Raw genomic sequence first — 69,610 nt, forward strand, 5'->3', positions numbered from 1 at the left:
TCTGGAGCTAGCATATAGTTCGTGAATGGATCCCATCTCCCCGTGAACATTTCTCCCCTATTCAGCCGGCTCTCCTGCCAAGTGCACAGCATTTTGGTAGTTACATGCATTTTCCCTGCAGCCCATGAACTCCTGGCCCATGGAAAGGAAGACGATGGGAGTGAGGCAGCTGTGCAAATAGAGCAGGCCATCGGCAAAGAGGATGCCTATGTCCAGGGATTTTTCCATCACTGAATGTAGTGCATCACCTGAGACCCGCAGGAAGTAAATGATGTGATATGGGAGCCAGCAGAGGTAGAAGATCAGGATCAAGGCAAGGTGGACATTGAGGGGCTTCCTGGACTGAGTGAGATGGCTTGTTCTCAGTTTGGCAGCTAGAAGAATGTAGAAGGTGATGATCAAGGCTAATGGGACCAGAAACCCAACCAGGAAGTGGATAGCAACACGGGCCATCATCCTTCGTTTTCTCAGCAAAAGGTTCTCTTGGACACTTGTCAGATTGCCAGAGATGATGTTCCACTCTGAAGATGAGCTCATGGAATCCCAGAGATCACAGTACTGCAAGCTCAATGCAAGGGATAGGATCCATATGGCCAGAATAACCAAAGAAGCCAGGCGGGGCGACCTGTGGTTCCGGGACCACACAGGGCAGGCCATGGAGATGCAGTGGTCGGCGTTGATGACAGTGAGGAGGAAAACCCTAGTGAACATGTTGAGCGAGGTGACAATAATGGTCAACTTATACATCACGCTGCCCAAGGACCAACGAAAACCCAAGGTTGTGTAGATAACTCTGAAGGGTAGGAAGGAGGTGAAGATGAAGTCAGCAATGGCCATGTTAAGGAACCACATAGGAGTGACTGTCTTCTTCACCTGGAAGCCAGTGATGAGGATGATCCAGCCATTTCCCACCATGCCCAAAAGAAAGGCCAGGCTATAGGCCACCATGAAGATTATGTGAGTCACGTCCAGAACGGGATTATGAATAAGTGCTGCCATCTAGGTGTGGGTTCAGGCGGTGCAGATCTTGTACTGACCAAACAAAGAACAAATGTCATGTCTCTGGAAGCTTATCTTGATGAGGATAAAAGGTCAGGCCCACTGGAACAATTTGAATAGTGGGAGTGCTGACAGCCATTGCACCAAACTATAACCCTGTTTATGATGGAAACCACTTCAAGCCCCAGAGGGTGCAGCAGCACCCCCAGGACCTATGTAAAAGCTAGAGTCTGAAAATACATTTATTAGAACGCGCATTGATTAGCTAATCAAACGTGGACATTTTTCATTAAAATGATTTTTCAAGGACAAATAGTGTTTTAGTTGAAATCGAAATATCTAGAAAAAAACCTGCTGATTTTGATAAAATTTCCTTTTGAAAAACAAAACAAAGTGAAGCATTTCAACATTTTCAGAATGGAGTATTTTAATTTTTTATTTAAAAATGAAATTCATTATTTTGCATATAAAAGGTTGACGTTTTAAAAAGTTGAAACAAAAGATTTCAAATGACCTAGATCAAAAAAAGAATTTAGAATTTTCTTTCATGGGAAATATTGAATGTTTTTATGTTTCAATTGAGACTGGAATTCTTTTTAATAATCCTGAGAAATGAAATATTTGGTTCCTGTCCAGTTCAACTAGCTAATATGTTCTAAAATCATTCCACAATATATCTTCATCCATACCATCCTAATGAAGGCAAGTGGCTACAGGATTTCTAAGCATCTCACAAGCTACGGAGGAAATATATAAACTCCCCTCTGCATCCCAGGACCAGGCAGAGCTCCAAGAGGTTCAAATTTTCAGAGCAATTGGCACCAACATTTTAAACTCAAGTTTGCTAAAATAAACCCCAATCCTGTGGATTTCATCAGGGCTTCTCAATCTTTTTCACAGAATGAGCCATGGTTTAAGAGAGACTGTCTCATAGGCACCTCCCTGCCCATTGGCCATTTCCAGGTGAAAACGCCTCCCCTCCCATCTCCACTTTCATTCCCATTCACTTGATACCTGACATCTCATTCCCCATCGCCCAGCCACCACCGTCCCCACCCGCCAAGCCTCCATCTACCCTCCCGTTTCCCTTTACCCGGTCCCACCTCCCCTCCCGTTCCCCCTCACCAGACCCTGCCTCCCCTCCCGTTCCCTCTTGCCTGACCCCACCTGCCCTCTGGCTGCCCCTGGACTGCCTCCCATCTCCCCACCTGGTCTCCAACACCCAACCCTGTCTTCCTTCCCATTTCCAATCCCCAAGCCCCGCGTGCCCTCCTGTTCCCCACTGCCTTGCTGTCCCCACTCTCCCATTCATGGCCTCATAATGTCACTGTGGCAGCTACAGGAATTGCTCACCGACCAAATACTGTTCAGGAAACATTCCACGTGTCTCTGGCTCCTGTTACCATAAGACGGGTCAGCAACACGTAATCAGCCAGCTCCCTATAGACCACCAGGGGACGGGGCCTATTCCCAGTACTGATCCAGCCTCCGATGTCCTGAGGCAGGGTTGAGGGGTTTGGTACTTTCTTACCTGCGTGTTGGTGGGATGTGGCTTCTAAGGGTTAATCTCGGTCCAGGGCCAGGTCCCTGACACAGTCGCTGCAGTCCGCACAGACTGACTCTGCCCGGGGCAGGAAGCTCTTCTTTTGTGGGTTTCTTAAGTGGAAGGAAGGGGCGTTCGTGACTGAAAGGTGCGAAGGGATTGGTTTTGATGGTCTCTCCTGAGTGTGACAGACAGGCAGCTGTCCTGCGATTGTGGGCTTCTAAAGATTCCTTAACGCTCACATTTCCTCTGTTGTGTGCAATGCTGAGCCCCTGCTATAACCACTAAACACTGTATCCCTCCCAGGGTCAGGGAAAAAACCCAGGAGTCCTGTCTCCCAGGCCCCCTGCTCCAACCCACTAGACCTCACTTCCCTCCCAGCAGGGGACTGCGCAGAAATTTACCTTTGACCCCTTTTTTTGCAATCACACCTGCCCAGGCCCCAGCAGGAGCTCACTCTTCCCTCCCTCCAAGCACAGCCCCATGGCTGGACGAGTTCTGTGCCCCTGACGATTATTGGGGGGGGGAGGGAGTGCCCCTGCTTACCCCTCTTTGTGCACACTCCTGCCTCCCCCAGTTGGGAGTAGAACCCAGGAGTTCCTGCTTTAACCTACTAGATTCTACACCCTGCGAGGCACTGAGAATAGGACCTAGGCGTCCTGACTCCCAGCCCCACATCTCTCCCCCAACTGAAGACTGTACAGCTTTTTAAAAGATCATTTCTGATTGGTCTATAACTTATGGGCTTGATGCAGAAATGATGGGTGAGGCTCTTTAGCCCGTGTTACACACGAGGCCAGACTAGATGATCCTAATGGTCCTTTCTGTCCTTAAAAAGCTGTGAATCTATTAACCACTAGGCTCCACCTTCCCCCACCACTGGGAATAGAACGCAGGTGTCCTGGTTTACAGTCTCACTGCTCTAACTCGCTAGATTACATTCATTAGTCCAAGAATCTCTTGAGGATTGACACGGAAGATACAGAACTGGATTGGGATATACAAGACTAGTTCGAATTAGGCTGTTGCACAAATCGTGCTCAGGATCCATAGGGTCAACAGAGAAACATTCCCTACGAAGAGCTCTTGCTTCCAGGGAGATCTATGGAGAAAGAGTGCTGGGATGAAAAGGCGGAACCGGTGAGAGGAATTCTGAGATAGACTGGAAAGAGAAACCTCTGCAGCCGCAGCTGGCTCAGTCGCAGATACTAGGCCAAGGTCTGCTCCAGCCAATTCAGGACATTTTAACTCCTGAGAAGCCTGAGGGAACTGGTAAGTCAGCAGTTCTAAGACAGACAAAAGGATGGATGTGTGTCTACTGTGGACAGCAAGATCATTTAGTACAAGACTGTGAGAACTCACCTCACCCCAGTTTGGTGCACCAACAGCAAAGCTGCCTGCTGGAGGATTTGTGGGACGAGGAACAGCCAGCAAAGCAACCATGTAGATGCACAGAGTACAAACTGGTTCTCAGGAGGACAATCCTGGAGAAGACTCAGCATACCACAAGTTTCAAACACCGAGACCATACCTTGGAAGGACAAATGCCCAAGATTCTATTCCCATTGACTGGAAAGTTTTGCAGTGACAAGATAGGCATATAGGACACGTGATTCACTTCCTGGAGTCTGTCCCTAGGCCCAGTCAGGGTGAGGAAGTGAAGGAGAAATATAAGACCTGTCTAGACGTACGAGAAAGGCCAAAGTTTTTTGTGTCCAATGGAGTTTTGTACAGAAAGATTCAGAAAAGGGAAGATTTGGGATAGCTAGTGATTCCCTACACTCATTGAGGCAGCATTAGAAGGAATCCATGAGAAGATATGCACCACGTGGGAACAGAAAGAACACTAGAGTTCGTTAGAGGTCAGTTTTATTGGCCTCAAATGACCCGAGCCGTAGAAAGGAAACGTCTGCAATCAGAACTCAATCCTCAGTCAGAGGAATTTGACCCAAACAAGAGGAGTCAACTTCATGAAGATCAACTGGAAGGGACACAAACCAGGGAAACTTCCCACCACAACAACATCTGTAGAGAGTACTGCAGAGGTACCTATTGGATCTCACAGAACATGGAAAGTTAGAAGCCAGCCAGTCCAATTTGGGGACCATCACCCTCCTTGTTATTAATCCAAGGGCTGGAATGTAAGGAACCCTAGACTTTGGTTTCCTGACAAGGAAGCGTTTGGGAAAGAATCAAGATGCTGCCGTTCTTTTCAAGCGGTGATGGTGACACATGCTACATGTTATGGAGACTGAGACCACCCAGCGCGCGCTGCAGTCTCCTTAGGCAGGGGCCGTATTCCCAGGGCCGAATGCACCGGCGGGCGCATTGTGCGTGAGGGAGAGGGTACCCGGGGCTCTGTGGTGACTCTCAGCCACCATGAGACGGGCCGGGCAGCTCGGTGTCCTTTGGTGCCTCGTCCCTCCCCCCCGGGCTGTGAGCCCCAGCTGGTGCAGCGTCTGCTGCGTACAAAGCTCAGTGTGTGTTAGCGTTGTGGGGGGGTCTTCTGGGGTCCACAGGCAGCTGTGGTGGCTGTGCCCCAACTCAGACATAGGGGCCCCAGATTAATAATACTGTGCAGGGCCCCATAAATCCTAAGGACGGCCCTGGTGGTGGGGCTGTGGGCAGGGGGGTGCTGGGCGAGGGGGGTGTTGTGCAGGGTGCTGTGCATTTGTAGGGTGGGTGAGGGGAGGTGTTGGGCATAGCAGGTCCAGGGGGGCTCTGGCCATAGGGAATCAGGGGAGGGGGAATTCAGGTGTTGGCCGGGGGGGCTGCGTGGCACAGCATGGGCCCGTCCCCAAGGGGAAGGAGAACCTGACAGCACAGGGCCAGGCAGGGCACTGTGTGTCTGGCAACTGCCCGTTGGTAAACAGTGCCCCTGCCATGCCAGGCCCCATTGCCTCCGGCTGGCCCCTCGCTCTGGGGACCGACCCCGCACGCCAGGCTCCATTGCCTCCATCGGGGCCACAAAGATGTTTGGTGCTGGGCCCACAAAACGTTCATCCGGCCCCGTTAGTCACACGAGTGCCCCCAGTGCCCCGAGTGCCAGCCCTGGGCTGAGTGATGTCACCGAGGGCTGAGGGGCGGGTCTATCTCCATGGGGACTCCAGGACATCGTGGAACTTTATTGTGGGTTGGGACGTCTCAGCTCCACCCACTGACACCAGCGCAGAGCCCGGGCAGGGATTTCCCAGTGGCGGGTGGGTGGAAACAATCCACGAGCCGCGTTGGAAAGTCCCAGCGGTGCCACGTTCCCAGGCTCAGCGGCGTGGGGTTTATTCGGGCGCGGGGTGAGCTCTGCCCCTCAGCCCCGCCCGGACGCGGAATGGCTCCTTTCCATACCGCAGCCTCCACCTCTCTGCCTCAGTCCTGCCTCTTTGAACCAGGGGCTGTGATAGTTCCCCGGCCTCACCGTGGGGGGGTTGTGGGGATAGAGGCAATAACCGCTTGTGAAGGGGGGAGACGCCACGGCGAGGGGCCCCACATCGGTTATAATGAACTAATCACCTTCCGCTGCGTTATTGCAATAAAGGTCCCGGTTTGCTGAAAGGCCCAGAGCCGCCCTGGTGTCAGTCAGGAGTAACTCACGGACACTGAAAGCAGTTGCAGTCACTTTACACTAGCGGAGGGTTTGGCGCCATGAGGAATTTGCTCCATCCATTGGGTGTGAGGCAAACCCCAATGAGGGCAGGGGGATGAACCCTATTGACTCTGACGGGCGCTGGAGCAGTCCCGCAATGGGCTTGTCTCCTGTATACTGGCGGGGGCTGTCCTGTGAGTCTGACACCGAGACGGGTCCCGGGAGAGCCAACGTGACGGGTCTCGGAGGGGAGAGTGACGCAAAACCGGACTCACTCCGGATTGGGGTGCCCCCATAAAGGGAGGGACCTGCGCACCGCAGGCTCAGGGGGGCTCTGGGAAGGAAAGGGAGACACTGACGGCAGAAAGAACGAGGCGTCCTTGTGGCACCTTAGAGACTAACACATTTAATGGGGCATAAGCTTTCGTGGGCTGAAACCCACTTCATCAGATTTACGCAGTGGAAAATACAGTAATGTAACTCTTCTGCCGGGCTGAAACAATAGCAGCAAGGGCCGGGTTCAATACATAGGGGTCCCTTCCCCACAACATAATGCAAAACCAGCTCGAGCCCCCACCCAGTGACCTGGGAAAATCTTACACACACCCCTGGGCGCCTCAAGGAGGCAATACTTCCCCTCTCGCAAGCACAGAGTCTTGGTGTAGCAGAAAAGGTTTAATAACATGAGAAACAACAAGCATTAAATTGGGAAAATACCTCAGCTAGAGTTCATAGGTCAAACTGTGAGCAAAGACCCACCCTAGCAAATTGGGCTGTGTCCTTCTCTCTGGGCCTTTGAGTCCAGCAACCCCCAAATCACCCACAGTCCCAAAAGTCCCACAATCCAAAAGTCTCTGTCCCGGGTCAGTGCAGCCCCAGAGTTCAGGAGTCTCTCTGCAGAGGTCCCCCTCCCCAGCCTGGGTAGAAAGGGGCACCTTACGTGGTTTCGGGGCCAACTGCCCTGCCTCTTCATGGGGTTCTGCTTCCACTAGTCGTCCCCACAAACAGCTCAGCTCCGCTTGCTCTGTGGGCTGCTCCGCTCTGCCAGCTGCTCTGGTCCACCAGCTGTCCTGTGAGCCACTCCAGCCGTCCTCAGGAGCTGCTTGGCTCCACTCACCCAGTGGCTGCACAAACTGCTCCACTCCGCTCTGCCAGCTGCTCTGCTCCACGGTATTACTTCAGGCTCCCCCACTCATTAGCACAGTACTCAGTGCTCTCAGCTCAGCAAGTCCAGCTCTTCAGTGATTCCAGCTCATAGTAGGGTAGCCCCAGTGCCAGTGAGTTCAGCTCAGTAACCTGTATCTAGATTCTTAAGGGAATCAAAAATTAACTCTGACATTCTACAGTGGAGAGAGGCACAGGTGGAACTGGTGCTTCTGGCTCACACAAGACACCTGCACCACCCAGTACAGATATCTATCCCCAGCCTCTCTCCCTTGACTGGCTTTTGGAACCCATGTCCCTTGTCTAGCAAGTGCTATTTAGTTGACAATGAAACCCTCTATCATAAGACAGTTTTGTAGTTCCTCATTTACTTAATCGGGGTGACAACATTTTATTGCTCCTGCCCCAATAACAACAAAATTGGGGGTCCCACAGCGGTGAAAATAACCATCCCAGGCTGCTTTGTGGTATGCTAAGTGGGGTGGGAGTGCCAATGCAAATAACCAAAACTTCTTTCCGCACTCCCCATAATTTACCACCAGATGTCAGGGTGGGGCTCATCCTGACTCTGCTTACAGTAGCGAGAGAGATATATGCAGAGAACAAGAAAAGATGGAGGTTGCCTTACCAACTCTAATAAGATAAATCAATTCAGGTGAGCTATTATCAGTAGGAGAAAAAAAAAACTTTTGTAGTGATCATCAGGATGGCCAATTTCAAACAGTTGACAAGAAGATGTACGTAACCGTAGGGTGAATGTAACACAAACGGTAGGTTTGTGTTACATTCACCCAATTGCCAGGTCTCTTGTCTAAGCCTGAAGCGGGGTGACTGTCACTGCTGCCCCCACGTGGCTGCTGGGAGAAGGGGGTGTCACTGTGCCTTTCACACAATAATAGACAGCAGTGTCCTCGAGTTTCAGGTTGGACAGTTGCAGATACAGCTCATTCTTGTAATTATCCCTGGAGATGGTGAATCGGCCTTTCACTGAATTACGGTAGCGTGTCTGGCTCCCGTCGGGGTTTATAGAACTGACCCATTCTAGTCCCTTTCCTGGAGCCTGTTGGAACCAGCTCATGTAGGAAACGCTGAAGGTGAACCCAGAGGCTTTGCAGGAGAGGCGGAGAGACTCTCTGGGGCTTTTCACCCCCCCTCCAGACTCCACCAGCTTGACCTGGGACCGGACACCTGAGAATAAACACAGGCCATTACTATCGGCATAGAAATAGCGATAACACAATATTCCTCTAACTCTGCCAGTTATTCAGAGGGAGGAACGTACCTTCTAAAGCTGCTGCCACGAAACTTAAAAGGAGCAAAAATCTCATTTTTCCTGGTGCTGGAGCGGAAAGTTCTCAGGCGACTGGCTGGGAACTGCTCAGACCCAGGAGGCTGCGAATCGGGTCTCCGGGTGCAGCCTGGGCAGAGAGAGGCACAGATTTAAACAGGACACCGTCTCCCTCATTTGCATGTCCCCGCCTTGTACGAGACGCACTCTCCTCCTGCCCGGGATCTGATTGACTCGCCCCAGTGGGAGGGGGCTGTTGTCCCCTTACTGACATTCAGTGGGTGTTTTGCTTGGCCAGCTCCCAGCACTAAAAGAATGGGGAGAGGCCAATGCTCCAGGTCAGCCTCAGTCAGCCTCTGAGCGGGATGGGTGGGGCGGGCAGGCTGATCAGGGAGTCAGGAGGCCGGGGGGGGGGGCATCCTCCCTGTGAGCTGGAGTTGCCTGGGTCAGACAGAGTGGGGTCGAGCTAAGGAGGGAGCAGGGCCTAGCTGAGCTGGGGAGCAGGGCCGGGCCGGCCAGAGGGGCCAGGGAAGCAGAAGCAGCAGAGCTGGGCGCAGAGTCACAGAGACCCAGCCACCATGTCAGGGTTCACTCTGAACTCGGGGGTACAGATGTGGGGGCCTCCATGAAAGACCCCCTAAGCTCATTTCTACCAGCTTAGGTTAAAAACTTCCCCAAGGCACAAATCCTTCCTTGTCCTTGGGTGGGTACTGCTGCCACCACCAAGTGAGTTAGACAAAGATTCAAGGAAAAGGACCACTTGGAGTGTGCACATGGGTGGGGCCCAGCTGCTCCCTGCCCCCCTCATTGAAGCAGGTGTGCAGGGTTACTGCCCTGGGAACTGCAGGCACCAGTGGACATGGGGCTGGCTGGAGGCAGGGCAGGGACTGACTGGAGGCAGGGTCTGGCTGCAGGCAGGGCAAGGGGTGTGGGGCTGGCTGGAGACAGGGGGATGTGGGGTGGGCTGGCTGGCTTCAGGCAGGGCCGCAGGGGGTGCGGCAGGGGTTGGCAGGGCTGGAGACAGAAGAGTGCAGGGCTGGTGCGGGCAGGGCAGGGGGTGCAGGGCTGGCTGCGGGCAGGAGCTGGTGCGGGCAGGGCAGGGGGTGCAGCAGGGGCTGGCTGCGGGCAGGGGGTGTGGGGCTGGCTGGAGACGAGCTGGCTGCGGGCAGGGCAGGGGGTGCAGGGCTGGTGTGCACAGAGGTGTGTTGGGGCTGGCTGGCTTCGGGCGGGGCCGTGGGGGGTGTGGCAGGGGTTGGCTAGAGACAGGGCAGGGGGTGCGGCAGGGGCTGGCTGTGGGCAGGGGGTGCAGGGCTGGCTCAGGGCAGGGGGTGCAGGGCTGTTGTGGGCAGGACAGGGGGTGCAAGGCTGGTGCGGGCAGGCGGTGCGGGGCTGGAAGCAGGGCACGGGGTGCAGCAGGGGCTGGAAGCAGGGCACGGGGTGCAGCAGGGGCTGTCTGCGGGCAGGGGGTGCAGGGCTGGCTGGAGACAGGGGCTGGCTGCGGGCAGGGGGTGCAGGGCTGGAAGCAGGGCACGGGGTGCAGCAGGGGCTGGAAGCAGGGCACGGGGTGCAGCAGGGGCTGGCTGCGGGCAGGGGGTGCAGGGCTGGCTGGAGACAGGGGCTGGCTGCGGGCAGGGGGTGCAGGGCTGGAAGCAGGGCACGGGGTGCAGCAGGGGCTGGCTGCGGGCAGGGGGTGCAGGGCTGGAAGCAGGGCACGGGGTGCAGCAGGGGCTGGAAGCAGGGCACGGGGTGCAGCAGGGGCTGGCTGCGGGCAGGGGGTGCAGGGCTGGAAGCAGGGCACGGGGTGCAGCAGGGGCTGGCTGCGGGCAGAGGGTGCAGGGCTGGAAGCAGGGCACGGGGTGCAGCAGGGGCTGGCTGTGGGCAGGGGGTGCAGGGCTGGAAGCAGGGCACGGGGTGCAGCAGGGGCTGGCTGCGGGCAGGGGGTGCAGCAGGGGCTGGAAGCAGGGCATGGGGTGCAGCAGGGGCTGGAAGCAGGGCACAGGGTGCAGCAGGGGCTGGCTGCGGGCAGGGGTGCAGGGCTGGCTGGAGACAGGGGCTGGCTGTGGGTAGGGCAGCGGGTGCAGGGCTGGTGCGGGCAGTGGGTGCAGCAAAGGCAGCTGGAGCCCCGGCCCTTTAAATAGGCCCTGCTTTTGGACAGGTGCCAACCAGGTTATTTGAGCTTCTTAACCGTTTACAGGTAAAGGAGGGATTTCATGCTCCCCTGAGCTGTATGTTTATGACACTTCCCCAGTCCCCACGCCCACAGTTTCTGCTAATTAATCAAATATCCCAGCCCTCACCCTGCAGCCTCTCAATTTCTCCCGGGCCCTATGGGCTGTTCCCTTGAAGGGGCAATGAGTCTGATCTTACCCTGCTCTCTCAAGCCCAGCATCTTGCGCCACTGGCTCTGTCCAATAGAACCAACAAGTCTGTCTTCACCCTCCCATTATTCCCCAGACTTTGTAGCCTGCAACTCCTGCCACTTTATTGTCTCGTTGAAGTCATGAACATTTCTTCTTTCCCTCTATGAAAGGCCTGCCCCCCAGCCCCCGCCACTGGAGATGTGTCTACCATAGGTGAAAATATGGGCCCCCATAGCTGAAATATCTGCCAGTCGTTCATATCCTTAACCTCCAAAACCCCTGCAAGGAAGGGCAGGGCTTTTACCCCTCTCTTACCGATGGGAAACTGTGGCACAACGCTTTCATGAAAACACACCCACACCTGTTCTCCCTGTCTGTCCTTGTTCATCTCCGGCAGGCACCGGTCTCACGCTGATATGAGCCATGGGTTCTGCTTCCTCCTCTTAATGACTGACTGTTCCCAGTCTTAAAAACCCAGTGAATTGTGCAATCGATAAACAATGGGAGCCTCTTTAGAGTCTGATCGGGCACCACCTCCGAACAAGAACTATAGCTGTTAGTTATTCAGAGATGATGATATAACAAGTATCGTCCACGTCAGCCAGAAAGGACATTTCTTCGCATGGGTCACTCACCCTAAAATACCTTGGTGTAGGAGGTTCTCAGGATCACTCCTGCTGAGTCCCCACTGTTCAGGGAGACGTCTCTCCAGAGTCTAGCAGCTGTGCAGCTCCTGGTACTCTAAGGCTTGAGATACACGACTGAACCCCAAGTACCGGCCTTTTAGTACTTACCTGGTTAATCCCTGTGGATCTGTGTGGCACAGAGCTGGGTGGTGTCACCAAGTAGCCCAGGAAACCATGTAGGAATTCCCATACCGGATCGGATTATGGTTATTATTTAACATCTGTACGATGGTAGCGACTAGGAGGCAGATGAGATCAGGACCCTGTTGTGTCAGGTGATACACACACAAATGGTGAGAGACAGTCGCAGCCCCAGGTGAGATCACGGCCCTGTGGTGCCGCGTGCTGGTGGGGATGTTTGCGGAGGTACAACCACAAGTGGTTTGTAGCATGAGGACATGGTCTGGTTACATTAACATGGGCACAGAGAGATATTCCTTGGGAGGCGGAAGGATGAAGTAGGAGCCCTGGTACGGGAGGGGATAGATGTAGAGGGGCTAACGAGGCAGCTGAGAGGAGTCGTTAGCTCCACTCCGAATGCCGCCTGGAGTCTCAAGGCCCCGTTACAGGTCTCATGAAACAATTGAGCCTGGAATGATCTGGGCTAAATTGTTCTTTATTCCTCAAAGAGCAGAGTCACTTTGTGATGTTGCTTAGAGCCAACCATAAGTGACTAAAGCAGTTTTGTGTGTGGACGGAAAGTGCGTTTCAAACGCTACTGTAGAGGGTTAAATGTTACAGTGTAGAGCAGGAGTCGATCTGGAGAGACCCCAAAAGTAGTTCAGGTGGCAGCTCACCTGAGATAACCTCATTGTTTCATTCGTAGTTAACATCTGTATAGTGATAGGTCGATGCCTTCTGTGTGCTAGGACCCTGTTGTGCTGGGCGCTGCCCAGATACAGCGAGAGACAGTCCCTGCCCTACTGAGATTTGGGCCTTGCTGTGCTGGGCGTTGTACAAACATAGAGGAACAGAGAGTCCCAAGGAGTTCACAGCTAAATAAACAAGACACACCAAAGTTGTATTTCCAGGTCTGGGAGGGAAGTTGTGTCTCCTCGTTTAGAGTCGGGAGGGCGGGGGGCTGAGAGTCAGGACTCCTGGGTCCCATCGGCAGCTCGGGGAGGGGATTTGGGTCTGCAGGGTTCGAGCAGGGGAAGTGGGCAGAGAGGATTTGGTTCCCATCGCTGCCATTGTCTGGCGTTCGGACAAGTCAGCTTCCTTTCCCACCGCACACAGGCATGAAGACTGAGCTAACGGCTGCCTACAATGTGCTCCAAGTGCCACCAAAAACAGGGGAACGGAAGAGCAAACCACCCTCACTATTCAACTGCATTATGTGTGGCCCACTGTATGAGAAAGCAAAACCGCCAGCCGTACCCACCACTGCAGGATAAAGCAATCTCGCTCTGAGCACTGAACATGGACCCAGTGTCACCGCGGCTGCCTGCTGGAGAGACAGTCTGGGCTCCCATGGTCCTTGTGGCTGCTGCTCAGTAGTTTCATCGGGTGCTCCTGACTCCCACCAGCCCCCCACAACCACGAGACCCCTTTCCCCTCAGAGTTCCAGGGTAGAACCCAGGAGTCTTGACTCCCCGGCCCTCAGCTCATCTGGTCCAGCTCCTGTCTTTGAACTGCACTGTGGGCTGGGCTTTGAGCCTCACGTCCCCTCATGGGCGAGGGAAGCTGCAGGATCAGACTCTGGAACACTGGAATTTGTTCCCTTCTAGCCACGAGGTGGCCACCCCATCTGAAGCACAAGGCTGCTGCTAAGACTGACCATCCCCAACACAGAGCCACTGCCACTTATTTCAAATGAGAGCATCACGGGGAGAAAATCCCTTTATTGGCAAAAGAAAATCACCCCAGCTGTTCTGTGAGGCTGTTAGATGTCGACACTGAGCCTAGAATATCAGCAGGGACGCGAACACCAGAGAATGCTACAGACCAGCATTTTAGTGGCACGATAGCAAAGCATCCTGAGCAAGATCTGATCCAGTCCCCACTGATAGCGGTGGGAAGACGCCCGTCGGCTCAGGCCTGTGGTCAAGTGCCCCAAGCGCTGCAGGCCCAGCCATTCCTTGTGAAAAATATTGGTCATGAATGTCGATCCCTTTTTGTGTAGTGATCCCCCTCCCCCAGCATGTGCCATCAGCAGGAATTAAACCTAGAAACTTCAGCACCACACTTTAAGCACAGAGGTTAAGGAGCAGCTAAGTGCATTAGCAGTAGTAGGCTGTCTTCTTTTTGTACAGTTCAGTTACTATAGGGGGACACAACACACTTAGGAAGCTCATTATCTGGAGCTAGCATATAGTTCGTGAATGGATCCCATCTCCCCGTGAACATTTCTCCCCTATTCAGCTGGCTCTCCTGCCAAGTGCACAGCATTTTGGTAGTTACATGCATTTTCTCTGCAGCCCATGAACTCCTGGCCCATGGAAAGGAAGACGATGGGAGTGAGGCAGCTGTGCAAATAGAGCAGGCCATCGGCAAAGAGGATGCCTATGTCCAGGGATTTTTCCATCACTGAATGTAGTGCATCACCTGAGACCCGCAGGAAGTAAAAGACGTGATATGGGAGCCAGCAGAGGTAGAAGATCAGGATCAAGGCAAGGTGGACATTGAGGGGCTTCCTGGACTGAGTGAGATGGCTTGTTCTCAGTTTGGCAGCTAGAAGAATGTAGAAGGTGATGATCAAGGCTAATGGGACCAGGAACCCAACCAGGAAGTGGATAGCAACACGGGCCATCATCCTTCGTTTTCTCAGCAAAAGGTTCTCTTGGACACTTGTCAGATTGCCAGAGATGATGTTCCACTCTGAAGATGAGCTCATGGAATCCCAGAGATCACAGTACTGCAAGCTCAATGCAAGGGATAGGATCCATATGGCCAGAATAACCAAAGAAGCCAGGTGGGGCGACCTGTGGTTCTGGGACCACACAGGGTAGGCCATGGAGATGCAGTGGTCGACGTTGATGACAGTGAGGAGGAAAACCCTAGTGAACATGTTGAGCGAGGTGACAATAATGGTCAACTTATACATCACGGTGCCCAAGAACCAACGAAAACCCAAGGTTGTGTAGATAACTCTGAAGGGTAGGAAGGAGGTGAAGATGAAGTTAGCAATGGCCATGTTAAGGAACCACATAGGAGTGACTGTCTTCTTCACCTGGAAGCCAGTGATGAGGATGATCCAGCCATTTCCCACCATGCCCAAGAGGAAGGCCAGGCTATAGGCCACCATGAAGATTATGTGAGTCATGTCCAGGAGAACGGGATTATGAATAAGTGCTGCCATCTAGGTGTGGGTTCAGGCGGTGCAGATCTTGTACTGACCAAACAAAGAACAAATGTCATGTCTCTGGAAGCTTATCTTGATGAGGATAAAAGGTCAGGCCCACTGGAACAATTTGTATAGTGGGGGTGCTGACAGCCATTGCACCAAACTATAACCCTGTTTATGATGGAAACCACTTCAAGCCCCAGAGAGTGCAGCAGCATCCCTAGGACCTATGTAAAAGCTAGAGTCTGCAAATACATTTATTAGAATGCGCATTGATTAGCTAATCAAACGTGGACATTTTTCATTAAAATGATTTTTCAAGGACAAATAGTGTTTTAGTTGAAATCGAAATATCTAGAAAAAAACCTGCTGATTTTGATAAAATTTCCTTTTGAAAAACAAAGCAAAGTGAAGCATTTCAACATTTTCAGAATGGAGTATTTTAATTTTTTATTTAAAAATGAAATTCATTATTTTGCATATAAAATGTTGACATTTTAAAAAGTTGAAACAAAAGATTTCAAATCACCTAAATCAAAAAAAGAATTTAGAATTTTCTTTCATGGGAAATATTGAATGTTTTTGTGTTTCAGTTGAGACTGGAATTCTTTTTAATAATCCTGAGAAATGAAATATTTGGTTCCTGTCCAGTTCAACTAGCTAATATGTTCTAAAATCATTCCACAATATATCTTCATCCATACCATCCTAATGAAGGCAAGTGGCTACAGGATTTCTAAGCGTCTCACAAGCTACGGAGGAAATATATAAACTCCCCTCTGCATCCCAGGACCAGGCAGCGCTCCGAGAGGTTCACATTTTCAGAGCAATTGGCAGCAACATTTTAAACTCAAGTTTGCTAAAATAAACCCCAATCCTGTGGATTTCATCAGGGCTTCTCAATCTTTTTCACAGAATGAGCCACAGTTTAAGAGAGACTGTCTCATAGGCACCTCCCTGCCCATTGGCCATTTCCAGGTGAAAACGCCTCCCCTCCCATCTCCACTTTCATTCCCATTCACTTGATACCTGACATCTCATTCCCCATCGCCCAGCCACCACCGTCCCCACCCTCCAAGCCTCCATCTACCCTCCCGTTTCCCTTTACCCGGTCCCACCTCCCCTCCCGTTCCCCCTCACCAGACCCTGCCTCCCCTCCCGTTCCCTCTAGCCTGACCCCACCTGCCCTCTGGCTGCCCCTGGACTGCCTCCCATCTCCCCACCTGGTCTCCAACACCCAACCCTGTCTCCCTTCCCATTTCCAATCCCCAAGCCCCGCGTGCCCTCCTGTTACCCATTGCCTTGCTGTCCCCACTCTCCCATTCATGGCCTCATAATGTCACTGTGGCAACTACAGAAATTGCCCACTGACCAAATACTGTTCAGAAAACATTTCATGTGTCTCTGGCTCCTGTTACCATAAGACGAGTCAGCAACACGTAATCAGCCAGCTCCCTATAGACCACCAGGGGACGGGGCCTATTCCCAGTACTGATCCAGCCTCCGATGTCCTGAGGCAGGGTTGAGGGGTTTGGTACTTTCTTACCTGCGTGTTGGTGGGATGTGGCTTCTAAGGGTTAATCTCTGTCCAGGGCCAGGTCCCTGACACAGTCGCTGCAGTCCGCACAGACTGACTCTGCCCGGGGCAGGAAGCTCTTCTTTTGTGGGTTTCTTAAAGGGAAGGAAGGGGCGTTCGTGACTGAAAGGTGCGAAGGGATTGGTTTTGATGGTCTCTCCTGAGTGTGACAGACAGGCAGCTGTCCTGCGATTGTGGGCTTCTAAAGATTCCTTAACGCTCACATTTCCTCTGTTGTGTGCAATGCTGAGCCCCTGCTGTAACCACTAAACACTGTATCCCTCCCAGGGTCAGGGAAAAAACCCAGGAGTCCTGTCTCCCAGGCCCCCTGCTCCAACCCACTAGACCTCACTTCCCTCCCAGCAGGGGACTGCGCAGAAATTTACCTTTGACCCCTTTTTTTGCAATCACACCTGCCCAGGCCCCGGCAGGAGCTCACTCTTCCCTCCCTCCAAGCACAGCCCCAGGGCTGGACGAGTTCTGTGCCCCTGACGATTATTGGGGGGGGGGGAGGGAGTGCCCCTGCTTACTCCTCCTTGTGCGCACTCCTGCCTCCCCCAGTTGGGAGTAGAACCCAGGAGTTCCTGCTTTAACCTACTAGATTCTACACCCTGCGAGGCACTGAGAATAGGACCCAGGCGTCCTGACTCCCAGCCCCACAACTCTCCCCCGACTGAAGACTGTGCAGCTTTTTAAAAGATCATTTCTGATTGGTCTATAACTTATGGGCTCGATGCAGAAATGATGGGTGAGGCTCTTTGGCCCGTGTTATGCACGAGGCCAGACTAGATGATCCTAATGGTCCTTTCTGTCCTTAAAAAGCTGTGAATCTATTAACCACTAGGCTCCACCTTCCCCCACCACTGGGAATAGAACACAGGTGTCCTGGTTTACAGTCTCACTGCTCTAACTCGCTAGATTACATTCATTAGTCCAAGAATCTCTTGAGGATTGACACAGAAGATACAGAACTGGACTGGGATATACAAGACTAGTTCGAATTAGGCTGTTGCACAAATCGTGCTCAGGATCCATAGGGTCAACAGAGAAACATTCCCTACGAAGAGCTCTTGCTTCCAGGGAGATCTATGGAGAAAGAGTGCTGGGATGAAAAGGCGGAACCGGTGAGAGGAATTCTGAGATAGACTGGAAAGAGAAACCTCTGCAGCCGCAGCTGGCTCAGTAGCAGATACTAGGCCAAGGTCTGCTCCAGCCAATTCAGGACATTTTAACCCCTGAGAAGCCTGAGGGAACTGGTAAGTCAGCAGTACTAAGACAGACAAAAGGATGGATGTGTGTCTACTGTGGACAGCAAGATCATTTAGTACAAGACTGAGAACTCACCTCACCCCAGTTTGGTGCACCAACAGCAAAGCTGCCTGCTGGAGGATTTGTGTGACAAGGACAGCCAGCAAAGCAACCATGTAGATGCACAGAGTACAAACTGGGTCTCAGGAGGACAATCCTGGAGAAGACTCAGCATACCACAAGTTTCAAACACCGAGACCATACCTTGGAAGGACAAATGCCCAAGATTCTATTCCCATTGACTGGAAAGTTTTGCAGTGACAAGATAGGCATATAGGACACGTGATTCACTTCCTGGAGTCTGGCCCTAGGCCCAGTCAGGGTGAGGAAGTGAAGGAGAAATATAAGACCTGTCTAGACGTACGAGAAAGGCCAAAGTTTTTTGTGTCCAATGGAGTTTTGTACAGAAAGATTCAGAAAAGGGAAGATTTGGGATAGCTAGTGATTCCCTACACTCATTGAGGCAGCATTAGAAGGAATCCATGAGAAGATATGCACCACGTGGGAACAGAAAGAACACTAGAGTTCGTTAGAGATCAGTTTTATTGGCCTCAAATGACCCGAGCCGTAGAAAGGAAACGTCTGCAATCAGAACTCAATCCTCAGTCAGAGGAATTTGACCCAAACAAGAGGAGTCAACTTCATGAAGATCAACTGGAAGGGACACAAACCAGGGAAACTTCCCACCACAACAACATCTGTAGAGAGTACTGCAGAGGTACCTATTGGATCTCACAGAACATGGAAAGTTAGAAGCCAGCCAGTCCAATTTGGGGACCATCACCCTCCTTGTTATTAATCCAAGGGCTGGAATGTAAGGAACCCTAGACTTTGGTTTCCTGACAAGGAAGCGTTTGGGAAAGAATCAAGATGCTGCGGTTCTTTTCAAGCGGTGATGGTGACACATGCTACATGTTATGGAGACTGAGACCACCCAGCGCGCGCTGCAGTCTCCTTAGGCAGGGGCCATATTCCCAGGGCCGAATGCACCGGCGGGCGCATTGTGCGTGAGGGAGAGGGTACCCGGGGCTCTGTGGTGACTCTCAGCCGCCGTGAGACGGGCCGGGCAGCTCGGTGTCCTTTGGTGCCTCGTCCCTCCCCCCCGGGCTGTGAGCCCCGGCTGGTGCAGCGTCTGCTGCGTACAAAGCTCAGTGTGTGTTAGCGTTGTGGGGGGGTCTTCTGGGGTCCACAGGCAGCTGTGGTGGCTGTGCCCCAACTCAGACATAGGGGCCCCAGATTAATAATACTGTGCAGGGCCCCATAAATCCTAAGGACGGCCCTGGTGGTGGGGCTGTGGGCAGGGGGGTGCTGGGCGAGGGGGGTGTTGTGCAGGGTGCTGTGCATTTGTAGGGTGGGTGAGGGGAGGTGTTGGGCATAGCAGGTCCAGGGGGGCTCTGGCCATAGGGAATCAGGGGAGGGGGAATTCCGGTGTTGGCCGGGGGGGCTGCGTGGCACAGCATGGGCCCGTCCCCAAGGGGAAGGGGAACCTGGCAGCACAGGGCCAGGCAGGGCACTGTACATCTGGCAACTGCCCATTGGTAAACAGTGCCCCTGCCATGCCAGGCCCCATTGCCTCCGGCTGGCCCCTCGCTCTGGGGACCGACCCCCCGCGCCAGGCTCCATTGCCTCCATCGGGGCCACAAAGATGTTTGGTGCTGGGCCCACAAAACGTTCATCCGGCCCCGTTAGTCACGCGACTGCCCCCAGTGCCCCGAGTGCCAGCCCTGGGCTGAGTGATGTCACCGAGGGCTGAGGGGCGGGTCTATCTCCATGGGGACTCCAGGACATCGTGGAACTTTATTGTGGGTTGGGACGTCTCAGCTCCACCCATTGACACCAGCGCAGAGCCCGGGCAGGGATTTCCCAGTGGCGGGTGGGTGGAAACAATCCACGAGCCGCGTTGGAAACTCCCAGCGGTGCCACGTTCCCAGGCTCAGCGGCGTGGGGTTTATTCGGGCGCGGGGTGAGCTCTGCCCCTCAGCCCCGCCCGGACGCGGAATGGCTCCTCCATACCGCAGCCTCCACCTCTCTGCCTCAGTCCCGCCTCTTTGAACCAGGGGCTGTGAAAGTTCCCCGGCCTCACCGTGGGGGGGATAGAGGCAATAACCGCTTGTGAAGGGGGGCGACGCCACGGCGAGGGGCCCCACATCGTTATAAGGAACTAATCACCTTCCGCTGCGTTATTGCAATAAAGGTCCCGGTTTGCTGAAAGGCCCAGAGCCCCCCTGGTGTCAGTCAGGAGTAACTCGCGGACACTGAAAGCAGTTGCAGTCACTTTACACTAGCGGAGGGTTTGGCGCCATGAGGAATTTGCTCCATCCATTGGGTGTGAGGCAAACCCCAATGAGGGCAGGGGGATGAACCCTATTGACTCTGACGGGCACTGGAGCAGTCCCGCAATGCGCTTGTCTCCTGTACACTGGCGGGGGCTGTCCTGTGAGTCTGACACCGCGACGGGTCCCGGGAGAGCCAACGTGACGGGTCTCGGCGGGGAGAGTGACGCAAAACCGGACTCACTCCGGATTGGGGTTCCCCCATAAAGGGAGGGACCTGCGCACCGCAGGCTCAGGGGGGCTCTGGGAAGGAAAGGGAGACACTGACGGCAGAAAGAACGAGGCGTCCTTGTGGCACCTTAGAGACTAACACATTTAATGGGGCATAAGCTTTCGTGGGCTGAAACCCACTTCATCAGATGCACGCAGTGGAAAATACAGTAATGTAACTCTTCTGCCGGGCTGAAACAATAGCAGCAAGGGCCGGGTTCAATACATAGGGGTCCCTTCCCCACAACATAATGCAAAACCAGCTCGAGCCCCCACCCAGTGACCTGGGAAAATCTTACACACACCCCTGGGCGCCTCAAGGAGGCAATACGTCCCCTCTCGCAAGCACAGAGTCTTGGTGTAGCAGAAAAGGTTTAATAACATGAGAAACAACAAGCATTAAATTGGGAACATACCTCAGCTAGAGTTCATAGGTCAAACCGTGAGCAAAGACCCACCCTAGCAAATTGGGCTGTGTCCTTCTCTCTGGGCCTTTGAGTCCAGCAACCCCCAAATCACCCACAGTCCCAAAAGTCCCACAATCCAAAAGTCTCTGTCCCGGGTCAGTGCAGCCCCAGAGTTCAGGAGTCTCTCTGCAGAGGTCCCCCTCCCCAGCCTGGGTAGAAAGGGGCACCTTACGTGATTTCGGGGCCAACTGCCCTGCCTCTTCATGTGGTTCTGCTTCCACTAGTCGTCCCCACAAACAGCTCAGCTCCGCTTGCTCTGTGGGCTGCTCCGCTCTGCCAGCTGCTCTGGTCCACCAGCTGTCCTGTGAGCCACTCCAGCCGTCCTCAGGAGCTGCTTGGCTCCACTCACCCAGTGGCTGCACAAACTGCTCCACTCCGCTCTGCCAGCTGCTCTGCTCCACGGTATTACTTCAGGCTCCCCCACTCATTAGCATAGTACTCAGTGCTCTCAGCTCAGCAAGTCCAGCTCTTCAGTGATTCCAGCTCATAGTAGGGTAGCCCCAGTGCCAGTGAGTTCAGCTTAGTAACCTGTATCTAGATTCTTAAGGGAATCAAAAATTAACTCTGACATTCTACAGTGGAGAGAGGCACAGGTGGAACTGGTGCTTCTGGCTCACACAAGACACCTGCACCACCCAGTACAGATATCTATCCCCAGCCTCTCTCCCTTGACTGGCTTTTGGAACCCATGTCCCTTGTCTAGCAAGTGCTATTTAGTTGACAATGAAACCCTCTATCATAAGACAGTTTTGTAGTTCCTCATTTACTTAATCGGGGTGACAACATTTTATTGCTCCTGCCCCAATAACAACAAAATTGGGGGTCCCACAGCGGTGAAAATAACCATCCCAGGCTGCTTTGTTGTATGCTAAGTGGGGTGGGAGTGCCAATGCAAATAACCAAAACTTCTTTCCGCACTCCCCATAATTTACCACCAGATGTCAGGGTGGGGCTCATCCTGACTCTGCTTACAGTAGCGAGAGAGATATATGCAGAGAACAAGAAAAGATGGAGGTTGCCTTACCAACTCTAATAAGATAAATCAATTCAGGTGAGCTATTATCAGTAGGAGAAAAAAAAAACTTTTGTAGTGATCATCAGGATGGCCAATTTCAAACAGTTGACAAGAAGATGTGCGTAACCGTAGGGTGAATGTAACACAAACGGTAGGTTTGTGTTACATTCACCCAATTGCCAGGTCTCTTGTCTAAGCCTGAAGCGGGGTGACTGTCACTGCTGCCCCCACGTGGCTGCTGGGAGAAGGGGGTGTCACTGTGCCTTTCACACAATAATAGACAGCAGTGTCCTCGAGTTTCAGGTTGGACAGTTGCAGATACAGCTCATTCTTGTAATTATCCCTGGAGATGGTGAATCGGCCTTTCACTGAATCACGGTAGCGTGTCTGGCTCCCGTCGGGGTTTATAGAACTGACCCATTCTAGTCCCTTTCCTGGAGCCTGTTGGAACCAGCTCATGTAGGAATCGCTGAAGGTGAACCCAGAGGCTTTGCAGGAGAGGCGGAGAGACTCTCTGGGGCTTTTCACCCCCCCTCCAGACTCCACCAGCTTGACCTGGGACCGGACACCTGAGAATAAAGACAGGCCATTACTATCGGCATAGAAATAGCGATAACACAATGTTCCTCTAACTCTGCCAGTTATTCAGAGGGAGGAACGTACCTTCTAAAGCTGCTGCCACGAAACTTAAAAGGAGCAAAAATCTCATTTTTCCTGGTGCTGGAGCGGAAAGTTCTCAGGCGACTGGCTGGGAACTGCTCAGACCCAGGAGGCTGCGAATCGGGTCTCCGGGTGCAGCCTGGGCAGAGAGAGGCACAGATTTAAACAGGACACCGTCTCCCTCATTTGCATGTCCCCGCCTTGTACGAGACGCACTCTCCTCCTGCCCGGGATCTGATGGACTCGCCCCAGTGGGAGGGGGCTGTTGTCCCCTTACTGACATTCAGTGGGTGTTTTGCTTGGCCAGCTCCCAGCACTAAAAGAATGGGGAGAGGCCAATGCTCCAGGTCAGCCTCAGTCAGCCTCTGAGCGGGATGGGTGGGGCGGGCAGGCTGATCAGGGAGTCAGGAGGCCGGGGAGGGCCCATCCTCCCTGTGAGCTGGAGTTGCCTGGGTCAGACAGAGTGGGGTCGAGCTAAGGAGGGAGCAGGGGCCCGAGCTGAGCTGGGGAGCAGAGCCGGGCCGGCCAGAGGGGCCAGGGAAGCAGAAGCAGCAGAGCTGGGCGCAGAGTCACAGAGACCCAGCCACCATGTCAGGGTTCACTCTGAACTCGGGGGTACAGATGTGGGGGCCTCCATGAAAGACCCCCTAAGCTTATTTCCACCAGCTTAGGTTAAAAACTTCCCCAAGGCACAAATCCTTCCTTGTCCTTGGGTGGGTACTGCTGCCACCACCAAGTGAGTTAGACAAAGATTCAAGGAAAAGGACCACTTGGAGTGTGCACATGGGTGGGTCCCAGCTGCTCCCTGCCCCCCTCATTGAAGCAGGTGTGCAGGGTTACTGCCCTGGGAACTGCAGGGCTCCAGTGGCCATGGGGCTGGCTGGAGGCAGGGCAGGGGCTGACTGGAGGTAGGGTCTGGCTGCAGGCAGGGCAAGGGGTGTGGGGCTGGCTGGAGAGAGGGGTGTGTGGGGTGGGCTGGCTGGCTTCAGGCAGGGCTGCAGGGGGTGTGGCAGGGGTTGGCAGGGCTGGAGACAGAAGAGTGCAGGGCTGGTGCGGGCAGGGCAGGGGGTGCAGGGCTGGCTGCGGGCAGGGGCTGGTGTGGGTAGGGCAGGGGATGCAGCAGGGGCTGGCTGCGGGCAGGGGGTGTGGGGCTGGCTGGAGACGAGCTGGCTGCGGGCAGGGCAGGGGGTGCAGGGCTGGTGTGCACAGAGGTGTGTTGGGGCTGGCTGGCTTCGGGCGGGGCCGTGGGGGGTGTGGCAGGGGTTGGCTAGAGACAGGGCAGGGGGTGCGGCAGGGGCTGGCTGTGGGCAGGGGGTGCAGGGCTGGCTCAGGGCAGGGGGTGCAGGGCTGTTGTGGGCAGGACAGGGGGTGCAAGGCTGGTGCGGGCAGGCGGTGCGGGGCTGGAAGCAGGGCACGGGGTGCAGCAGGGGCTGGAAGCAGGGCACGGGGTGCAGCAGGGGCTGGCTGCGGGCAGGGGGTGCAGGGCTGGAAGCAGGGCACGGGGTGCAGCAGGGGCTGGAAGCAGGGCACGGGGTGCAGCAGGGGCTGGCTGCGGGCAGGGGGTGCAGGGCTGGAAGCAGGGCACGGGGTGCAGCAGGGGCTGGCTGCGGGCAGAGGGTGCAGGGCTGGAAGCAGGGCACGGGGTGCAGCAGGGGCTGGCTGTGGGCAGGGGGTGCAGGGCTGGAAGCAGGGCACAGGGTGCAGCAGGGGCTGGCTTGGGGCAGGGGGTGCAGCAGGGGCTGGAAGCAGGGCATGGGGTGCAGCAGGGGCTGGAAGCAGGGCACGGGGTGCAGCAGGGGCTGGCTGCGGGCAGGGGTGCAGGGCTGGCTGGAGACAGGGGCTGGCTGTGGGTAGGGCAGCGGGTGCAGGGCTGGTGCGGGCAGTGGGTGCAGCAAAGGCAGCTGGAGCCCCGGCCCTTTAAATAGGCCCTGCTTTTGGACAGGTGCCAACCAGGTTATTTGAGCTTCTTAACCCTTTACAGGTAAAGGAGGGATTTCATGCTCCCCTGAGCTGTATGTTTATGACACTTCCCCAGTCCCCACACCCACAGTTTCTGCTAATTAATCAAATATCCCAGCCCTCACCCTGCAGCCTCTCAATTTCTCCCGGGCCCTATGGGCTGTTCCCTTGAAGGGGCAATGAGTCTGATCTTGCCCTGCTCTCTCAAGCCCAGCATCTTGCACCACTGGCTCTGTCTAGTAGAACCAACAAGTCTGTCTTCACCCTCCCATTATTCCCCAGACTTTGTAGCCTGCAACTCCTGCCACTTTATTGTCTCGTTGAAGTCATGAACATTTCTTCTTTCCCTCTATGAAAGGCCTGCCCCCCAGCCCCCGCCACTGGAGATGTGTCTACCATAGGTGAAAATATGGGCCCCCATAGCTGAAATATCTGCCAGTCGTTCATATCCTTAACCTCCAAAACCCCTGCAAGGAAGGGCAGGGCTTTTACCCCTCTCTTACCGATGGGAAACTGTGGCACAACGCTTTCATGAAAACACACCCACACCTGTTCTCCCTGTCTGTCCTTGTTCATCTCCGGCAGGCACCGGTCTCATGCTGATAAGAGCCATGGTTCTGCTTCCTCCTCTTAATGACTGACTGTTCCCAGTCTTAAAAACCCAGTGAATAGTGCAATCGATAAACAATAGGAGCCTCTTTAGAGTCTGATCGGGCACCACCTCCGAACAAGAACTATAGCTGTTAGTTATTCAGAGATGATGATATAACAAGTATCGTCCACGTCAGCCAGAAAGGACATTTCTTCGCATAGGTCACTCACCCTAAAATACCTTGGTGTAGGAGGTTCTCAGGATCACTCCTGCTGAGTCCCCACTGTTCAGGGAGACGTCTCTCCAGAGTCTAGCAGCTGTGCAGCTCCTGGTACTCTAAGGCTTGAGATACACGACTGAACCCCAAGTACCTGCCTTTTCAGTACTTACCTGGTTAATCCCTGTGGATCTGTGTTGCACAGAGCTGGGTGGTGTCACCAAGTAGCCCAGGAAACCATGTAGGAATTCCCATACCGGATCGGATTATGGTTATTATTTAACATCTGTATGATGGTAGCGACTAGGAGGCAGATGAGATCAGGACCCTGTTGTGTCAGGTGATACACACACAAATGGTGAGAGACAGTCGCAGCCCCAGGTGAGATCACGGCCCTGTGGTGCCGCGTGCTGGTGGGGATGTTAGCGGAGGTACAACCACAAGTGGTTTGTAGCATGAGGACATGGTCTGGTTACATTAACATGGGCAGAGAGAGATATTCCTTGGGAGGCGGAAGGATGAAGTAGGAGCCCTGGTACGGGAGGGGATAGATGTAGAGGGGCTAACGAGGCAGCTGAGAGGAGTCGTTAGCTCCACTCCGAATGCTGCCTGGAGTCTCAAGGCCTCGTTACAGGTCTCATGAAACAATTGAGCCTGGAATGATCTGGGCTAAATTGTTCTTTATTCCTCAAAGAGCAGAGTCACTTTGTGATGTTGCTTAGAGCCAACCATAATTGACTAAAGCAGTTTTGTGTGTGGACGGAAAGTGCGTTTCAAACGCTACTGTAGAGGGTTAAATGTTACAGTGTAGAGCAGGAGTCGATATGGAGAGACCCCAAAAGTAGTTCAGGTGGTAGCTCACCTGAGATAACCTCATTGTTTCATTCGTAGTTAACATCTGTATAGTGATAGGTCGATGCCTTGTGTGTGCTAGGACCCTGTTGTGCCGGGCGCTGCCCAGATACAGCGAGAGACAGTCCCTGCCCTACTGAGATTTGGGCCTTGCTGTGCTGGGCATTGTACAAACATAGAGGAACAGAGAGTCCCAAGGAGTTCACAGCTAAATAAACAAGACACACCAAAGTTGTATTTCCAGGTCTGGGAGGGAAGTTGTGTCTCCTCGTTTAGAGTCGGGGGGTGGGGGGCTGAGAGTCAGGACTCCTGGGTCCCATCGGCAGCTCGGGGAGGGGATTTGGGTCTGCAGGGTTCGAGCAGGGGAAGAGTGTAGAAAGGATTTGGTTCCCAGCGCTGCCATTGCCTGGCGTTAGGACAAGTCAACTTCCTTTCCTACCACACACAGGCATGAAGACTGAGCTAACGGCTGCCTATAATGTGCTCCAAGTGCCACCAAAGACAGGGGAACAGAAGAGCAAACCACCCTCACTATTCAACTGCATTATGTGTGGCCCACTGTATGAGAACGCAAAACCGCCAGCCCGACACACCACTGCAGGATAAAGCAACCTCGCTCTGAGCACTGGCACAGGGGAACACGGACCCAGTGTCATCGTGGCTTCCTGCTGGAGAGACAGTCTGGGCTCCCACGGTCCTTGTGGCTGCTGCTCACTAGTTTCATCGGGTGCTCCTGACTCCCACCAGCCCCCCACAACCACTAGACCCCTTTCCCCTCAGAGTTCCAGGGTAGAACCCAGGAGTCCTGACTCCCCGGCCCTCAGCTCATCTGGTCCAGCTCTTGTCTTTGAACTGCTCTGTGGGCTGGGCTTTGAGCCTCACGGCCCCTCACATGGGCGAGGGAAGCTGCAGGATCAGATTCTGGACCACTGGAATTTGTTCCCTTCTAGCCACGAGGTGGCCACCCCATCTGAAGCACAAGGGCTGCTGCTCAGACCGACCATCCCCAACACAGAGCCACTGCCACTTATTTCAAATGAGAGCGTCACAGGGAGAAAATCCCTTTATTGGCAAAAGAAAATCACCCCAGCTGTTCTGTGAGGCTGTTAGATGTCGACACTGAGCCTAGAAAATCAGCAGGGACACGAACACCAGAGAATGCTACAGACCAGCATTTTAGTGGCACAATAGCAAAGCATCCTGAGCAAGCTTTGCTGCCAATGGTCTGATCCAGTCCCCACTGATAGCGGTGGGAAGACGCCCGTCGGCTCAGGCCTGTGGTCAAGTGCCCCAAGCGCTGCAGGCCCAGCCATTCCTTGTGAAAAATATTGGTCATGAATTTTGATCCCTTTTTGTGCAGTGATCCCCCTCCCCCAGCACGTGCCATCAGCAGGGATTGAACCTAGAACCTTCAGCACCACACTTTAAGCACAGAGGTTAAGGAGCAGCTAAGTGCATTAGCAGTAGTAGGCTGTCATCTTCTTGTATAGTTCAGTTACTATAGGGGGACACAACACACTTAGGAAGCTCGTTATCTGGCGCTAGCATATAGTTCGTGAATGGATCCCATCTCCCCGTAAACATTTCTCCCCTATTCAGCCGGCTCTCCTGCCAAGTGCACAGCATTTTGGTAGTTACATGCATTTTCCCTGCAGCCCATGAACTCCTGGCCCATGGAAAGGAAGACGATGGGAGTGAGGCAGCTGTGCAAATAGAGGAGGCCATCGGCAAAGAGGATGCCTATGTCCAGGGATTTTTCCATCACTGAATGTAGTGCATCACCTGAGACCCGCAGGAAGTAAATGACGTGATATGGGAGCCAGCAGAGGTAGAAGATCAGGATCAAGGCAAGGTGGACATTGAGGGGCTTCCTGGACTGAGTGAGATGGCTTGTTCTCAGTTTGGCAGCTAGAAGAATGTAGAAGGTGATGATCAAGGCTAATGGGACCAGAAACCCAACCAGGAAGTGGATAGCAACACGGGCCATCATCCTTCGTTTTCTCAGCAAAAGGTTCTCTTGGACACTTGTCAGATTGCCAGAGGTGATGTTCCACTCTGAAGATGAGCTCATGGAATCCCAGAGATCACAGTACTGCAAGCTCAATGCAAGGGATAGGATCCATATGGCCAGAATAACCAAAGAAGCCAGGCGGGGCGACCTGTGGTTCCGGGACCACACAGGGCAGGCCATGGAGATGCAGTGGTCGGCGTTGATGACAGTGAGGAGGAAAACCCTAGTGAACATGTTGAGCGAGGTGACAATAATGGTCAACTTATACATCACGCTGCCCAAGGACCAACGAAAACCCAAGGTTGTGTAGATAACTCTGAAGGGTAGGAAGGAGGTGAAGATGAAGTCAGCAATGGCCATGTTAAGGAACCACATAGGAGTGACTGTCTTCTTCACCTGGAAGCCAGTGATGAGGATGATCCAGCCATTTCCCACCATGCCCAAAAGAAAGGCCAGGCTATAGGCCACCATGAAGATTATGTGAGTCACGTCCAGAACGGGATTATGAATAAGTGCTGCCATCTAGGTGTGGGTTCAGGCGGTGCAGATCTTGTACTGACCAAACAAAGAACAAATGTCATGTCTCTGGAAGCTTATCTTGATGAGGATAAAAGGTCAGGCCCACTGGAACAATTTGAATAGTGGGAGTGCTGACAGCCATTGCACCAAACTATAACCCTGTTTATGATGGAAACCACTTCAAGCCCCAGAGGGTGCAGCAGCACCCCCAGGACCTATGTAAAAGCTAGAGTCTGAAAATACATTTATTAGAACGCGCATTGATTAGCTAATCAAACGTGGACATTTTTCATTAAAATGATTTTTCAAGGACAAATAGTGTTTTAGTTGAAATCGAAATATCTAGAAAAAAACCTGCTGATTTTGATAAAATTTCCTTTTGAAAAACAAAACAAAGTGAAGCATTTCAACATTTTCAGAATGGAGTATTTTAATTTTTTATTTAAAAATGAAATTCATTATTTTGCATATAAAAGGTTGACGTTTTAAAAAGTTGAAACAAAAGATTTCAAATGACCTAGATCAAAAAAAGAATTTAGAATTTTCTTTCATGGGAAATATTGAATGTTTTTGTGTTTCAATTGAGACTGGAATTCTTTTTAATAATCCTGAGAAATGAAATATTTGGTTCCTGTCCAGTTCAACTAGCTAATATGTTCTAAAATCATTCCACAATATATCTTCATCCATACCATCCTAATGAAGGCAAGTGGCTACAGGATTTCTAAGCATCTCACAAGCTACGGAGGAAATATATAAACTCCCCTCTGCATCCCAGGACCAGGCAGAGCTCCAAGAGGTTCAAATTTTCAGAGCAATTGGCACCAACATTTTAAACTCAAGTTTGCTAAAATAAACCCCAATCCTGTGGATTTCATCAGGGCTTCTCAATCTTTTTCACAGAATGAGCCATGGTTTAAGAGAGACTGTCTCATAGGCACCTCCCTGCCCATTGGCCATTTCCAGGTGAAAACGCCTCCCCTCCCATCTCCACTTTCATTCCCATTCACTTGATACCTGACATCTCATTCCCCATCGCCCAGCCACCACCGTCCCCACCCGCCAAGCCTCCATCTACCCTCCCGTTTCCCTTTACCCGGTCCCACCTCCCCTCCCGTTCCCCCTCACCAGACCCTGCCTCCCCTCCCGTTCCCTCTAGCCTGACCCCACCTGCCCTCTGGCTGCCCCTGGACTGCCTCCCATCTCCCCACCTGGTCTCCAACACCCAACCCTGTCTCCCTTCCCATTTCCAATCCCCAAGCCCCGCGTGCCCTCCTGTTCCCCACTGCCTTGCTGTCCCCACTCTCCCATTCATGGCCTCATAATGTCACTGTGGCAGCTACAGGAATTGCTCACCGACCAAATACTGTTCAGGAAACATTCCACGTGTCTCTGGCTCCTGTTACCATAAGACGGGTCAGCAACACGTAATCAGCCAGCTCCCTATAGACCACCAGGGGACGGGGCCTATTCCCAGTACTGATCCAGCCTCCGATGTCCTGAGGCAGGGTTGAGGGGTTTGGTACTTTCTTACCTGCGTGTTGGTGGGATGTGGCTTCTAAGGGTTAATCTCGGTCCAGGGCCAGGTCCCTGACACAGTCGCTGCAGTCCGCACAGACTGACTCTGCCCGGGGCAGGAAGCTCTTCTTTTGTGGGTTTCTTAAAGGGAAGGAAGGGGCGTTCGTGACTGAAAGGTGCGAAGGGATTGGTTTTGATGGTCTCTCCTGAGTGTGACAGACAGGCAGCTGTCCTGCGATTGTGGGCTTCTAAAGATTCCTTAACGCTCACATTTCCTCTGTTGTGTGCAATGCTGAGCCCCTGCTGTAACCACTAAACACCGTATCCCTCCCAGGGTCAGGGAAAAAACCCAGGAGTCCTGTCTCCCAGGCCCCCTGCTCCAACCCACTAGACCTCACTTCCCTCCCAGCAGGGGACTGCGCAGAAATTTACCTTTGACCCCTTTTTTTGCAATCACACCTGCCCAGGCCCCAGCAGGAGCTCACTCTTCCCTCCCTCCAAGCACAGCCCCAGGGCTGGACGAGTTCTGTGCCCCTGACGATTATTGGGGGGGGGGGAGGGAGTGCCCCTGCTTACCCCTCCTTGTGCGCACTCCTGCCTCCCCCAGTTGGGAGTAGAACCCAGGAGTTCCTGCTTTAACCTACTAGATTCTACACCCTGCGAGGCACTGAGAATAGGACCCAGGCGTCCTGACTCCCAGCCCCACATCTCTCCCCCGACTGAAGACTGTACAGCTTTTTAAAAGATCATTTCTGATTGGTCTATAACTTATGGGCTCGATGCAGAAATGATGGGTGAGGCTCTTTGGCCCGTGTTACGCACGAGGCCAGACTAGATGATCCTAATGGTCCTTTCTGTCCTTAAAAAGCTGTGAATCTATTAACCACTAGGCTCCACCTTCCCCCACCACTGGGAATAGAACGCAGGTGTCCTGGTTTACAGTCTCACTGCTCTAACTCACTAGATTACATTCATTAGTCCAAGAATCTCTTGAGGATTGACACAGAAGATACAGAACTGGATTGGGATATACAAGACTAGTTCGAATTAGGCTGTTGCACAAATCGTGCTCAGGATCCATAGGGTCAACAGAGAAACATTCCCTACGGAGAGCTCTTGCTTCCAGGGAGATCTATGGAGAAAGAGCGCTGGGATGAAAAGGCGGAACCGGTGTGGAAGCAGGGAAAGCTTCAATAAGGATTTGAAGCGGATTTTAATGCGTGTCAGTCAGTTAGCAAGAGTCAGGCCATACTGTAACCCTAATGACGTGAGATTTGTAGGAGCAAAGATAGTGCGAGGCGACAGGACAAGAACTGTGTACAAAGTTATTACGACCTTGCAATCACTAACCAAAATGCAGGCTTGCTTTTCTTAAGAGAGAGACAAATAAGATAAGCCTCTCTGCTATGTATAAACAAAATGTATTTGTTGCTTTTTACTGTCTCCATGATTGCTAGAAATTGTCTGTAACAAAGGTATAAAGGCTTGATGTAATTGTTTACCAGTTGAGAGACCTGTCCAGGACTGGGGCGACCCTGTGTCCTATGGCACTCTCTCCCTCCATTGTAATTACTGGAGAAATAATAAAGTATTTGATTTTGCTGCACCCAAACAAAAAGCGAGAACTGAGTTTTTCTTCGACACCGGTGAGAGGAATTCTGAGATAGACTGGAAAGAGAAACCTCTGCAGCCGCAGCTGGCTCAGTCACAGATACTAGGCCAAGGTCTGCTCCAGCCAATTCAGGACATTTTAACCCCTGAGAAGCCTGAGGGAACTGGTAAGTCAGCAGTACTAAGACAGACAAAAGGATGGATGTGTGTCTACTGTGGACAGCAAGATCATTTAGTACAAGACTGTGAGAACTCACCTCACCGCAGTTTGGTGCACCAACAGCAAAGCTGCCTGCTGGAGGATTTGTGGGACGAGGACAGCCAGCAAAGCAACCATGTAGATGCACAGAGTACAAACTGGGTCTCAGGAGGACAATCCTGGAGAAGACTCAGCATATCACAAGTTTCAAACACCGAGACCATACCTTGGAAGGACAAATGCCCAAGATTCTATTCCCATTGACTGGAAAGTTTTGCAGTGACAAGATAGGCATATAGGACACGTGATTCACTTCCTGGAGTCTGGCCCTAGGCCCAGTCAGGGTGAGGAAGTGAAGGAGAAATATAAGACCTGTCTATACTTACGAGAAAGGCCAAAGTTTTTTGTGTCCAATGGAGTTTTGTACAGAAAGATTCAGAAAAGGGAAGATTTGGGATAGCTAGTGATTCCCTACACTCATTGAGGCAGCATTAGAAGGAATCCATGAGAAGATATGCACCACGTGAATAGAATAGAAAGAACACTAGAGTTCGTTAGAGGTCAGTTTTATTGGCCTCAAATGACCCGAGCCGTAGAAAGGAAACGTCTGCAATCAGAACTCAATCCTCAGTCAGAGGAATTTGACCCAAACAAGAGGAGTCAACTTCATGAAGATCAACTGGAAGGGACACAAACCAGGGAAACTTCCCACCACAACAACATCTGTAGAGAGTACTGCAGAGGTACCTATTGGATCTCACAGAACATGGAAAGTTAGAAGCCAGCCAGTCCAATTTGGGGACCATCTCCCTCCTTGTTATTAATCCAAGGGCTGGAATGTAAGGAACCCTAGACTTTGGTTTGCTGACAAGGAAGAGTTTGGGAAAGAATCAAGATGCTGCCGTTCTTTTCAAGCGGTGATGGTGACACATGCTACATGTTATGGAGACTGAGACCTCATCTCAGAAAGAAGATCGGCGAGCAGCAGGTTTGCTCTGTGTGTGCTAACGTGTAAAGGCTAATTGAAAGCTTGTATTTAAATATATGCAACAGCACCAAAGCGGAGAGGTTGTAAAAGGGCTAGATTTAGTACCAAATAGCTTGTGTTTAAAAATTATTCAGAAGTATTCCAGATACTATTTGCAGGGTGTTGTGTTAGTTTATAAGAGATTGCACTGGACTCTCTCTCTCTCTGAAGCTGCCTGGGAACTGTTAAGACCTATGTTCAGGGTTTTACAGAAAACAGCCCTGAGGTTTCACTCTGTGAAAAGCCCGTGCTTCCGCAAAGAGCTCAGCTGAGGAGGTGCAAGAAAGAGGGGTATGTAACCAAGTTCTACATTCTAGTGGTGCAGCAACCCTTATCCTGTAACGTGTCATCTAAGCTATCACCTCCCCTCTCCTTTCTCCTGTCTGATGTCACCCCAGAGCCCCTGTCGTTTCCCAGGCGATTGTAATAAACAAGTCCCTGGAGGTTCTGCTTTGCCATGTGAGTAATGGCTTCCTCAGCCCCAGGCCAGTTCAGTTACTCACCTCAGAGCCAAGGTACTGAATGTAAAAACGGGGGATGGGGCGTGGGAAGGAACCAGTCGTTTCTGGAGCTGACTAAGAAGAGGGCATGGTAGAATAACACGCAGGCCAGATGGCTCTCCCAGTCTCAATGGAGGTGGACCATGCCCACGTTCAAGTCAGTCAAGACCTTCTCTGCCTCCCGACCCACCATCCCATCCTCCATCCCTTCTGCTGTCGCTCTGCCTCTCACCCCCATCACTGCCCCTCCACTCCCTTTGCTGCTCCCATGTTGGTCTCCCCACCACACAACACTGCCTGTTCCCTCGTTCCCCTCCCTGGGACTCTCACCTTGTTGTTTTGGTTGTACCTGTGCAGGCAATGGAGGGAACCCAGCAGCTCCTGCCTCAGCCATCACCTCCAAGCCCAAAGGAGGAAGCGGAGGGAGCGGCCAGCAAGAATTCCTGCTCCCCCCACCGCCCATCTTCAAGCAGACAGCTCTGCCAAGCCACAACCCAGGGCTCATCTACAGCCTGACGGATGGCACAGTGTCCTCGCCCTCGGGGCTGGTCCAGACCCTGCCAGGGTCCTTCCCAGACATCTATGATGGAGACACCAAGAAGTGGGAGGAGCATTTCCACAGCATCCAGAGTGTTAGCCAAAAGGGCCCGTTTCCCCCTGGAGCTTACCTAATTACACCAAGGAGGCACGGAGACAGGAAGACGAGTACCACACCCTTTATTGATCGGTCAGCTGAGCGGGTGCTCCTCTCGGCTAGTGCCAGAGAAAGAGACACACCTTACATGGCCAGATGGGCCTACCTTTATACCCCGAAACAAACAACTTAGCCTACGTTTGTCTACGTCATTTGGTTGACCTGTAGAACCTGTACATGCATCTGTTAGGGAATAATTGGATATGCAGGATACATATATCATTTTGTGGGGGCTACAAGATACATACAGCTGTTGAGGATACATTTGTCATTCTGAAGGGGAAACAAGATACACCCGTCGACCCTTTGTGCTATATACTTTGGAAACATTCATGGGAACACAGCTGCATTTACTGGGGAGCCAAATAAAACTGATAAGCAAAATAGCTGACTTAGGTAGATACACGGCCTTCAGTCTAATAAGTTCTGTAAGCTTTCCAACACGGTTTGGGCAAGCATAGCATAACTTTGGTTCACTCAGGCCTAATACAAAAAGGCTTCATTAGCACTATGATTTTCCAACAACTCCCCCCTTTGAGAATACTCACCAAACCTTTTGGCTGAGTTTTCTCACACTTTGAGGCCAAAAAGCAATGAAGCTCTGCAGAAATATTTACAACTGCTCTTTTAAGCTTAGTCACCCCCAACCCAGGAATGAATGCATGGACAAAAGAGTGGAACCTTGTTCATTGAACAACTAAGGGATTGGGGCACTGACTATAACTCAGGTAGGTATACCTAATGGTTTAATTTCCCAGATGTCTCAGTGAATAATTTAGTCCCATATGCATCCTCCCCATGGACCCGGCAGGATTCGGTATGTGGTAGCCACACCCACCCTAACCGGTTCATATGCTTGGAAGGAGCACTGTAAATGTACACACTTTCATCCAGAAAGTGTCCAAATATGTTTCCATGACCACAGATCAGATGGTACTTCAGATGTGTCTGTAAGGGCAGTGGGCCAAGTCTGGTGCTCAAGATTACTCCAAATGGCCATCAGCTGGTCATTCAGGAAATCCTGGATTTCTAAACATACTAGATCCCACTGCAATGCCTTCCCAGTCTTAGTGATATTTAACACCATTTCTGTCAGTAACTTCTGGGTCATAGAACTAAGGGTGGAAATGACATGTAACCTACCAACTCCAGCCTATACTTAAGATAGCTGAGCTTCAAAAATAAGGCTAGTGGCCTTTTCTAGTTGGCCCAATTTCTTAGCATATTCTTGGCTTTGAAAAATAATTCAGATGACTGCAACACTATTGGCCCCAGCCCACAGGGATCTGGTCAATTCCCCTTTCTCCAGAGGAAATAACCCAGGCTCTTTGTTGTGCTAATCTAATGGCAGCCCCTTGTGAGCAATCTGGGTATGTAAAAGTGATCTGAAAACTGGATAAAGGCAATGTCATTTAAAATCCAATTAGGGAGGGCAATACATACTAAAGGATTTATCCAAAACACAGGGCGCAGCCTGTAGAATAAACCCCAAAATTCAATTAATACCACATTTCCAAACAGGATCCCACAAGTTTCTTCCTGCCAGTGTAGAATTTTTGTTTCTTTACCAGGGTCAGTTCTCAATGTCCTTTTTAGTCAGGAATTCCTGGACTTTGGCAATGTCAGTGGAGTGAGCGTTCCTTCTCCTTTCCCAAAACAATTGTAGTTTAGCATTCTACAGGGGAGAGATTATCAGCACATCACCCTGTAATGGTTTTTGATTCTTCTAGAAAAGTTCAAAGGCACAGTAGGTCTGTCAGCGGACAAGGGAGAGGTTAGCTAGCACGTCACCTTGTCCTTTTTCCCTGCTGTCCAGAAGGCACAGTGGAGCTAGAAGAAGGAATAGGCTAATCATATAGGAGAGTTCTCCTTATGTGGACGGGTCTTTTTGCAGTGAGAATCATGGGTCCAAGCAGTCAGTCTTTGGCACTTCACAGCGGTGTTGGTAATCAGCAGGACTCAATAAGGGCCTTTCCAGCGTGGAGCCAAAGCAATCTTCGTTGGTGGACCTGTACATTGATCCGGTCTCCAGGTTCCATGGAGTGGCAGGGCTGCTAGGGTCTTCGGGTAGTGCGTCTTTACCTGTGTAAAAAGGAAACCTAACACATTGCATTAGTGTCTTTGCAGATTTTACAGCTGGTTGGGCATATTCAAGCCCCCCTTTTCTGGTTGTTAGCCAAGTGTCCTTGAACGAAGTCAGTGGTTTGTTTTTTTTTTTTTTTTTTGGACTGAGCTTGCTAATTAAAGTTTTTCTCAGTTAACTCGTTCTTTTTCCTTTTCCCCTTTTTGGCTTCTTTTTTTTTTTTTTTTTTTTTTTTTTTTAACCTACAAAGGAAACTTTTACTTGTTTTACTTATACACCTTTTGTTAACAATGAACACATACACATTGCTGTTATACAGTACATTAGTCTTATTATTTAATATATGCCACATATACCCTTCTACTAAAATAACATTATTACAGAGCTTTGGAACAACAAGCCAGGACAAGCACACCCACTTTGATGAGTTCATTTAATACAAGCTCTAGTTCAATAGCTTCCCACCATCCCCAGCCCTCTGGCTAGAAATTTGAGGTAGCCAGAAGGATGCCATGCACAATATGGGGAGTGGGTTAACTTTTCATGTCCTCGCTTCCAAAGACTGTTAGTATGCAAATTTTAACAACAATTTTCAATTAAAAGATTTGGCCAATGTAGTTTCTTTCTCTTACTTAAGAAAATATATTAGACTTTAATAGATCACATTTTTCTGATGTATCCAAACACTTTGTATTTTAAGTTGAACAAAACAAATATCTGCATTTCAATTCAAGCCTTCTGCTTTATTTCAAACCAGACCATCCCATGAAAATATTTTTACTCTGCCAGTAAATCACGATACGTTGAATGCTGTTCAGCTGGCATTAGTTTTCTTTGATTATCTGAAAGACCAAAACAGAGGTCTACCCCTTCTGGGCAGTCAATTATTGCTTAAAATATACAAATACCCTTGTTGATTTCAGGCAAAACAAGGGAATTACCCCATATTGTCTTATATGTGTTTCATAGACAGCCCAGATTTCAGTGGCCTCTACCTTATCAGTTAGATAATTTGCATTAATACAGATGCTTTCTGGCTTGCTTTTTACTTTTAACTCCTGCTTTTAAACACTGAAAGAAAACATCACCACTTATAGTGCCTTAGAGCCTAATAAATTTTCATTTACATAGCACTGTATACATTCTTCAGCTAATTCAACAAAATTGTTCATAGCCAAATGATTGCAATCTAATAATTTCTTTGCCTGAATTTATTTACAAACATTTAAAAAAAAAAAAACACCAAGAACTTTTCTCTTTAGCATTTTTACAAAGTTCAACTACTATTCCCTCCAGCAACTACAGAGTTAACTTTTCACTCTCCTTCAGATCACTTGCTCTTTCCTTATATCACTTGCTTGGCTCCCAACAGCCACTTACCAATTCAAATCGCCATTCCAAATATCCTTCTGAGTATTTGAAATCCCCATGCTTATACTCACTTACTTCTTCCTTCCACGAGACCCTCAAAAGTTTCCAACCTGTTCTCCAAGCTCTCTGTCTGTTGCCCGCCCGCCTGGGCCCGATCCTTTTTTTTTTTTTTTTTTTTTTTTTTGCGCTGAACCGTTTCTTTCATGGGCTTCTGCCCCCACCCTTCTGGTCTTTTCCCAAAACATTTTATTCACAAGACGACCCGAGTCCTCCCTCGTGAGGCTTGCCACCTGGGCAAAACGCATGGCCCACTGGCGTTAACTATTTAATTGCCTCTTGTAGCAAACACACTGCTGTTACGGCATATGCTGAGCACGAATGGTTACATTTTAACAAGTCCCTGAAGGACTGGTACTTGCTTAGCCAGGGCTTCCTTTTCTCCAACTACTCTATTGCCCAGTCCTGCTACGACTGGGGGTAGATCCTTTCACCTGCCACCCTTCCTGGTCAACCAGGGTGGAGAGAGGAATGCTAAACCCTTCTCCAGTTCTCAGACTTACTGCAGCTGAGAATGGGCACACCTTTAATTATGCAATCCTCAACATATAACACCAACAGAACCAAATAAAACAAACATAAAACAACAAGGGTAAAACAAATAGATGGTGTAAATTCTACAGGGTTCCCCCATTCTCTATTGCTCACCAAACTGTGACAAATTTCTGTTACCAATTTATGCCTCATGTCAGGTGATCAAACTGACACTGCAGGACGTTGCAGGAGGATAGAGAAAATACACCATATAACCAAATTTTAAAGCTTCATTAAAATGATAAAACAACAATGGAGAGTGTTGGGAATGCTCCCACATCACTCAAGAAAGATATAAATGCCCCATACTTACACATATCCAGACTGGCCACGTCTGTATATAACATTCAGAAAAGGGGAATAGGTGGACGGGAGATTATCCTGTATACAGCTTGTTCAGAATTTTCAACATGCTTTCGCTCTTGGGAGGGCTGTTCTTTTACACCCTGGAATCTCCTGCGGTGTCTCTTTCAGAGATTCTAGTCCAGGTCAGCTACCTCTGGCTTTTCCAGTGTCACCAAGCCACACCAGCACCGGCATCCGTCACAAAGTCAGACTGTTGGATCTCACCAAACAGTTAAGCTTTGCAAATGTAATCTCAGTTCTGTTACTTGTACTGCCTTTGGTTTGCTTGACCTTGAGCATAAAACAACTTTCTCTTTTTATCTCTGGGCGAAGCTGAGTTTTAAATTAACCCGTTTCTAGACAAATTGCTCACACTGTGTCAGAGGCTTTTCTTTGGTGATTAAAAGCTCCTCTGAGATATATGATCCTATCTAGATTAAAGGTACCTTTTAATGGGCATTGTTTAGATGGATCTTCACGCGTATAAAGATTCCAATTCTCTAAATACCTGCAGGTTTTAGAACCATAATGTACGTACATATAATATGCTGGGGTACCCTTAGGGGGTGAGGTGGAATGTTTAGACTGTCCCTTACCCACACGGAAAAGAAGGGGGGGGGAGAGAAGATGGGTTCACACGCTCCTAGACCCGGTTACAGTTTTGGCTTCCAGCATACCAATAGAACAAGAAACAAAAGTACCCCTACCAAAAAGAAAAGCCAGCCCTGGGGCTGCTCTAAGTCCCAGTAATTGTTCAGCACGGCCCACGGACTCGTGGAGTTAATGGAATTATTCATTAGCCGTGTCTGAACCTAGGTACCTTAACCAGAAAGCTTTTACCCACACACACCTTCCTATCTGTGGGTTCCTTCACCATTAGGGGCCCAATGTCCCAACCCTCACTCTTCGGGGGCGTTAATCCTCAAACCCAAGAGGTAAACGCACTTACCACGCCCGGAGTGGCCACGTCTGGCAGGTGGACTCCCCTCTTCTGGTACTGTCTTGCCTCCGTGTCGTTTGGAGCTCTCTATGGAGGGGGCGTAGCCGTCCCGGCCGATTGCGGCGACCCGGAGCTTGAGCAAACCAATAGCTCAAGGTGGCCACTCTCCTGAGCCGTCCTCGGCCGCCGGTCAGCGCCCCCAACAGGGAGAGAAGTCCCGGCGGAGTCGCCATTTGTTAGCCAAAAGGGCCCGTTTCCCCCTGGAGCTTACCTAATTACACCAAGGAGGCACGGAGACAGGAAGACGAGTACCACACCCTTTATTGATCGGTCAGCTGAGCGGGTGCTCCTCTCGGCTAGTGCCAGAGAAAGAGACACACCTTACATGGCCAGATGGGCCTACCTTTATACCCCGAAACAAACAACTTAGCCTACGTTTGTCTACGTCATTTGGTTGACCTGTAGAACCTGTACATGCATCTGTTAGGGAATAATTGGATATGCAGGATACATATATCATTTTGTGGGGGCTACAAGATACATACAGCTGTTGAGGATACATTTGTCATTCTGAAGGGGAAACAAGATACACCCGTCGACCCTTTGTGCTATATACTTTGGAAACATTCATGGGAACACAGCTGCATTTACTGGGGAGCCAAATAAAACTGATAAGCAAAATAGCTGACTTAGGTAGATACACGGCCTTCAGTCTAATAAGTTCTGTAAGCTTTCCAACACGGTTTGGGCAAGCATAGCATAACTTTGGTTCACTCAGGCCTAATACAAAAAGGCTTCATTAGCACTATGATTTTCCAACACAGAGGGCCTACAAGGAATTTGGCAAGGATGATGACTTCGCCATCCGGGTGCTGACCGAGGACTTCACCCTGCCATTCCCATTCACCTGGCCATCCCTGCAGCCATCCTGTGACCCCACCGACTGCTCCGGCTTCGACTTCTTCCTGCACCCAGGCAAACCCGTCCCTCGGATCCTGCAGCCGCTGCACGCCACCACCCAGGCCTTCTTCAAGAAGAGACGGATTCGACGAAGTGGGGATTCACCCACGAAAGCTCATGCTGCAAAACGTCTGTTGGTCTATAAGGTGCTACAGGACTCTTTGCTGCTTTTACAGATCCAGACGAACACGGCTCCCCCTCTGATACTTATCAACAGTCTGTTCCACCGCTCAGAACAGGCATGAGGTGGGAGACAAAGCCTGCTTTCTGCAACCCTCCTGCCCCCAACAACTCGCTTCAGCAATTCCCAAAATCAGCCCCACTTACCAGAGGCCTCCTCTCCTCTTTGTGCTTCGCCAAAATCTGACTGTTGTGACCGGCTAGGCTTCTCCGGGATAGAAAAGAGCTCCTGGCGGCCTGCATCTCTGGCCTCCGAGTCATCCTCTGCCTCTGGGTCCCCCTCTTCACCCAAGATTTCCTCCTCCTGGCTCAGTCCACTCTCGACTGGCACACAAGCCAATGAAGTATCCACAGGGCCCTTCACAGTGGAGATGGGGTCGCCGCCGAGTATCGCGTCCAGCTTTTCGTAGAACCTGCAGCTCGTGGGTGCAGCACCGGAGCGGCGGTCTGCCTCCCACGCCTTGTGGTAGGTGTTCTGCAGCTCCTTCACTTTGACCCTGCACTGCAGTGTGTCCCGGCCATGGCCCCTTTCTCTCATGCATCGTGAAATCTGTCCGTAGGGATCATAATTCCTACGGCTGGAGCGCAGCTGGGACTGCACAGCCTCCTCTCCCCAAATGCCGACGAGGTCCAGCAGCTCGGCTTTGCTCCAAGCTGGGGATCGGCTGGTGCATGGAGCAGGCAGGGCCACCTGGAAAGATGCGCTGAGACCTCTGCACGCGTCACCGAGCGAACGGGAAGGGGACTTTCAAATTTGCAAAGGAATGTACAGGGCTGGTCACCTGAGGGCAGGGCAGTAGAGTTCAAACCGGTGACCAGAGAGGCGAGAACAGGCATTGTGGGACACCTCCCGGAGGCCAATCACAGCGCTGTAATCGCCATGGTGTCTACACTGGCACCGCGGTGCTGTAGCCCCAGCGCAGGAAGCTCTAGGCCTCTCGTCCGAGTGCTGCTGCAACGGCGCAGTTCTGCGCACGAAGGGGCTTGGCAGCGTTTGCACCTCGGGAGTTACAGCGCTCAGAGCTGCTTTACTGCTCAGACCAGGGCCGGCTTTAGGGCAATTCAAACAATTCCCCTGAATCGGGCCCCACCCCTAAGAGGGCCCCGCACCCAAGCCCCAGTACGGCGTACGGGCAAGAGCCGGTGCGCTGTACCGGGTGGCCTGGCTTCTCCTGGAGCCCCAGGCCCTTTAAATTGCCACCAGAGCCTCACTGCTGGAGCCCTGGGGTAGGGCTGCGGGGCTCGGGGGCTATTTAAAAAGTCTGAGGCTCCTGCTGCTTCTACCGCCCTGGCCCTTTAAATAGCCGCCAGAGCCCCGCTGCTTCCCCAGGGCTCCCGCGGCTATTTACAGGGCTGGGGTGGTGGAAGCAGGGGAGCCCCGGGCCCTTTAAATAGCCCCCGAGCCCCGGGCTGCTGCTGCTGCTACCCCAGTGGAGGAGGGGGCACGCACCATACTACCCTGGTAGAGGATGGTCTGTACCCCCTGTACCTGCACCCCCTGACTGCAGCCAGCCCCTGCTGCACCCCCCGCCCTGCCTGCACCAGCCCCTATCTGCAGCCAGCCCCACACCCCCTGCCTGCAGTCAGCCCCTGCTGCACCCCCCGCCCTGCCTGCACCAGCCCCTATCTGCAGCCAGCCCCACACCCCCTGCTCACAGCCAGCCTGTCTCCAGCCAGCCCCTGCCGCACCCCCTGCCCTGCCCGTATCAGCCCTGCACCCCCCGCCCTGTCTCTAGACAACCCCGCTGCACCCCCCTGCCTGAAGCCAGCCAGTCCCGCACTCCTCTGCCTCCAGCTCTGCCAACCCCTGCTGCACCCCCCTGCGGCCCTGCCTGAAGCCAGCCCAGCCCACCCCACATCCCCCTGTCTCCAGCCAGCCCCACACCCCTTGCCCTGCCTGCGCCAGACCCTACCTCCAGTCAGCCCCTGCCCTGCCTCCAGCCAGCCCCATGTCCACTGGTGCCCTGCAGTTCCCAGGGCAGTAACCCTGCACACCTGCTTCAATGAGGGGGGCAGGGAGCAGCTGGGACCCACACATGTGCACACCACTAAGGTGACCAGACAGGGGGTCGGGGGATCCTTTATAAGAAAAAGACCCAAAAATCGGGACTGTCCCTATAAAATCAGGACATCTGGTCACCCTAGCACACCCCCGGAGGCGGGGGGGATGGGGACCCACACATGTGAAACGGAGCTCATTTCTAGTTCAGGCCCATCTTTTAAAAAAAGAACTTTAGGTAGGGGTAACATACAGCCGTATTTTCCCGGACATGTCAGGCTTTTTGGTTCTTAAATCACCGTCTGATAGGAATTTTTAAAATTTTAAATAGACATACGGTAACCCTATTGGTACAAAACATACACACTGTGGCACATCCCTTAAATCAGAACTTTTTATAGGGACCCGGTTGCTAAGAAATGAAAGGCTTTTTTTTGCATTTTTTTTTTTTAGTCATCCCTGCCGGGGCCCCGCCGAAAATGTCTGAATTGGGCCCCGCACTTCCTGAAGCCGGCCCTTGCCAGTGTAGACGGTGAGGGGAATCCAGATACTGCTAACAGAAAAACTCAAGCTGCAGAATTGTGCTTCTCTTGTGTGCCAGTTGGGGGCAGCACTCCCCCAAACAATCCAGCACGAGGCACAGGAACGGGATCTAGAGACAGTGAAAAAATACCTGTCAGCAGGTATCAGAGCTGTAGCTCCAGCTATGATCACGTGTCCATAAAAACTGGAGTGTCTTGAATAGTCACATGTCTGAATGTGGAATTTATCTGACAGCAGAGTAAAAATGCGCAGCACAGAAGAGGGAATCGATCGGTCAAGGTGTCACAACGAGGACTTGGATTTCAAAGGGGCCGAAAAGTGCCGGGTGTCAAAATCCTATCGCAGTTTGTTGGGAAATAGGTGCAAATGCTCTCAGCTTCCTTTGAAAAATAACCAAACGCAACAATAGTTCTAACGTTCTCTTGAAAGGAGGCATCGGGTCCCAAACACCTCTGCCCTCAGTACAAACACAGGTTTCCACATGCTGCTGCCTGTACACCAGCCGGATACTGTTCTCTCTACGGGCCTGACCCACTGTCCGCTAAAGCCAATAGTGGGTCTTTACATTCCCTTCAACAGACGGTAGCTCAGCCCTTGCGCCTGGAGGGATGTGACTCCAGCCCCTTCCCGGGATCCTGTCGGATCCCATTAATAGATTCATAGATTCTAGGACTGGAAGGGACCTCGAGAGGTCATCGAGTCCAGTCCCCTGTCCTCATGGCAGGACCAACTACTGTCTAGACCATCCTGGATAGACATTTATCTAACCTGCTCGTAAATATCTCCAGCATCGTAGCAGCACCTGGCTGGGCTGGATCAGACAGGAGCTGGGAGAGGGGAGTGGCTGGTGCTGTATCACGACGAGGGGAACAGGCAACAGCAAGTACTAGGCCTCCTCCGTCCACGGCTAGTGGAGAGCAGAGCAGATAGCAGGGCGGCTGGCGGAGAGGAACGGAGAACAGAGCAGAGAGCAGGGTGGCTGGTGGACAGCGGAGCGGATAGCAGAGCGGCTGGCAGAGAGGAACGGAGAACAGAGCAGAGAGCAGGGTGGCTGGTGGACAGTGGAGAGGAGCGGATAGCAGGGCGGCTGGCGGAGAGGTGCAGCTGGTGGTGAAGGTTGCAGCAGAACCCCACGGAGAGACGTGGCATTCGGCCATCAGCCCAGGCAGTGGAGCATGTAAGAAGCCCCCCAGACCTCCCTCACTTCCACCCAGGCTGGGAGATAAACTCCACAAATGAACTTCTGAACTCTGGGGCTGCACTGACCAAGGTCAGAAGCCGTGGGAGGGGTGACGGTTGGGTTGCTGGACTTAAGACCCTGAGGGGAAAAGGGCACTGCCACATTCACTTGGGGGTGGGTCTTTGCTCATGGTTTGTGTTATGAATCCTGGTTGTGGTGTTTCCCCAACGTGATGCCGCATTGTTTCCCTCCTTTATTAAAAGGCTTTTGCTACACTCAGACTCTGTGCTTGCCAGAGGGGAAGTGTTGCCTCCTAGAATTGTCCCGGGTCACTGGGTGGGGGCTGAAGCCGGGTTTTCATTGCGTTATTGAAACGGAACCCCTGGATACTGAACCCAGCCCTTGTTGCTGCCAGCTCTGACGGGCAGAAGGGTTACATACGTACTACGCTGATTCTGTCAAAGGGCGATTCACCATCTCCAGGGATAATCCCAACAACACGGTTTATTTGCGAATGAACAGCCTGAAGCCCGAGGACACCGCCCGGGATTACTGCGCAAGGCGCACAGTGAACCGAAACCTATAAATGATCATACAGAAACCCCAGCTGCGGATTCCCCCTTATCCCATGGGCCGCGGAGGGGCTGCAGCTTCATAAACAATTCCCCACTGGGCACAGGAATGGGAAGGGTCACCAGGCCAGGAATAAAGTCTCTCATTCCCAGGCAATGTTGCCTCTTGTTGCCCTTCGCTCCATAGTGTCCGTGCCGGGATTTCGAAAGGAAACTAATGGATTGCGGCAGCTCTTTCTGATTCGAAAAATAACCCAGCGGAGACTGTCAGTTGGCCCCAGGGTCACATAGTAAGGACACGTGTGAAGGGGTGTGGGAATATTCCTGGCAAAAGGAGTGACTCCGAATTGTGACGGCAAAGGCAACATGAGCGTCGGTGTGAAAGGTCATAGATATAGGGATGTTGCCCCTCAGTGTTCCATGATGGGGATGGGATTTTGAAGCCTTCAGGACACAACAGAAGTTGCAGCATAAAAATGAGAAAGTTACTGTCTACCATTTATTACTTCTTCTTCTTCTTCCTTATTATTACAATGACTGATTATTATTGTTACTTATTAGTGGTGGTGGAGTAGTTGGAGGTTGTGGTCCTAGCGCTTAGGGTCTCCAGTCATGGTCTAGGAGCCCATTGTCCGAGGCACGGTACAAACACAGACCATAAGGCCTCTCGCTATCCCACTTACTTTACAGTTCTAGCAGAAATGGGAAGTGGAGCATGAATGGGAATGGGAGTGTGAATATCAATCGTCAATAATAATCTCCCTTCAGCGCTCCCTGAATCCTCCCTCGACTCTCCCCTAAAGAAAGAGTCCCAGGCAGGCCGCTCTCGGCACGCTAATCTCAGGGAGGCTCCACTGCAAAACCTTTACTCTGCCCTCAGCCTTCGCCCCACAGAGTCTCCCACCTGCACCCACAGGCGGCCCCCAGGCCTGTTAAAAAGCACGAGCCAGGCTTGCTCAGATCACGTTCCTAGTGTCACGGATCATTTCAATGTAGCCGGTCCCTGCTGGGAAGGGAAAGGGCCTTCCGTCCCAAATCCCTCCCAGTGCCATGGGAAATCTTCCCTCTCCAGCGGCTGTCCCAGCCCAAAGGATCCCCGGGACACGACCATCATACAGATGATAAATAATAATCATAATCTGACCCGGTATGGGAATTCCTACATGGTTTCTCTAGGCTCCTTGGTGACACCACCCAGCTCTGAGCTGCACAGCCTGCTAGACTCTGGAGAGACGTCTCCCTGAACAGCGGGGAATCAGCAGGAGTGATCCTGAGAACCTCCTACAGCAAGGTATTTTAGGGTGAGTGACCCATGCGAAGAAATGTCCTTTCTGGCTGACGTGGACTATCCTTGTTATATCACCATCTTTGAATGGCAAACGGCTAAAGCTCTTGTTCTGAGGTGATGCTGGTCACACTCTGAACAGTCAGTCACTAAGAGGAGGAAGCAGAACCCATGGCTCTTATCAGCGTGAGACCGGTGCCTGCCAGAGATGAACAAGGACAGACAGGGAGAACAGGTGTGGGTGTGTTTTCAGAAGAGCTCCTGCATGAAAGCGTTGTGCCACAGTTTCCCATCGGTAAGAGAGGGGTAAGAGCCCTGCCCTTCCTTGCAGGGGTTTTGGAGGTTAAGGATATGAACGACTGGCAGATACTTCAGCTATGGGGGCCCATATTTTCACCTCTGGTAGCCACATCTCCAGTGGCGGGGGCTGGGGGGCAGGCCTTTCGCAGAGGGAAAGAAGAAATGTTCATGACTTCAACGAGACAATAAAGTGGCAGGAGTTGCCGGCTACAAAGTCTGGGGAATAATGGGAGGGTGAAGACAGACTTGTTGGTTCTACTGGACAGAGCCAGTGGTGCAAGATGCTGGGCTTGAGAGAGCAGGGTAAGATCAGACTCACTGCCCCTTCAAGGGAACAGCTCGTAGGGCCCGGGAGAAATTGAGAGGCTGCAGGGCGAGGAATGGGATATTTGATTAGTTAGCAGAAACTGTGGGCGTGGGGACTGGGGAAGTGTCATAAACATACAGCTCAGGGGAGCATGAAATCCCTCCTTTACCTGTAAAGGGTTAAGAAGCTCAAATAACCTGGTTGGCACCTGTCCAAAAGCAGGGCCGGCTTCAGGCCAGTTCAACCGATTCCCCTGAATCGGGCCCTGCACCTAAGAGGGCCCCGCGCCCAAGCCCCGGTACGGCGTACGGGCAAGAGCCGGTGCACTGTACAGGGGTGGCCTGGCTTCCCCGGGGGGCAATTTAAAGGGCCGGGGTGGTAGAAGCAGGGGAGCCCCGGGCCCTTTAAATAGCCCCCAGAGCCCTGGGATAGTGGGAGGCTCAGGGGCTATTTAAAGGGCCGGGGCTCCAGCTGCCTTTGCTGCACCCATTGCCCGCACCAGCCCCACACCCCTTGCCCTGCCTGCAGCCAGACCCTACCTCCAGTCAGCCCCTGCCCTGCCTCCAGCCACCCCCATGGCCACTGGAGCCCTGCAGTTCCCAGGGTAGTAACCCTGCACACCTGCTTCAGTGAGGGGGGCAGGGAGCAGCTGGGCCCCACCCATGTGCACACTCCATGTGGTCCTTTTCCTTGAATCTTTGTCTAACTCACTTGGTGGTGGCAGCAGTACCCACCCAAGGACAAGGAAGGATTTGTGCCTTGGGGAAGTTTTTAACCTAAGCTGGTAGAAATAAGCTTAGGGGGTCTTTCATGGAGGTCCCCACATCTGTACCCCCGAGTTCAGAGTGAACCCTGACATGGTGGCTGGGTCTCTCTGACTCTGCGCCCAGCTCTGCTGCTTCTGCTTCCCTGGCCCCTCTGGCCGGCCCGGCCCTGCTCCCCAGCTCAGCTCGGGCCCTGCTCCCTCCTTAGCTCGACCCCCCTCTGTCTGACCCAGGCAACTCCAGCTCACAGGGAGGACGGGACCCCCGGCCTCCTGACTCCCTGATCAGCCTGCCCGCCCCGCCCATCCCGCTCAGAGGCTGACTGAGGCTGACCTGGAGCATTGGCCTCTCCCCATTCTTTTCTTGGGAGCTGGCCAAGCAAAACACCCCACTGAATGTCAGTAAGGGGACAACAGCCCCCTCCCACTGGGGCGAGTCAATCAGATCCCGGGCAGGAGGAGAGTGCGTCTCGTACAAGGCGGGGACATGCAAATGAGGGAGACGGTGTCCTGTTTAAATCTGTGCCTCTCTCTGCCCAGGCTGCACCCGGAGACCCGATTCGCAGCCTCCTGGGTCTGAGCAGTTCCCAGCCAGTCGCCTGAGAACTTTCCGCTTCAGCACCAGAAAAAATGAGATTTTTGCTCCTTTTAAGTTTCGTGGCAGCAGCTTTAGAAGGTACGTTCCTCCCTCTGAATAACTGGCAGAGTTAGAGGAACATTGTGTTATCGCTATTTCTATACCGATAGTAATGGCCTGTCTTTATTCTCAGGTGTCCGGTCCCAGGTCAAGCTGGTGGAGTCCGGAGGGGGGGTGAAAAGCCCCGGAGAGTCTGTTTTCCTCACCTGCAAAATCTCCGGGTTCGTCCTCAGCGATTCCTACATGAGCTGGCTCCGACAGGCTCCAGGAAAGGGACTACAATGGGTCAGTTCTATAAACCCCGACGGGAGCCAGACACGCTACCGTGATTCAGTGAAAGGCCGATTCACCATCTCCAGGGATAATTCCAAGAATGAGCTGTATCTGCAAATGTCCAACCTGGAACCCGAGGACTCCGCCATCTATTACTGTGAGATAGGCACAGCGACACCCCCTTCTCCCAGCAGCCACGTGGGGGCAGCAGTGACAGTCACCCCGCTTCGGGCTTAGACAGGAGACCTGGCAACTGGGTGAATGTAACACAAACCTACCGTTTGTGTTACCTTCACCCTACGGTTACGCACATCTTCTTGTCAAGTGTTTGAAATGGCACATCCTGAGGATCACTACAAAAGTTTTTTTTTTCTCCTACTGATAATAGCTCACCTGAATTGATTTATCTCATTAGAGTTGGTAAGGCAACCTCCATCTTTTCTTGTTCTCTGCATATATATCGCTCGCTACTGTATTTTCCACTGCATGCATCTGATGAAGTGGGTTTTAGCCCACGAAAGCTTATGCCCCATTAAATGTGTTAATCTCTAAGGTGCCACAAGGACGCCTCGTTCTTTCTACCATCAATGTCTCCCTTTCCTTCCCAGAGCCCCCCTGAGCCTGCGGTGCGCAGGTCCCTCCCTTTATGGGGGAACCCCAATCCGGAGTGAGTCCGGTTTTGCGTCACTCTCCCCGCCGAGACCCGGCACGTTGGCTCTCCCGGGGCCCGTTGCGGTGTCAGACTCACAGAACAGCCCCCACCAGTGTACAGGAGACAAGCGCATTGCAGGACTGCTCCAGTGTCCGTCAGAGTCAATAGGGTTCATCCCCCTGCCCTCATTGGGGTTTGCCTCACACCCAATGGATGGAGCAAATTCCTCATGGCGCCAAACCCTCCGCTAGTGCAAAGTCACTGCAACTGCTTTCAGTGTCCGCGAGTTACTCCTGACTGACACCAGGGCGGCTCTGGGCCTTTCAGCAAACCGGGACCTTTATTGCAATAACGCAGCGGAAGGTGATTAGTTCATTATAACGATGTGGGGCCCCTCGCCGTGGCGTCGCCCCCCTTCACAAGCGGTTATTGCCTCTATCCCCCCCACGGTGAGGCCGGGGAACTCTCACAGCCCCTGGTTCAAAGAGGCGGGACTGAGGCAGAGAGATGGAGGCTGCAGTATGGAGGAGCCATTCCGCGTCCGGGCGGGGCTGAGCTCACCCAGCGCCCGAATAAACCCCATGCCGCTGAGCCTGGGAACGTGGCACCGCTGGGACTTACCAACGCGGCTCGTGGATTGTTTCCACCCACCCGCCATTGGGAAATCCCTGCCCGGGCTCTGCGCTGGTGTCAGTGGGTGGAGCTGAGACATCCCAACCCACAATAAAGTTCCACGATGTCCTGGAGTCCCCATGGAGATAGACCCGCCCCTCAGCCCTCGGTGACATCACTCAGCCCAGGGCTGGCACTCGGGGCACTGGGGGCAGTCGCGTGACTAACGGGGCCGGATGAACGTTTTGTGGGCCCGGCGCCAAACAGATTTGTGGCCCCGATGGAGGCAGTTGCCAGATGCACAGGGCCCCACCTGGCCCTGTGCTGCCAGGTTCCCCTTCCCCTCGGGGGCAGGCCCATGCTGCGCCACATAGCCCCCCCGGCCAACACCGGAACACCCCCTGGTTCCCTATGGCCAGAGCCCCGACAAACTCACTGTGACCTCCCCTCCCCCACAAATGCACAGCACCCTGCACAACACCCCCCTCGCCCAGCACCCCCCTGCCCACAGCCCCACCACCAGGGCCGTCCTTAGGATTTATGGGGCCCTGCACAGTATTATTAAACTGGGCCCCCTATGTCTGAGTTGGGGCACAGCCACCACTCCCTCCCGGGGAGACAGGCCATACCCGGAGCCGGAGGGGCTCTGGGGTCCAGACAGGGGGCAGAGAGGAGCAGGGAGTGGGGCCAGGGGGTGGAGAGGAGCCCTCAGCCTGAGGAGCAAGTGGTGGGTGCGGGGAGCCAGCGGGGTCTCGGGGTGCAGGGCAAGTGGAGCAGGCTGGGGCCCCTCTGAGCATGGGCCCGGCTCCATGGAGCCACTGGTGCCATTGTAAACCCGGCCCTGGTGACTAAGGGTTGTGGAAAGGAACACGACGGGATTCACTGGGATGGCTCAGGGAGAGGCGGCGCTGAGGGAGAAGCAGAGGCATGTTCGTGGGGGATAACGGGGGCACTAGGGTCACACAACGCAGGTCCCACTGAATGAGATTTGGCCCAGGACTTCCCAAAGTCTCATGTGACACGTGACACAGAAACCTCTTTGTGCCACCTGGCAGAAGCCACAGGGTGAGGGGGCGGGGAGTTTTACAGGGATCCCCTGGGTGAAGTATATGCAGAACAATTCCCCGAAGGATGGCAGGGAAGGTGTCTGCTGAGAGCCAGGAGTCATCAGCATCTTTGTGAAATGTATGTAGGATCCTGATCTTTTACCTCGGCTGGCCACCATATCACGTCTTCTACTTCCTGCGGGTCTTAGGTGATGCACTACATTCAGTGATGAAAAAATTCCTGGACATGGGCATCCTCTTTGCCGATGGCCTCCTCTATTTTCACAGCTGCCTCACTGCCATCGTCTTCCTTTCCATGGGCCAGGAGTTCATGGGCTGCAGAGAAAATGCATGTAACTACCAAAATGCTGTGCACTTGGCAGGAGAGCCGGCTGAATAGGGGAGAAATGTTCACGGGGAGATGGGATCCATTCACGAACTATACGCTAGCTCCAGATAATGAGCTTCCTAAGTGTGTTGTGTCCCCCTATAGTAACTGAACTGTACAAGAAGATGACAGCCTACTACTGCTAATGCACTTAGCTGCTCCTTAACCTCTGTGCTTAAAGTGTGGTGCTGAACGTTCTAGGTCCAATCCCTGCTGATGGCACGTGCTGGGGGAGGGGGATCACTACACAAAAAGGGATTGAAATTCATGACCAATATTTTTCACAAGGAATGGCTGGGCCTGCAGCGCTTGGGGCACTTGACCACAGGCCTGAGCCGACGGGCGGCTTCCCACCGCTATCAGTGGGAACTGGATCAGACCATTGGCAGCAAAGCTTGCTCAGGATGCTTTGCTATCGTGCCACTAAAATGCTGGTCTGTAGCATTCTCTGGTGTTCGCGTCCCTGCTGATATTCTAGGCTCAGTGTCGGCATCTAACAGCCTCACAGAACAGCTGGGGTGATTTTCTTTTGCCAATAAAGGGATTTTCTCCCCGTGACGCTCTCATTTGAAATAATTGGCAGTGGCTCTGTGTTGGGGATGGTCGGTCTTAGCAGCAGCCTTGTGCTTCAGATGGGGTGGCCACCTCGTGGCTAGAAGGGAACAAATTCCAGTGTTCCAGAGTCTGATCCTGCAGCTTCCCTCGCCCATGTGAGGGGCCGTGAGGCTCAAAGCCCAGCCCACAGAGCAGTTCAAAGACAAGAGCTGGACCAGATGAGCTGAGGGCCGGGGAGTCAGGACTCCTGGGTTCTACCCTGGAACTCTGAGGGGAAAGGGGTCTAGTGGTTGTGGGGAGCTGGTGGGAGTCAGGAGCACCCGATGAAACTAGTGAGCAGCAGCCACAAGGACCGTGGGAGCCCAGACTGTCTCTCCAGCAGGAAGCCACGATGACAGTGGGTCCGTGTTCAGTGCGAGGTTGCTTTATCCTGCAGTGGTGGGTACAGCTGGTGGTTTTGCTTTCTCATACAGTGGGCCACACATAATGCAGTTGAATAGTGAGGGTGGTTTGCTCTTCTGTTCCCCTGTCTTTGGTGGCACTTGGAGCACATTGTAGGCAGCCATTAGCTCAGTCTTCATGCCTGTGTGCGGTGGGAAAGGAAGTTGACTTGTCCGAACGTCAGGCAATGGCAGTGCTGGGAACCAAATCCTTTCTACCCTCTTCCCCTGCTCGAACCCTGCAGACCCAAATCCCTCCTCGAGCTGCCAATGGGACCCAGGAGTCCCGACTCTAAGGAGGAGACACAACTTCCCTCCCAGTACTGAAATGAAATGGAGATATCCTATCTCCTAGAACTGGAAGGGACCTTGAAAGCTCATCAAGCCCAGCCCCCTGCCTTCGCTAGCAGGACCAAGTACTGATTTTGCCCCAGATTCCCTAAGTGCCCCCTCAAGGATTGAACTCACAACCCTGGGTTTAGCAGGACAATGCTCAAACCACTGAGCTATCCATCCCCCAATAATGAGTTGTATGTGTAACGTAGGAGGCCCTCCACTCAAAGCATAACAGATGACCCAAACCCAACCTGCTCGGGCCCATCACTATGAGGAGTCTGACACACAGATTGGAAAATACTTGCAGTAGGTCGGCACGAGGGAAGGTGCAGGGCACCCAGGGGGCAGTGGGGCAGATGGAGCACTGACGCATGGCATCTTGATACCTGGCACTATCAGGAAATGTGCCGCCATACGGCCGATGCTTTTCCCGGGACACCTGGGAAGGTGGGTCCCAGAAATAAAAGAGGTGGCGTGTTAGGAGCATTAGTGTCAATGTAGGATCCAGGCCTGTAGTTCCGCCTGAGATAGGACTTTGAGTTCGGCTCGCCTGGTGGGTTCTGGATCTACAGTTCTACTAATACGTGTGAACAAAGACAGACGCTGTAACTGCAGCTTTTGCCTAAACCCGCTGGGTTTGTGAGTATAAGGGGACTAGATAAGAGCAGTTAAAGTGTTACTGGGCATGGGGGGAGGGTAATAGACAAGCCCACGCTTGAAGGCTGCCTCAACTCCTTGCCCCTCCCAGGGGGCACCACAGGGGTGGGACGAAGACCCCAACTCACGACCCTCCACAACGGAACATGACCATAGGCTGTAAGGGGTGGGACTAGGGCCGTGCCTTGCAGGCATATTTGGGCCTACTAAGAAGGAGGAGGTGGGAAATGGGGAGCGGGGACACAGGCGCTGTCAGAGCTGGGAACTAACCCCAGTAACCGTGGCATTTGCCTGCACTTCAGACTTCTGGTCTTCTGCTTTCTGTCTGCGCGACAGGAACCGAGGGAGGGGGTGAAGGGGAAGCCCTCTAACAGCCCCTCCCAGAGCTGCAGCTAGAACCCAGGAGTCCTGGGTCCCCTCCTGGGTTCTCTGGGCTGCACTGTGCTGCCCCTGAGTCTATAACGCCGTGTCCATCCTGCACAGCCCAGACCACATCAGGCCAAGGCTGGGCTGGGATCCAGGCAGCGGGGCTGGAACAATGTGTATAGGGGAGCTGAGAGCCACTGTAAACCCTGGATATAATGGAAACCACTTCAAGCCGCACCCCCCTGTACTGCTAGTGCCAGCACCTATGGGTCCAGGGCAGAGTTAAGGGGATTTCAGGCAGCACCTTCACTCTGCATTGCCAGGGGAGTCAGTGCTCAGCCCCGTGACTGGGTCCCAGCTCAGCTTGACCCTTGACCTGGGGATTCACGAGGTTCTGGGGGTGATGCCCAGTCTAGTACTTGGCGTAGGAACCGTTTCCCCAGCACAGGGAACCCAGAGGGTCTGATTCCACCCAGCTGAGCGGGAGCTGGAGTGGGTCTGGCCCTGCTTTAACCCTTTGAGTTCTCAGCACAGCCTTCAGATGGGCAGCTCTCAGCCCTGGGGAGAGGGGCGATGGATGGGCCCAGCCATGGGCAGTGGAATGGCTGTGGGGGCAGGGAGGGTGGGGTAAGACACACAGGGGTGCAAGAGAGGGAGTGGCCCCAGTAACTCCTGAGGAGACACGTACACACAATCCCACACACAGACCTACACACGCTCTCTCCCTATGCCCTGGGACGGTGCCCACGTTCCCAGTCTCTCCCTGCCTAGAGACCACGGACAGTTCCCTTCACCGCAGGGAGATCTCCACCTCCAAGCCTAGTAACCACCCCCCTTTGCCATGAAAGCACATAAACCAGTGACCCCTCCCGGCGGGGGGGGGGCAGGATCTGCCACACCCCTGCCCCCTCCACTCCCACACAAGACCCTGGGCACAGCGGGGAAGGGGTGCAGGGACCTGCCAGGAACAGGCAGCCCAGCGTCATGAGCTACTGCGACAGTGCAGGGCCCTGGGGGGTTAAAGGCACCGGCTCCTCCCAGGTCCAAGGGTCGCTGTGCCTGGCAGGGCCTCCAAAGGCTGAGTGGCGCTGGCTCGGCCCGGGTCCAAGAGTTACTGAGGGGGGAGGGGAGAGCAGAGGGCCTGGCCGTGTTACACAACCCCACAGAGGGCTCCCACCCCAGGCACGGGACTGTTCTCCCAGCTGCAGACACCAGCGCAGGCCCTTGAGTTGTTCCAGGAGCGCGCCAAGGAATCAGCGCGACTGGTGCCAAGGTGCAGCTGGCTCTGGGGTGGGAGAGCCAAGTAACAGCCTCACCCTGCTCCCTGCAGATTGAGCCTCCCATTGCCAGGCAGAGGCGCTGGAGCCCCCTGACGTTCAGGAGAGAGGACCCCCCACACCGCTCCCTGCAGCACAGCTCCCCGAGTAGCGCATAGGGACCCACACTGACGCCGGGAGTCTGTCTCTGTCCCAGCCCTGCCATGGCACGTGAATACTTCACCCACAAGGGAGTGCTGTTCCCACGCCTGGATTATTCCCTCGAGAAGCTGAGCTACGTGGAGAACGAATTCCAGGTGCAGGACGACGACGTCTTCAACATCACCTACCCCAAGTCAGGTAGGGGAGAGCGTGCGTGTGTGTGTGTGTGTGTGTGTGTAGGGGGCTCCTGACACTCACAGGGACATTAGATGGAAACACCAAACCCGTCACATGGCCTGATTTCCTAGACGCCAGACTCCGGGTACCCCCCTTCCCGCCCAGAGTGAGACAAAGCAGGCTGCTCCCTGGGGCCCAACTCGCCCACCTGGTGCTGGGCTGGCTCTCTGCAGACCCACTCTGATCACAGGCTTTCTCCAGAGCCACCGGCAGGGCCAGGAGACCCCTGGCACAGCAAAGTGAGAGCTTCTGATTTTAGCTTTGGGGGGGAGGGACAGCTCAGTGGTTTGAGCATTGGCCTGCTAAACCCAGGGTTGTGAGTTCAATCCTTGAGGGGGCCATTTAGGGAACTGAGGTAAAAATCTGTCTGGAGATTGGTCCTGCTTTGAGCCGGGGGTTGGACTAGATACCCCCTGAGGTCCCTTCCAACCCTGATCTTCTATGGTTCTATGAATGCACCTCGGGGGCTGGGGGCCAGGTTCTCTCCCTGGCTCTGGGAGCAGAGGGGGACCTAGCAGGTTGAGGGGTTGTTTCAGGCCCATTAACCCTTTCACCCCCAGGCACTAACTGGATGCTGGAGATTCTGAGTCTGATCCGTTGTGCCGGGGACCCCGGCTGGGTGCGCAGCGTGCTGAACTGGGAGCGGGCGCCCTGGGTGGAGAACCACCTGGGGCTGGAGGCTGCCCTGAAATACCCCCCGCCCCGGCTGCTCTGCTCCCACCTCCCCGTCCAGCTCTTCCCCAAGTCCCTGCAGCGCTCCAAGGCCAAGGTGAGAGGCGGGAGAGCAGGGGCTGCGGGTCGGGATTGAGGGGCACTGACAGGGCTGTGTGTCGGGAGGGGGGTGAATCCAGCGCTGCTGCTGGGTGTGAGTTACAGCAATGTGGGCGTGCGAAGGAGTAGGCAGTGGGGTGCGGCGACTCCTTCTCCCTCCAGAGAGGGTGGGGAGGTGACGGCCCAGGATGAGTGGCTAATTGCTGGGTTCACTTGGCATCCCCCTCCCCTGATTGGTAGTGACCCCCCGTCTCCTCCCCCCAGATCATCTACACCCTGCGCTGCCCCAAGGACGTCCTGGTCTCGCTGTACCACTTCTCCAAGCTGCTCCGCCTCTTCAAGGACCTTGGCTCACTGGACTCCTTCCTCGAGGACTTCCTGAGCGGGAACGGTGAGCAGCACCCCGGGGTCCTCGGGGGCCCTGCTGCAGCTAGGGATACGCAGGCACCCTCCTCCCAGCCAATGCCTGGGCTCCCAGCCACTCACTGATGGGATCCAGTTTGTGCATCCCCAGCCAGCTCTGAGCTGCCCTTTGCCCAGGGCCCAGCACAGCTTAATAGGCTGCTGCACGGCCATCCGGCTGCGCACCATGGAGGGAACTTAGGTGGAGGTAGTGCTTAAGTTGTGCCAGGGCCCTGGCACCTCCGGGCCTGGCAGTTCAGGGCCCCGGCACCTCCGGGCTGGCTGCATCAGTTATGAATGTAAAAAAATTGCTTGAGCCCCGGCACCACTTTAATTATAAATTAAACAGTGGGTGGAGGGGCCGGGTGGTGCCAGCTCTGGGGTCACCGTGCCGCTCTCCCCTGCACAGTGCCCTACGGCTCCTGGTTCGACCACGTCACCGGCTGGATGGGGCTGAAGGGCAACGAGAACTTCTTCTCCATCACCTACGAGGAGCTGCAGCAGGTAGATAAACCCCCCCTTGGGCCACACCCACATAACTCCACCCCCTGGTGACACCCTCACATAGCCCCTCCAGCCACCCCACACATAGCCCCCCCGAGCCACCCCCACACGTAACCCCGCCCCAAAGGCATCCCCACATGTAACCCCTCCCCTGAGCCACCCCCACACGTAACCCCGCCCCTGAGCCACCCCACACGTAGCCCCGCCCCAGGCCCCCAGCCAGGTGGTGTTCTAGGGTGTTGCCAGCCCCAGCTCCCCAGGCCTCGGCGCCCATGTCCTGGGTGTTGGCTCCTCCTGGCTTTTGCATTCCTCTACCCCTGGCCTGGAACAGGGTCTGACCTCAGGTGGCCAACATGGCTCATGGCCAAGGCCCTCTGCCCTTGAAGGCGTCTCTGCCTCAGCCCCCAGTGGGGAGCAGGACCCTGCGGGGGGAGGGAACTGAGGCACACGTGGGCCATAAAATTGTCACCCTAAAATCACCCTCTTCACGGCAGCGGGTGTCTCCCCCAGGACCCGCGGGGCAGCGTGCGGAGAATCTGCCACTTCCTGGGGAAGGAGCTGAGTGAGGAGCAAGTGGCCGCGGTGGTGGAGAACGCCTCCTTCCAGAGCATGAAGGGGAACAAAATGTCCAACTTCTCCCAGCTGAGGGACGAGTACATGGACCACCAGGATGGGGAGCTCCTGAGGAAAGCTGAGTCCAGGCCTGGGCTAGCAGGGGGCTGCGAGCTGGGACTGAGGGGCACCAGCAGAGCTGCGGGGGCAGGGCTGGGGGGCAGGGGCTGTGGGTAGGGAGTGAGGGGCACCCTAGACTATGTTCGCCTTTGTCTAGACAGATTGTAAGCTCTTTGGAGAGGGTCTCTCACTGTGTGTCTGGGCAGTGCCTGGCACAACGAGGCTCTGATCTCAGCTGGGGCAGGGCCTGTCTCTGGGCAGCGCCTGGCACAACAGGGCCCTGATCTCAGCTGGGGTTTCCAGCAATATGTAAACAGTAACAGTTTTGCCCTATGCTGGCCCTGTGTTAAAGATTCTGCCCTGGGCTCTTAAGCCCGGTACTTCTGATCAACTAGTACGGTTCCCTGTTTGCAATATGCGATATTAATACTTTCCAACAGCCGCTACGTTTGCTCATTTAAAAGAAAACAGAAGAAATCAGATATCTCTGTGTAGCACTTGTTTCCTGTTCGCCCAGGGTGATGAACGTGGCTATTTATACCTGACGAGCTGCGGGTCGGTGGTCACTGTGCTAAATGTGCTTTTCAACAACTCTGCCGGGTCTGGGGCAGGCGGTTAAGGCGCTGGGGATTTGGGCCTCAGCCCTTCAGGTCAAAGTTTCACGGCCCTTTGAACTGAGGGATATGGGGCACAGCTCCCCCTGCAGAGGGCGCTGTGGGGGTCAGCATGCATTGGGGTGTCTCCCCATCCACCTACCCAGGCAGAAGAGTGGGCCATGCATCCGCTCAGAGCCATGGGCCCATCTGCCCTGGTATCCTCCCTGCCAGCCTGGATCGGACCAACAGCTCAGCTTATGCGCCATGCTCCTGTGCTGGGGAGCACTGGGGGCACCCACTGACTCAAAAAGCCCAAACGGTGCCACTCCGTCCCAGCCTTGCCATTGTAACCACTAGCGCTCCCTCTGCTGCCGAACAGAACCCAGGCGTCCTGATTCCCAGCCCCCAAGGTTGTCCGCTAGATATTAGCCTCACGTGGGGCTAGAACCCAGGAATCTTGACTCCGAGGTCCCCGCTGCTTGAACCACTAGAGCCTCCTACCCACACGAGCCCCATTGCATAGATGCTGCATAACCACCCAAAAGGCAGCCCCTGCCCTCGAAAGCTTCCAGTCCAGGACCACCACTGGGAGCACATGGGCGTGGTGAGCAGGGTCTCAGCTGCCCACGCATTGGCAAGGTTTCTGAAGGCATCATGGCAAAGGACAGTTGTTTGACGGTGGGGGTGGATGCTGGTGTGGAGCCTCCCCTTCTCGTGGAGCTGTCAAGCCAGCTGCTCTCCTCCAGCCTCGGCAGCAGAGGTTGTTCGTTAATCTGTCTAAATCCCTCTGTATTATTTGCTGGTTTGTGGCATTAGCGAGGGGTGGAATTGCCTCCTGCCGGGGCTTGCCTGACTGGCCCCTGAGCATCAGCCTTGGAGGGCAGGCAGAAGCCAAAGGACACGCCGAGGCGCCGAGAACCCAGGAATCTTGGGGCTCAGTAACGAGTTGCTGCGCTAACCCCCTAGACTCTGCTCCCCTCCCACAGCTGGGAAGAGAACCCAGGCGTCCTGACTCCCAGCCCTCAGCCACTGGATCCCACTCCCCGGCCCCTCCCACAGCTGGGAAGAGAACCCAGGCGTCCTGACTCCCAGCCCTCAGCCACTGGATCCTACTCCCCTCTCAGAGCTGGGAAGAGAACCCAGGCGTCCTGACCTGCAGCCTCTCGTGCTCTAATCCCTGGTCCCCAGTCTCCTCCCATAGTGGGGCCTGGCTTCCGAGCCTCCTCTCGCTATTGCAGTTGAAAGAAAGAAGAGACTCCGTTTGTTTTAGAAACAATCTCGCTTTTTCTACCTTTTGCCACTAGGTGGCGAGGCAGCTGAGTGTAAAAAATAAAAGCGGCCCAGTGAGGGTTGCCCTGGGGCCAGCACAGAGGGTGGGGGTGGGGGGGCTTCCAGAGAGAGCTGTTCTGGGGAGACTGGGGCAGGGCCCGGGGGAGATCCATGTTCCAGTCAGTCCCCTAGCGAGCAAGGCTGGGCCTGTGGTTAAACGAGGACTCGGAAGAGCTGAGTTCAAGTCATGCCTGTGCCACAGAACCGCTGTGTTGCCCTCAGCAAGCCCCTGCATCACTCTGTGCCTCAGTTTCCCATCTTTAACACGGGACCCAGACTGACCCTGGTTGTGCAGCACCCAGCACAGTGGGGCCCCCTAGCGCAGGGATTGTCTCTTGCTGTGTCCGGGCAGCGCCTGCCCCCCGCCCCAGACTCTGTTGCTATTTTAATACAAAAATAATCCTTGGAATTATTCTCTTTGCTTAAAGAGAAGGAACAAAATGATTCAAAATAGGAAAAATGCAACAGAAATTGTCGAAGAGAGAATTAAAAAAAACCAACAGATCGAACGGTTTAATGGGGACATACTTGACCGAGTACCACGTGGGGCCTTAAAAAGCCACCCAGTTCTCTGTTCTATGTTCACATGGAAAATCTCAGGGCATTTTGGTAAGCACCGGGGTAAACTTTGCTCTGCAGCTGTGACATGGTATCCGTGTCCCACCCCAGAGACAACTGCATTCCTCCCCAACTGTGATGTGCAGCTGTTCAACACCAGGTGTCTCCCCCCGAGCAGTGGCTGTATTTCTGCATTGGCTGAATCAGCCCTGTGCAGCTGCTAAGCGGCTGTTCCTGGCCAGAGGTGGCTGCATGTGTCTGGCGCAAGGCAATAGCTGTGAAGAAACCAAATTGGCAGCTGAGCTTTCTGTCCGTGTGCGCGGATCACTGGACTCTGAATGCTGAGTGTGCGAGTGAACACGCTTACGCACGAAGCCGAGCTGACGTGTTCCACCCAGCAGAAGGCATCGGCGGACACCCGCGGGTCCCAAACATTAACAACCTGTGAACCCCTTTCACTAAAACGTCAAGTCTCGCGAACCCCCTCCTAAACATTTGTTTTTATGACATGCTTATTACACACTATTATTATTATTTATCATAAAAAACAAATGTCATATTTCCAAGATCACGGCTTTTATAATTTCTACTCGGGGAAAGGAGAAAATCCCTGGAAATATTCATTTTTAGGAGGGGGGGATGGGGTCGGGGGGGTGCGCGACTCAGAGGGGCTGGGCTCAGAGCTGGGGGTCAGGGTGGTGGGGGATGAGGTCGTGGGGTGCCAGGCGCTGAGAAGCTGGGGGGTGGGGGAAGGTAATGGCAGATGGGGGGATCCTCTGACATTCTTGTGGGGGCCCCTGCAGGACCCGGGGCAAATTGCCTCACTTGCCCCCACCCTCCCCGGAAGCCCCTGGTTGCTTTCACTTAATAGGATAAAGATTGCTTTCAGACCAGCACAATTCTGTTATTAAAAGACAACAGCTGGAGGAGAGAGTAAAAAGAAAAAAATCATCAGCAGGAACAGGGGAAGGGAAGGTCTCAAGAGGAGGAGGGGTCCCGGGACGGCTACAGATTTGTGTATGTCCCGGGATCGCGCCCAGCCTTCTCCTTTGGAGAACAATGCAGCGGGGGCAAACTGCAGCTGGCTGGGTGTTGAGTGCACTGGGTAGTGGCAGTCACAGGTGCCGACTCCGTGGGTGCTCCCGGGCTGGAGCACCCATGGGGAAAAATTAGTGGGTGCTCTGCACCCACCGGCAGCCAAGCTCCCCGCCCTGCCTCACCTCCGCCTCTGCCTCCTCCCCTGCGAGCGCTGTGTCCCCGCTCCGCCGCCTGCCTCCCAGCACGTGCTGTCGCCAAACAGCTGTAGCGAGCTCCGGGAGGGAGGGGGTGGGGAAGAGGCAGGGTTGGGGCAGGGATTTGGGGAGACGTCCAATAGGGGCAGGGAGGGGGCGGAGTTGGGGCAGGGATTTGGGGAAGGGGTTGGAATGGGGGTGGAGTCGGGGTGGGGCCGGGGGGTTCGAGCACCCATTGGCGCTGGAAGACGTTGGCGCCTGGGGTGGGAGTCCCCAGTGCTGGACCGTGAGGGGGGAGGAGTGGGATGCCGCGGGTAGAGACTGGAGCCAGGAGGTCGATAACAGTGTATTGGCCGGGGGGTGAGAGGGGCGCATGGGAAAGAGATTTGCGACAGCGGCTGCAGGGGAGGGTGGGCGCGGAGCTGCTCGGTTGGAAGAGCGAGGATCCCCTGCAGCGTGTCCGCTTGGCGCCCCATCACCGTTACGAGCCGCTCCCTGGCTTCTTCCTGGCGTGCTGCGTTCTCCTCTCAGTCCCTCTTCTCCAGTGGGTCTCAAACGTTCGCACTGGTGACCCCGTTCACACAGCAAGCCCCTGAGTGCGACCCCCCTTAGCAATGAAAACACCTTTAAATATATTGAACACCGTTATAAAATGCTGGAGGCAAAGTGAGGTTTAGGCTGACAGCTCATGACCCCCCACATAACCTCACCACCCCCTGAGGGGTTCCCAACCCCAGTTTGAGATCTCTTGTTCTTGTGGTCCCACCACTCCTTCATCTCAGTGGCGGAGGGCATCATAACCTCACAGCGAAAGTCCTTGGCTACTTTAGCATCATAGATTTTTAGAGTTGGAGGGAACCTCAGAAGATCATCTAGTCCAATCCCCTGCTCAAAGCCAGACCAATCCCCAGATGCCCCCCCCCAAGAATGGAACTCACAACCCTGGGTTTAGCAGGCCAATGCTCAAACCACTGAGCTATCCCTCCCTGCTTTCTAATTCTATGCAGCCGTTCTGCTGCCAATAAGGAATCTGGCCTCCCCAGGTCATCTCTGTGAGGCTTAAACACAACATTTCACAGAAGCAGCGTTGTTTGCAATGCAGACAACACTGATTCAGTGCTTTAAAACACAGCCAGGACGCACACGCCTGTCACTGACTGCCGGACCCCCGGCACACGAGCCACAAGACCCCAAAATGGTGAATAGCCACAGGGGCAGGGACGGGGACATCACTCTTCCCGGACCCTGCTGTACACTGGGCACGGGGCTCTTGGGAGAGCCAGCACCGTAGGGGGGCTGAGAGTCATTCCTGTCCCCACACTTTCCACAGGCTGTTCCGTTATGGAAGAGATCTCACTGCTGAGGGTGAGCAGGGAATCAAGGGAGGGTCTTCTCTCAGCCTGCGGCTCCCCGCCCCCCCCCCCCCGGCCCCTATGCGGCTCACCTGTGTGCAGCAGTGGTCCCCCAAGGGTGATGGCAGTGTCAGGTTTACAATGGCACCAGTGGCTCCATGGAGCCGGGCCCATGCTCAGAGGGGCCCCAGCCTGCTCCACTTGCACTGAGCCCTGAGACCCCCCTGGCTCCCCACACCCACCACTTCCTCCTCCGTCCGAGGGCTCCTCTCCACCCCCTGCTCCTCTCTGCCCCTGGCTGGACCCCAGAGCCCCTCCAGCTCCGGGTATGACCTGTCTCCCCAGAGCTGATCTGCCTGGGACTGGTGCAGAAGCCTGGGCAGTCTCAGCCAGGTCTGTGTGGGGGGGTGACGGTGGGGGGGCTTGGCTGGGCCCCTCCAGGCAAGAGGGACCTGAGGGAGCCCGGGCGGAGCAGGCCCTGGCCCGGCTGATCGCGGCACTCCCGAGGGGCCGGAGCGATTCCCCGCCCCGGGACTAGCCCTGGCTGCGCTGCCGGCTCAGCCCGTCGGACACAGTCACCTCCCAGCAGGGCCGGTGAGTGCGGCCAGGAGGCCGGGGTGGGGAGTGGATCTGTGGGGGTGCTGGGCTGAGGTGACGGGGGAAGATCTGTGTGTGTTGGGCACTAGGGAATGGAGCTCCTGTGCGGGGTGCTGGGCAGTTGCGGTGGGCAGGGCCGTCCTTAGGGCACTGGAAAATTTGGGCCACCACCGGGACAGCAGGTCAGGGCGGGTTGTCGTCCGCACACCCAGCGCGTGCTGCAGTCTCCTTAGGCAGGGGCCGTATTCCCAGGGCCGAATGCACCGGCGGGCGCATTGTGCGTCAGGGAGAGGGTACCCGGGGCTCTGTGGTGACTCTCAGCCGCCGTGAGACGGGCCGGGCGGCTCGGTGTCCTTTGGTGCCTCGTCCCTCCCGCCCGGGCTGCGAGCCCCGGCTGGTGCAGCGTCTGCTGCGTACGAAGCTCAGTGTGTGTCAGCATGGGGGGGGGGGTTCTGGGGGTCCATGGGCGGGGGTGGTGGCTGTGCCCCAACTCAGACATAGGGGCCCCAGTTTAATAATACTGTGTAGGGCCCCACAAAGCCTAAGGACGGCCCTCGTGGTGGGGCTGTGGGCAGGGGGTGCTGGGCGAGGGGGGTGTTGTGCAGGGTGCTGTGCATTTGTAGGGTGGGTGAGGGGAGGTGCTGGGCATAGCAGGTCCAGGGGGGCTCTGGCCATAGGGAATAGGGGGAGGGGGGTGTTCCGGTGTTGGCCGGGGGAGGGGTTTGTGGCTCAGCATGGGCCTGCCCCCGAGGGGAAGGGGCACCATGGCAGCACAGGGCCAGTCAGGGCACTGTGTGTCTGGCAACTGCTGGTTTGTAAACAGTGCCCCTGCCATGCCAGGCCCCATTGCCTCTGGCTGGCCCCTCGCTCTGGGGACCGACCCCGCACGCCAGGCTCCATTGCCTCCATGGGGGCCCACAAAGATGTTTGGCGCCGGGCCCACAAAACGTTCATCCAGCCCCGTTAGTCACGCAACTGCCCCCAATGCCCTGAGTACCAGCCCTGGGCTGAGTGAAGACTTTTATCTCCATGGGGACTCCATGACATCGTGGAACTTTATTGTGGGTTGGGATGTCTCAGCTCCACCCATTGACACCAGCGCAGAGTCCGGGCAGGGATTTCCCAATGGCGGGTGGGTGGAAACAATCCACGAGCCGCTTTGGAAAGTCCCAGCGGTGCCACGTTCCCAGGCTCAGCGGCGTGGGGTTTATTCAGGCGCTGGGTGAGCTCTGCCCCACAGCCCCGCCCGGACTCGGGATGGCTCCTCCATACCCCATCCTCCATCTCTCTGCCTCAGTCCCGCCTCTTTGAACCAGGGGCTGTGAGAGTTCCCCGGCCTCACCGTGGTGGGGTTGTGGGGATAGAGGCAATAACCGCTTGTGAAGGGGGGAGTCGCCACGGCGAGGGGCCCCACATCGGTTATAATGAACTAATCACCTTCCGCTGCGTTATTGCAATAAAGGTCCCGGTTTGCTGAAAGGCCCAGAGCCCCCCTGGTGTCAGTCAGGAGTAACTCGCGGACACTGAAAGCAGTTGCAGTCACTTTACACTAGCGGAGGGTTTGGCGCCATGAGGAATTTGCTCCATCCATTGGGTGTGAGGCAAACCCCAATGAGGGCAGGGGGATAAACCCTATTGACTCTGACGGGCGCTGGAGCAGTCCCGCAATGGGCTTGTCTCCTGTACACTGGCGGGGGCTGTCCTGTGAGTCTGACACTGAGACGGGCCCCGGGAGAGCCAACGTGCCAGGTCTCGGAGGGGAGAGTGACGCAAAACCGGACTCACTCCGGATTGGGGTTCCCCGATGAAGCGAGGGACCTGCGCACCGCAGGCTCAGGGGGGCTCTGGGAAGGAAAGGGAGACATTGACGGTAGAAAGAATGAGGAGTCCTTGTGGCACCTTAGAGACTAACACATTTAATGGGGCATAAGCTTTCGTGGGCTAAAACCCACTTCATCAGATGCATGCAGTGGAAAATACAGTAGCGAGCGATATATATGCAGAGAACAAGAAAAGATGGAGGTTGCCTTACCAACTCTAATGAGATAAATCAATTCACGTGAGCTATTATCAGCAGGAGAAAAAAAAAACTTTTGTAGTGATCATCAGGATGTGCCATTTCAAATAGTTGACAAGAAGATGTGAGTAACCGTAGGGGAAATGTAACACAAACGGTAGGTTTGTGTTACATTCACCCAGTTGCCAGGTCTCTTGTCTAAGCCCGAAGCGGGGTGACTGTCACTGCTGCCCCCACGTGGCTGCTGGGAGAAGGGGGTGTCACTGTGCCTATCTCACAGTAATAGTCGGCGGAGTCCTCGAGTTCCAGGTTGGACAATTGCAGATACAGCTCATTCTTGGAATTATCCCTGGAGATGGTGAATCGCCCTTTCACTGAATCACGGTAGCGTGTCTGGCTCCCATCGGGGTTTATAGAACTGACCCATTCTAGTCCCTTTCCTGGAGCCTGTCGAAGCCAGCTCATGTAGGAATCGCTGAAGATGAACCCGGAGATTTTGCAGGTGAGGAAAACAGACTCTCCAGGGCTTTTCACCCCGCCTCCGGACTCCACCAGCTTGACCTGGGACCGGACACCTGAGAATAAAGACAGGCCATTACTATCGGTATAGAAATAGCGATAACACAATATTCCTCTAACTCTGCAGTTATTCAGAGGGAGGAACGTACCTTCTAAAGCTGCTACCACAAAACTTAAAAGGAGCAAAATTCTCATTTTTCCTGGTGCTGGAGCGGAAAGTTCTCAGGCGACTGGCTGGGAACTGCTCAGACCCAGGAGGCTGCGAATCGGGTCTCCGGGTGCAGCCTGGGCAGAGAGAGGCACAGATTTAAACAGGAAACCGTCTCCCTCATTTGCATGCCCCCGCCTTGTACGAGACACACTCTCCTCCTGCCCGTGATCTGATCGACTCGCCCCAGTGGGAGGGGCTGTTGTCCCCTTACTGACATTCAGTGGGTGTTTTGCTTGGCCAGCTGCCAGCACTAAAAGAATGGGGAGAGGCCAATGCTCCAGGTCAGCCTCAGTCAGCCTCTGAGCGGGATGGGCAGGGCGGGCAGGCTGATCAGGGAGTCAGGAGGCCGGGGGGTCCCGTCCTCCCTGTGAGCTGGAGTTGCCTGGGTCAGACAGAGTGGGGTCGAGCTAAGGACGGAGCAGGGGCCCGAGCTGAGCTGGGGAGCAGAGCCGGGCCAGCCAGAGGGGCCAGGAAAGCAGAAGCAGCAGAGCTGGGAGCAGAGTCACAGAGACCCAGCCACCATGTCAGGGTTCACTCTGAACTCTGGGGTACAGATGTGGGGACCCGCATGAAAGACCCCCTAAGCTTATTTCTACCAGCTTAGGTTAAAAACTTCCCCAAGGCACAAATCCTTCCTTATCCTTGGGTGGGTACTGCTGCCACCACCAAGTGAGTTAGACAAAGATTCAAGGAAAAGGACCACTTGGAGTGTGCACATGTGTGGGTCCCAGCTGCTCCCTGCCCCCCTCATTGAAGCAGGTGTGCAGGGTTACTGCCCTGAGAACTGCAGGCACCAGTGGACATGGGGCTGGCTGGAGGCAGGGCAGGGTCTGGCTGGAGGCAGGGTCTGGCTGCAGGCAGGGCAAGGGGTGCGGGGCTGGCTGGAGACAGGGGTGTGTGGGGTGGGCTGGATGGCTTCAGGCAGGGCTGCAGGGGGTGCGGCAGAGGTTGGCAGGACTGGAGACAGAAGAGTGCAGGGCTGGTGCGGGCAGGGCAGGGGGTGCAGGGCTGGATGGAGACAGGGGCTGGTGCGGGCAGGGCAGGGGGTGCAGGGCTGGTGTGCACAGAGGTGTGTTGGGGCTGGCTGGCTTCGGGCAGGGCCGTGGGGGGTATGGCAGAGGTTGGCTGGAGACAGGGCAGGGGGTGCGGCAGGGGCTGGCTGTGGGCAGGACAGGGGGTGCAGCAGGGCTGGTGCGGGCAGGCGGTGCGGGGCTGGAAGCAGGGCACGGGGTGCAGCAGGGGCTGGCTGCGGGCAGGGGTGCAGGGCTTGCTGGAGACAGGGGCTGGCTGTGGGCAGGGCAGGGGGTGCAGGGCTGGTGCGGGCAATGGGTGCAGCAAAGGCAGCTGGAGCCCCGGCCCTTTAAATAGGCCCTGCTTTTGGACAGGTGCCAACCAGGTTATTTGAGCTTCTTAACCCTTTACAGGTATGTTATATCCTTGGGGGGGGGGGGCAGCCGGTTAGGAAGAAATCACTTGAGGCCAGACAGCAGACAGCTAACAAAACCACCATATTATTTACAGACACAGAGCTCACCCAACCGGCCGAAACCGGCTGGGCTGTCCCCTAATAATCTAACTCAGTTGCCATAGGAACAAAAACCATGACAACCAAATACACAACATATTCCTCCCCCCCTAATAAGAACATCCCCTAAATAAAACACACACTAGACTGGAGAAGGAGGGTAGACTGCCTCCATTCCCGGCTAAACCCTGGGGATTATTTTGTCCCATAACCGTGGGTTTGCCCTAGCTAAAGATCCAGCCGATGAGGAGGCCTTCTGTCTCTAGGTGGATTACGGCGAACTTCTGGTGGTGTTGCACCCGAAAGTACCATGGGCTCTGGTTCCGCAGCACGAACAGGTGAGGAGGTGGTATCAGCTCGTGCTGGGCAAAGGGGTATCTCAGCCGCCGGCAGTAATGGAGGAGAACAGTCAGAAACAGGTGATTTGTGATTCGGTGTCTCACCAGAAGTGGTGAAGTCAGACCCCTCAACTGCAGATGGGTCCTGAAGACTGGCATGACCTGGCAACAGCTGATCTACATGTCGCCGCCAGGTAAGATTCTCTGCAGTCCGGACGGTGTAGGAAACAGGTCCCGTTTGAGTGATGATTGTGGCAGGGACCCATTTAGCTCTGGAAGTATAATTCCGAGCCAAAACTGGCTGTCCCGGGCTAAAAGTTCGCTCTTTTGCTCTCGGTGCTCGTCTGATAACTTGATTTTGCTGCTGATGTTGCACAATTTGTCGGGGTTCAGAAGGTTTCAGCAGATCAAAGCAAGTGCGCAGCTGTCGTCCCATCATTAGAAAGGCCGGAGATGCGTGGGTCGTAGTATGAGGTGTGTTTCTGTAGGAAAGTAAAAAGGTATCCAGACACTTTTGAATAGTACTCTCTGCAGTAGTGGACTGCATTATAGAGACTTCTGGCCATTTAGAATGGGCATCTACTGCCACCAAGAACATGCTTCCTTCAAGGGGGCCAGCAAAGTCAATGTGACTACATTGCCACGGGTTTTCAGGCCAGTCCCATGGGTGTAGGGGTGCCCACTGGGGTGCATTCCTCACACCCTGACATGACATACAAGCTTTTGCCTTCTCTTCAATAGCACTGTCCAATGCAGGCCACCAAAAATAGCTTCGTGCAATTTCCTTCATGTGCACTATTCCACAGTGACCGGAATGTAGCTGTTCTAACATCTGTGATCTCAGTGGTGGTGGAATAATGACACGTCTCCCCCACAACAAACAACCAGATTGGACCGATAACTCCGTCTGCCTGGACATGTAGGGAACAAGGTCGGATGAGACCGGAGAGGTTTGTCGAGATTTTCCATGCATCACTAGGTCCATAACTTGGGACAATACTGGGTCAATGCAGGTTGCCTTCTTTATCTGAGTAGCAGTGATGGGTGTATTCTCTACCTGTTCAAAGTAGAAGATTTCCTTTTGGGCACTATCTTGGTGTTTGACCGGCAAAGGCAACCTTGAGAGGCCATCTGCATTGCCGTGCAGAGTGGATTTCCGATATTTGATTTCATATGTGTGTGCTGAAAGTAACAATGCCCAACGTTGCATACGACTAGCAGCTAATGGGGGAATGCCTGTGTAGGGTCCAAAAATTGATGTCAGAGGTCGATGGTCTGTGAGAAGAGTAAACTTTCGCCCAAACAGGTACTGATGAAACTTTCGAATTCCAAAAACAATTCCTAATGCCTCACGTTCGATTTGGGCGTAGTTAGTTTCTGCTTTGCTTAGAGTGCGTGAAGCAAAAGCAATAGGTCTCTCTTCTCCTGAAAGCATAATATGTGACACGACTGCTCCCACTCTATAAGGGGAGGCATCGCAGGCCAATTGCAGTGGTAAGGATGGATCAAAGTGCGTTAGAACTTCAGAATTTATCAATGCATCCTTAGCTTTGTTAAATGCAACATCACAGGTTTCAGTCCACTTCCAGGCCTTGTTCTGCCCAAGGAGCTCATGAAGTGGTTTTAGCAGTGTGGCTAACTGTGAGATGAACTTTCCATAATAGTTCAGGAGTCCTAGAAACGAGCGCAGCTGGCTTACATTTCGAGGTGGGGGAGCCTCCACAATAGCTTTAACTTTTTCAGGGGCCTTATGAAGACCTGCAGAATCAATGATGTGTCC

At 53.9% G+C, this 69,610-nt stretch overlaps 3 protein-coding genes and 4 gene segments (V, D, J or C); 2 read left to right on the forward strand and 5 right to left on the reverse strand.

The window, feature by feature from the left end:
• Positions 1-8,032: 8,032 nt before the first annotated feature.
• Positions 8,033-8,735, reverse strand: LOC123351737. The segment is given in 2 exon segments: positions 8,033-8,474; positions 8,569-8,735. Coding segments are annotated over 2 exon segments (423 nt in total).
• Positions 8,736-13,973: 5,238 nt separating this feature from the next.
• LOC123351991 (chemokine-like receptor 1) lies at positions 13,974-14,918 on the reverse strand. Its single transcript, XM_044991675.1, has one exon. The coding sequence runs from the start codon at positions 14,916-14,918 to the stop codon at positions 13,974-13,976; it is 945 nt and encodes a 314-aa protein (XP_044847610.1).
• Positions 14,919-21,938: 7,020 nt separating this feature from the next.
• Positions 21,939-22,642, reverse strand: LOC123351685. The segment is given in 2 exon segments: positions 21,939-22,381; positions 22,476-22,642. Coding segments are annotated over 2 exon segments (423 nt in total).
• A 5,041-nt stretch (positions 22,643-27,683) lies between these two features.
• LOC123351993 (chemokine-like receptor 1) lies at positions 27,684-28,625 on the reverse strand. Its single transcript, XM_044991676.1, has one exon. It carries the CDS (start codon positions 28,623-28,625, stop codon positions 27,684-27,686), a length of 942 nt encoding a protein of 313 aa, XP_044847611.1.
• Positions 28,626-46,217: 17,592 nt separating this feature from the next.
• On the forward strand, positions 46,218-49,059 carry LOC123351983. The segment is given in 3 exon segments: positions 46,218-46,236; positions 48,131-48,266; positions 48,361-49,059. Coding segments are annotated over 2 exon segments (423 nt in total).
• A 5,614-nt stretch (positions 49,060-54,673) lies between these two features.
• LOC123351982 (sulfotransferase 2B1-like) lies at positions 54,674-57,683 on the forward strand. Of its 2 annotated transcripts, none has more exons than XM_044991665.1 (5): positions 54,674-55,168; positions 55,768-55,976; positions 56,243-56,369; positions 56,790-56,884; positions 57,395-57,683. In XM_044991665.1, the coding sequence occupies exons 1-5, from the start codon at positions 55,033-55,035 to the stop codon at positions 57,671-57,673; spliced, it is 846 nt and encodes a 281-aa protein (XP_044847600.1). In that variant the 5' UTR covers positions 54,674-55,032; the 3' UTR covers positions 57,674-57,683. The 2 variants fall into 2 exon arrangements, with proteins under 2 accessions (XP_044847600.1, XP_044847601.1); XM_044991666.1 differs by having other exon boundaries at positions 54,676-55,168; positions 57,379-57,584.
• Positions 57,684-65,126: 7,443 nt separating this feature from the next.
• LOC123351354 lies at positions 65,127-66,041 on the reverse strand. The segment is given in 2 exon segments: positions 65,127-65,812; positions 65,906-66,041. Coding segments are annotated over 2 exon segments (423 nt in total).
• Between the last annotated feature and the right edge of the window lie 3,569 nt (positions 66,042-69,610).

The sequence above is a fragment of the Mauremys mutica genome, chromosome 17 (assembly GCF_020497125.1).
Source record: "Mauremys mutica isolate MM-2020 ecotype Southern chromosome 17, ASM2049712v1, whole genome shotgun sequence".
Taxonomy (NCBI): Eukaryota; Metazoa; Chordata; order Testudines; family Geoemydidae; genus Mauremys; species Mauremys mutica.

Excerpts from the sequence above, each read along its gene's own strand:
- LOC123351991 (XM_044991675.1), bottom strand. The coding sequence starts at position 14,918 with ATGGCAGCACTTATTCATAATCCCGTTCTCCTGGACATGACTCACATA.
- LOC123351993 (XM_044991676.1), bottom strand. The coding sequence starts at position 28,625 with ATGGCAGCACTTATTCATAATCCCGTTCTGGACGTGACTCACATAATC.
- LOC123351982 (XM_044991665.1), top strand. The coding sequence starts at position 55,033 with ATGGCACGTGAATACTTCACCCACAAGGGAGTGCTGTTCCCACGCCTG. Across the intron at positions 55,169-55,767 it reads CATCACCTACCCCAAGTCAG|GCACTAACTGGATGCTGGAG; the intron begins GTAGGGGAGAGC and ends TTTCACCCCCAG. Across the intron at positions 56,885-57,394 it reads CCTACGAGGAGCTGCAGCAG|GACCCGCGGGGCAGCGTGCG; the intron begins GTAGATAAACCC and ends TGTCTCCCCCAG.